Raw genomic sequence first — 66,232 nt, 5'->3', positions numbered from 1 at the left:
CTGTGGACTTCAGGTGGAAATGAGAAGTCCTGGCTGGGATTGATTAGGTGGGAAGCCCCCAGCACCACTGCCAGGCAAACTGCAAGAGGAATAGGAAAAGTGAGCTGCAAAAGTCATTTCCCATCCCTGGTGTCAGCTCTGGTAGGGATCTGGATGAAGGAGCTCCTAGGTCAGCCCATGGGGGAATCCTTTCCCCTGTTCTGGGCCACGGAGCTCAGGTTCACACTCAGATCTGTAGCCTCCACCCACTGGGATGAACTTGGGGAACCAGATACAGCCCAAGGCCAAAAGAAGGGTCAGCAGGCAGGCTCCCAGCACAGACTGTAACTGTGGAAGTGATTTGCATGCAGTGAACCCAGGTCCCTGGAAGAAGATACCTCCCAAAGCTGACCTTCCTCATGCTTCCTCAGGCAGAGCTGGAAGCAGAGCAACCTCCTCCCCACCAGCTACCCTTGCAGAGGAGGGCTGGGGAGGATTGGAGTTTCTGGTGGCCTTTCTCTGGGTGACTGCTGAGCTGTGTTGCCACAGCAGCAGCCCTAACCCAGCTTTCTGTGTCCTTTAGGAGATGTTTGGAAGCATGTTCCACTCAGAGACCCAGACAGCTCTGTGAGCACACAAGGGAGCATCAGCATGTGGGCAAAGCCTCCTGAACAGGCTCCTCTCTCCTATCCCTCCGTGAAGAGCTGCACTTCCACCTGGGGATACAATAAGTTTGCAAAGGAAGAGGCCATTGCACCTCTTGAACTGCTAAATTCCTCCCTCCTTCTGGTATTCAGAGCAAAGGACTCTGGAGCAGGCAACAGAAATCCACGGAAGCAGGAGCTCAGGAAATGCCAGCTCGTTAATTGCAGAAGAGAAGGGAGCTCATCCGAAAGCAGCGCCTCGGCACCAGGGACAATTAGTCATTAACGCCAAGAGCTCTCTTTTGTCTCTCACAATCGCACCCTTCTGCCCACACAGACATCACCGCCATCCGGGCAGCCCCCTTCGTTCTTTTCCCTCTTTTCCTGGTGAAGTGAAACACAAGCAACCTCTGAGAGCCTTCCAGGGCTCTGAGTCACCAGCAGAAGCAGCTCCTGCGAGGTGCAGAGCTGCAGCTTTGGAAGGCGACGTTTTCCAATGTGCACTGAGCTTTGGGGTGTCTGCCCAGTAGGTGCAACCCCTGAATTCTCCCTGTGTGCCACCACCCCTGCTTTCCCCACAGCCCCTCTTCCATGTCCCCCCCCAGCATCCCAAACCCCACTGCCTCACCCCAGTGCTGTGTTTCTGGCCCCCTGCAGACCCTGGTACCAGATCTCAGCAGGGCTATTTTCTGCATTCCAGTCTTCTTACTAATAGGATGAGTTTGTGATCAGCAATAAGAATTCCTTGTCACTGGGTGTTATGTGCACACATCACCCTGCCTGCCCAGGGCATTATGTGCTCCAAAGACCCAGGGTCCAGCTCCAGTGCATTGAATATGTGCTCCAAAGACCCAGGGGCCAGCTCCAGTGCATTGACTATGTGCTCCAAAGACCCAGGGTCCAGCTCCAGTGCATTGAATATGTGCTCCAAAGACCCAGGGTCCAGCTCCAGTGCACTGAATATGTGCTCCAAAGACCCAGGGGCCAGCTCCAGTGCATTGAATATGTGCTCCAAAGACCCAGGGTCCAGCTCCAGTGCATTGAATATGTGCTCCAAAGACCCAGGGTCCAGCTCCAGTGCACTGAATATGTGCTCCAAAGACCCAGGGTCCAGCTCCAGTGCACTGAATATGTGCTCCAAAGACCCAGGGGCCAGCTCCAGTGCATTGAATATGTGCTCCAAAGACCCAGGGGCCAGCTCCAGTGCATTGAATATGTGCTCCAAAGACCCAGGGTCCAGCTCCAATCCCTTCTGAAGTGTTACAGGGATCCTTCCACTGACTGAACTGTGCCTCAGCAAGGCTCTGAGACTGTGCATGGGATGAGAACACTCATCCCATGGCTGTTTGGACTCTTCCCACCCTCTTGTTAACTGGAGCAACAAAGAGGTTTAGGTCCAGCCCATGGATGGGTGCTTTAGGGAAAGATGGTTTCTTGATCCCACACTCAAAGACAGGGAATGAAACCCTTTCTGCACACTTTTCATGATGTCATTGACCCAGAGCAGTAAAATTGATATTTGAGGGTATTTTAAGCCAAGTAAGGGAACAGCCTCCAGTCCCCCCCCGGTGACAAGCCCTCAAACAGTTGCTTGTGCAGCAAGAGAAAGCTCTTGTACAGCATCAGGTATTTCCATAACACTTCTCTGCTAGATATTTGATGGGGTGTTTTTTTTCACTCCAGTTCACCACAGAGTGATGCTACCAAGACCTTCTACCTCCCAGGCAAGCAAGCCTGCCTCAGTAACCCAGAGACAGACAGCTGGGACCTTCATCATTTCTAAAACCCTGCTATTTTAGTTTCCTTTTCTGATGCCTTCCCTTCTTACCCAGTGCTGATGTTGTGACAGCAAGGACAAGCTGCCAACAGAAAACCTGGAAGACCTAAGTGTAAGCCAAGGGTTAAAGGGACCCTTCCTTTGATGATCTTGAGGGGCTTTTCCAACCTGGTTAATTCTGTTCTGTTCTATTCTGCTCTATCCTATCCTATCCTCTCCTGTTCTGTTCTATCCTTCTTCAGGGCTTTTCAAACCTGGTTAATTCTATTCTGTTCTGTTCTGTTCTATTCTGTTCTGTTCTATCCTTCTTCAGGGCTTTTCCAACCTGTTTAATTCTACTCTGTTCTATTGTATTCTGTTCTATTCTATCCTGTTCTATTCTATCCTTCTTCAGGGCTTTTCCAACCTGGTTAATTCTATTCTGTTCTGTTCTGTTCTATTCTGTTCTGTTCTATCCTTCTTCAGGGCTTTTCCAACCTGGTTAATTCTGTTCTATTCTATGCTGTTATGTTCTGTTCTATTCTTTTCTGTTCTAGTCTATTCTGTTCTATCCTTCTTCAGGGCATTTCAACCTCCACAGTGGCTTCTATGAAGACAAGGCTATAAAAAAAATAAACCAAACAAAACATTGCAGGTAAAGGCACATAGTGGTATGGCTTCAATTGCAACAGAAGCAACTTCTGGCTGTTCAAATCCTCCTGCAAAGCATTTCCAGCAGCAGGGTTTAAAGCACCAAGAGTCCACAAGCCAAAAACCTCAAGAGCAAGAGAAACAAAACTTGGACCAAGTCTGTCATCTCCCCATGACTGCAGGAAATAAAGAGTTGCCTTAAGCGTGGAAGCAAATTAGAGGTTTGGAGAAGTTCTCTCTTATTTTAGTACTGCAAGATATCAAAGCTCTTAGCAAGCCTCAATGGACAGTTTGGGAAGTGCATGGAACATTACTGAGCTGATTCTCCAGCAGATGGCTGGAAGGCTTTCTGGGGGGAGAGCGAGTGGAGCTGTTCCTACAGCTCCCAAGTGCCTCACCTTTAGGGAAAATAGAGCCTCAGGAAGCATCCAGAGCTAGACAAGCATGAAAGGAAACAACATCAGAGCCCTGCCAGCTTGGTTGGAATGGAACACTTCATTAACTAAGTCACCATTTCTCTACCTCAGTTTCTGATGATGTGGTGCAGGAGAGATTAATAAAACCAGAGGAGCTTAGTTACCAAAAGGGAAAAGAAAATAAACCCCAAACCCCACTAATTAATACTCATTACTTGTTTTAATCTTAGGCAGCAGTGATTTTTGTGAATCATGTGTAGTCTGTTCTATAAACTAAAATCAAGAGATTAATCCTCTTAAATCATCTTGGAGGGTGATTGCTCCTGGTCTTTTGTTACTGCCTGGGTGCTCCTTTCACTGGCTTGTGGGCAAAACAAAAGCAAGAAGCTGGGGCTAATGGAAGAAGAAAGCTATGTGACAGCAGCTGATCAATAGCTCTGGATCTCTGAGGTGGCATCACTTGAAATGAGGGCAATCCCCACTGCCAGTCCTGCATTCAGTGTTAATGACAGGAGGCTGGCTTCAGAGTCTCAGGGCCCGGCAGGACAAACACAGGAAGGCTCAGAGCAACTGACCATGGAGTGAAAAAATCCAAGTAGATTGCTCTTCCTGAAGTTCCTATAAGAAAAATGGATGGGATGCCAGCAGAGAGGGCTGGAAAGTAGCAGCAGGGACCCTAGGCTCAGTGATTCTGGTGACCCAGCAAGAAGGACACTTCATTTCTGGAGTCACAGGGCAGCCTGTGGGCAAACAGTGCTGCTAGAGGCACAACGTGGCCAGCTCAAAGCCTTAATTTCCCAGTGGCCCAAGGGCAAAAGGAGTTCAGGAAGCTCAACTTCACACTGGGGGTAGAAGAAACTTTTCATTTCCAGTGTCCCTTTATTGCTCTTAAAACACCACTGACATGGATGTGTCATGGCTTTGAAGCCTTCCTTGCTAAGTGCATGATGAATAACCAGCTCAGAAATGTAATTTATTTAATTTAATGGTGGGTTTGTTCTACTTTTTCTTTTTGATAATAAAGAATGTGTGAACAATCCTCTGCTCCCTTCTTCTGCTGATCCAAAAGCAGGCTGCCCACAGCGGCTCCAACCTGGTTTTCAGTCAGGGAATGGAATCATTAAGGTTGGAAAAGACCTCCAAGATCATCAAGTCCAACCATCGAGCAGCGTCCACAGCAAAAATGATGCCAGTCAGATCAGATGCCTCTCTGGGCTGAACAACTGACAGGGCAGGAGGAATTTATCAGCAGTTTGGGGGAGATGAAAAGGATCATTTTAGCTATTAGAATAGAATAGAATAGGTTGGAAGAGACCTTCAAGATCATCGAGTCCAACCTATCATCCAACACCATCTAATCAACTAAACCATGGCACCAAGCACCCTATCAAGTCTCCTCCTGAACACCTCTAATGATGGGGACTCCACCACCTCCCTGGGCAGCAGATTCCAATGGCCAATCTCTCTCTCTGTGTAGAACTTCTTCCTAACCTCCAGCCTAAACCTCCCCTGGCAGAGCTTGAGACTGTGTCCTCTTGTTCTGGTGCTGCTTGCCTGGCAGAAGAGACCAAGCTCTGCCTGTCCACAACCTCCCTTCAGGGAGTTGGAGAGAGCAAGAAGGTCTCCCCTGAGTCTCCTCTTCTCCAGGCTAAGCAACCCCAGCTCCCTCAGTGTCTCCTCACAGGGCTGTGTTCCAAGCCCCTCACCAACTTTGTTGCCCTTCTCTGGACAGGCTCCAGCAAGTCAAACTCCTTCCTAAACTGAGGGGCCCAGAACTGGACACAGGACTCAAGGTGTGGCCTAACCAGGGCAGTGTACAGAGGGAGAATGACCTCCCTGCTCCTGCTGGCCACACTGTTCCTGATGCAGGCCAGGATGCCATTGGCCCTCCTGGCCGCCTGGGCACACTGCAGGCTCATGTTCAGCCTACCATCAACCAGTACCTCCAGGTCCCTCTCTGCCTAGCCGTTCTCCAGCCACTCTGACTCCAGCCTGTAGCACTGCATGGGGTTGCTGTGGGCAGTGTGCAGAACCTGGCACATCCGCACGGCTCCCAAAGGAGCTAAGAAAAGGCAACCCCAGTGCGAACGCAGCGCCCCCGCCGGCCCCGGGCGCCACTTTCACCGAGCCGCGGGTGGCACTACAGCTCCCGGCAGCACACGCGCGGGGGGCGGGGCCAAGCCTCCCATTGGGCACTCTCCCGGGTGGCTTCGTGACGATTGGCGCTCGGCCACGCCCGTCCTGCCCGGCGCGGCGGCAGCGGCCGAAGTCCGCCGGGGATGGCTGGCGGGAGCGGGCGGCGGGCAGCGGCCTGGGCCGCGGGGCTGGGGCTGAGCGGGGCCGTGGCCGTGCTGCTCGGCACCGTGCTGCTCCGCGCCTACGTCCTGCGAGTCCCGGCCGTCCCGCGGCTGTGGGCCCGGCGCGGCGGCACCGCCGCCTTCAGCGCTGGCGAGCGGCTGGAGCTCAAGGAGGCGCTGCGAGGTGAGGGGGCCCGGCCGGGCTGAGCCACCCTCCCGCCCCGCCGGCGCTTCCCACAGGCCGGCAGCCTCTGCGCCCCTTGGCAGCTCCGGGTCGGGGCTTCTTTCCGGCCCAGTTTCTCCGGTGTGGCGACTGGGGAGGCCTTTCCCCAGGGAGAGAAGCGGTGGGCGGCCGTGGGGCACGGGTGGGAGTGGGGCAGCAGCGGAGAAGGGCATTGAGCGTATGAGGAAAGCTGCTGTGAGGGTGCTGGAGCTCTGGAGCAGGCTGCCCAGAGAGGCTGTGGAGCCTCTGGAGGTGGTGATCCTGGGCAAACTGCCGTGGGTGCCCCGGCTTGAGCAGGAGGCTTGGACTGGATCATCCCTGGAGGTCCCTTCCAACCCTCACCATGCAGGGGGTGTGTGACACTTCCTCAGGTGTTTTCCCCTAAAGGGGGCCGGTTGGTTATTCTCCTGAGCCAGCTTCCTTCCCTTGGTGGTTTTTCTTCCTCTCTTCCCCGGTCTCACACTCCAGGCACGCTGTGACTGCAGTTTGCCAGGCGATCTCTGCCCCCCCGATCGATCCTTGCTGGGGCTGGGACCTTGCTCGCTGCAGGCAGCCTGCCTGTAAGGAGCCTGCGGTGTGCTTGTGCTCTCTGGCACAGGCTGCTACAGGAGGCTTTGGAGACCCTTCGATCTCGTGAGGTTTGGCAGTTAGCAGGAAACCACAGCCTGGCATGAAGTGATAAATAGTCCTGGGCTGCCCAAGCAGGGCTTGGGTGCCATAAATCTCCCCCGTTGCTGCCTGGTGAGATTTATTGCTTAGCAAATTGTGTTTGCATGTGATTTTAATGGGGAAATGCAGGCATGCAAGGGATGTTTATTTGTGTGTTTCCTCTTAAATAGCACAGCCTGTAAATGGGTCTGTAACCTCACCTTGATGGGTGCTCCTAGGGAAGGCAGCTGTGGTTGGGACTGAGGGAGCTGGGGATTGTTCAGCCTGGAGAAGAGGAGGCTCCAGGGGCACCTCAGTGCTGCCTTGCAATGCCTGAAGAGATCCTACAGGAAGGCTGCAGAGGGACTTTTCACCAGGGTGAAAGGTTGGACTTGATGATCTTTGAGGTCTCTTCCAACCTTGGTGATTTTGTGATTCTGTGTCTAGAGACAGGACAAGGGGGAATGGTTTGAAGCTGAGAGAGAGAAAGGGTTAGGCTAGATCTTAGGAAGAAGTTTTTCAGTAGGAGGGTGGTGAGACCCTGGAACAGGCTGCCCAGGGAGGCTGTGGATGCCTCCTGCCTGGCCAGGTTGGAGGAGGCCTTAAGCAGCTGAGGGTAGCTGAGAGGTGTCCCTGCCCGTGGTGGGGAGGTTGGAGGAGATGATCTGTGAGGTCCTTTCCAACCTGAGCCGCTCTGTGTTGGAGAGCAGCCATGTCTGACCTTGTTTGAATGACAGAGCAGACCAGAAGGACCAACAAAAGCTCTGTCTGTTTATGTATCTTAGCAGGTTGGAGTAGTGTGAGAGGAGGTGCTAACACAATCTTGCCATCACAACCCGACTTGGAACAAACCCCAAACCCCTGTGAACTGCCAGCTAAGCTGCCTGCTTAGCTGCCAAACTAGTTTGTGACTGTGAGGAATCAGGTCACCCTAACAGCATGCAGCTGCTTCTGGGCAGTAGCATTTCTAACAGCATCACTCAACACTTGAAAGGGAGTTTTGAGTAGCTAGAAAATAAATACCTGGGCTGAAAGTGGCAGGAGATTGTGGTGTGCTGCGTGCACCCAGCTCAGCTGAAGTCCCTCAGCCTGTTTTCATAGTGGCAAGCTCTTGCTGGGGTGTGAAATCATCTTTCAAGCCTGGAAAACACTCAGGAATGCCTAAAGTGCTTCCCCTGTTGAACTGCAATCCCCACCCTGTTTGATTTCAGTGGTAATTGATGCTGCCTCTTTCTGTGTTTCATCCCAGGGGCTATTAGAATCCCAACTGTTTCCATATCTCCAGAGGAGCTGAACACAACTGCCATGGCAGAATTTGGGCATTACATTCAGGAAGGTACCAAACTTGCATTCTTTGCCATCTCTTTGGAGTTCTGTGAGCCAACAGAGAGTGCTTGTGGTTCTGGGAATAGAGCAGAGCAGGTTCTCCTTTGGGTTTGCCTCAATTTGTGGTTCTGGGGCTAGAACAGAGCAGATTCTCCTTTGGTTTAATTTAATTGATGGTTCTGGAATAGAATGGAACAGACTTCTCCTTTTGTTTTGCCTCAATTTATGCTTCTAGACTAGAACAGAACAGATTATCTTTTTGTTTTACCTCAGTTTATGCTTCTGGAGTACAACAGAACAGATTCTCCTTTTGGTTTGCCTCAGTTTATGCTTCTAGACTAGAATGGAACAGATTCTCCTTTGGGTTTCATTCAACTTACCTGTTCCATCCTATTGCAGAACCATTTCCCTTGTGTTTTACCTCAGTTTGTGCTTCTACAATAGAACAGAACAGCCCTTTCCTTTTGTTTTACCTCAGTTTATGGTTCTGGAATAGAATGGAACAGATTCCCCTTTGGGTTTACCTCAGTTTATGCTTCTGGAATAGCATGGAACAGATTCTCCTTTTGGCTTCATTCAACTTAACCTGTTCCATCCTATTGCAGAACCATTTCCCTTGTGTTTTACCTCAGTTTATGGTTCTACAATAGAATAGAACACATTTCCCTTGTGTTTTACCTCAGTTTGTGCTTCTACAATAGAACAGAACAGCCCTTTCCTTTTGGTTTACCTCAGGAAGGGCCTGGACTGACCAAAGTCGCCTCTCCAGCAGCATCCTTTGGTGTAGCAATGTCCAAAGCTGGAGCAGGGGAGGTTCAGCTGTTGGCTTTTGCTCTTTGGGATGGTTAAATGACTTTGCCACTGGAAGTACAAAGAGGAGGAGCAGCCTGCTTCAGTGCAGTGTTTTGTCAGTCCTCTCCCTGCTACCTGCAGCAGTGGTGAGCAGCAGCTCCTGGCCTGGCTGAGGGCAGTCTGAAATAAGAGAGTGAGGTGGATTGGTGGAGTTGTGAGAACAGAGCTGCCCACCTGCTTCCTGAAGCCCATCTGTTGTGCTTGCTCTTTCCTTCCAGTGGCTCCCCTTGAGGCTAGCTAGCTGAGTGCTGTGTGGGCTGCCTGGCTCTGGACATGGTTGTTAACGTTTCACCTGTGTTTGATTCTGTTCTCCCACAGTCTTCCCGGCCGTATTCTCTTCCAAGTTCATCCAGCATGAAGTTGTTGGGCAGTACAGCCACCTCTTCACTGTTCAGGGCTCTGACCCTGATCTGATGCCCTATATGCTGCTGGCACACATGGATGTCGTGCCTGCTCCCCCAGAGGGCTGGGATTTCCCTCCTTTCTCAGCTGCAGAGCACCAAGGTTTCATCTACGGACGAGGAGCTCTGGATAACAAAAACTCCGCCATAGTACGTCTGCTGGGGGATGTCCTTCCTGGGAGGTGCACAAGGCAGAGGGCAGGAAGCTGCTCTCTTGAAGTTTGCTAGATTGTCTCTTGCCCCTCTTTCACAGTCACAGAATATTAGTGGTTGCAAGGGACCTCAAAAGATCATCCAGTCCAACACCCCCTGCCAGGGCAGGTCACGCAGGAACGCATCCAGGTGGATTTTGAAGGAGAAGGAGACTCCACAGTCTCTCTGGGCAGCCTGCTCCAGGGCTCCAGCACCCTCACAGTGAGAAGGGTTTCCCTTTTGTTCCTGTGGGCCCCACTCTGCTTCAGCTTGCCCCTGCTGCCCCTTGTCCTGTCACTGGACATCAGTGAGCAGAGCCTGGTTCTGTTCTCCTGACTCTGCCCTGCACATCTTTATCAACAGGAATGAGGGCAGCCCTTGGGCTTCTCTGCTCCAGTTTGCCCCTGCTGCCCCTTGTCCTGTCACTGGACATCAGTGAGCAGAGCCTGGTTCTGTCCTCCCAACACTGCCCTGCACATCTGTAGGAATGAGGGCAGCCCTTGGGCTTCTCTGCTCCAGCTAGCACCCACTGCCCCTTGTTCTGTCACTGGACATCACTGAGCAGAGCCTGTGGATGAGGCCTTGGGCAGCTGAGTCTAGTTGAGAGATGTCCCTGCCCATGGCAGAGAGATGATCTCAGAGGTCCCCTCCATTCTAAACCATTCTGTGATGGTTCTATGAACTGCTCAAATCACTTCTCAAATGGACACTGAAAATAAGCAGTGAGCACTGCCAAAACAGCTGCTGAGAGGAGAGAGGGGAGAGAATCTCTTCTCCTGTGAAGAATGGACAAGCTTACCTTGAATAGAAGCCAAGAGGTGAGGTGGGCTGACAGCAGTGAGTGGCAGATTTCAGTTCTCATCCCTCAGATTGCCTCACTTGGCTTCAGTCCTCTGGGCTCATTTTGTGCAGCACACACTGCTTGCTCAGTGGGTTTGGTGGCTCAGGGCAGGGCTGAGATGTGCATGGAACAGGCAGCTGAAAGGGACAGGGAATTCCAGGGGAACTCAGAACTCCCTCCTGCTGCTTCCTGTGCAGTTTGTTACCAACCCCAGCAGCACCAAGAACAAGCTCCCACTGTGTTTGGTGCCTGGACACAATCTTCAGCTTTACTGATCCAAAACATTGCAGAGGCTAGGAGGAATATCATCAGGAGGAGCTGTAGAGATGAAAGCTCCACTGTGAGCAGGACAAAGGCCCCTTACAGGCTGTGGATGCAGCAGATGCCTTCCACCTTGCACTGCAGCCTTTCCTTTCTCCTTCCTGACACCAAGTGCAATCCCTTCTGCTTCTTTGTGATTTGTTGGCTTTGGGGTTGTTTTTTTCTGCAGGGTATTCTGCAAGCTCTGGAGTTTTTGCTGAGGAGAAATTACAGACCCCACAGATCTTTCTATGTTGGTATTGGACATGATGAAGAGGTATTTGCTTTCATTTCATCCAAATGGCATAAGCCCAGGCTGGGTGCAGGGTGGGTTGAGAGTGGATCTGAAGAAAGAGACTTGGGGGTGTTGAATTGATTGATGAGCAGCTCCCCAGGAGCTGGCAGTGCCCTCCTGCAGCCCAGCAGGCAGCTGTGTGCTGGGCTGCAGCCAGAGGAGTGTGGGCAGCAGGGCAGGAGAGGGGATTCTGCCCCTTGGCTCTGCTCTGCTGAGACCTCACCTCCAACGCTGCCTCCAGCTCTGGTGTCCCCAGCATAAGGACACAGAGCTGCTGGAGTGAGTCCAGGGGAGTCCACAAAGATCACCTAAGGGCTGGAGCAGCTCTGCTGTGAGCACAGGCTGAGGGAGCTGGGGGTGTGCAGCCTGGAGAGGAGAAGGCTCTGGAGGGACCAGTACAGGAAGGCTGCAGAGGGACTTCTCCTGGGGGTGTCCAGAGACAGGCCAAGGGGGAATGGTTTGAAGCTGAGGGACAGCAGGGTTAGACTGGAGCTGAGGAAGAAGCTCTGTGGGAGGGTGGTGAGACTCTGGACCAGGCTGCCCAGGGAGGCTGTGGCTGCCTCATCCTGGTTGGATGTGGCTTTGAGCAGCTGAGTCTAGTTGAGAGGTGTCCCTTAGAGAGCTAAGGTCCTTTCCAGCCTGAGCCCATCTGTGAGTCTGTGTTCTCCATGTGTGGTCAGGAGGCTTAATTTTTAAACACTGCTCAGCTGGGAAAACCTTGCCTGGTTTTCTTGGTTGTTGGGGGGCAGATGCTGTGTCAGGCACAGGCTCATAGCTACAGACTGATTGTTTGGCTCTTGAGTGCCACAAAGGATTGGCTGTGATGAGAGCAGCACACAGCAGAGGTGTTAGGTTGAATTCTCTTCTGCATGGGAGGTGCAGCAGGAGGCCCCTTCTGGAGGATGCCCAGCACATGGAAAATGCCCATGGTGACTTAGAGATGAAAATGGTGGTTGAAGCAGACAGGAGGAGCTAAGGGAAAGATTCCACTCCTCTTGTGCTCCCCAAATGATTAAAAAGAGTGAGGGGGTGGGGGGTGGTTGTTCAGTGCCAAGATGCAGAGCTGAAGGATTGTTAATAGTTGACATGAAAACCTCTTGGAGTTGGCTCCTCTGTGGAGTGCCTGGCTCTGAGGCATGCTTGTGTCTGAGAACCAGGATGATTCAGAGCCACATGCAGTGACTGCTGAGCAGGAGCATTCCTCAGCATGGCTGCAAACTCCTCTGCTGCTAGGCCTTTCATCACCTCCAGTGGGTTTTGCCAGGAGGAAGCTTTGATTGGTGGCAGGCTGCTCCAGTGCTGTTCACCAGGGGGTTTCATCCATCCTTTGCATCTGCAGCACTGGGCACTGTCAACAGCAGCAAGATGATTCCTGCTGCTGTGGTTTAATCTGTTGAGTTCCTCTGACTGGAGGAACCCTTCTGCACCTTCTCACAGGTGTCTGGGTGGAAGGGAGCCATGAAGATGGCAGCTCTGCTGGAAGCCAGAGGAGTGAAGCTCTCCTTCTTACTAGATGAGGGAAGTGGAATACTGGATGGCATCATTGCAGGAGTGCAGAAGCCAGTGGCTCTGTAAGTGAGGAACACCACTGCCCATGATGAAAGTGATGCATTGGCAGTCACCAGTTTGTGAGGGCTGACCTTGGTCATGTCAATCAGATGTTTCCAAGGCGTGTGGCAGTGCTGCTGCTGCTGCTAAAGTGCAAGCACAGGGACTTGAGGTTTTGCTTGCTGTCCATCACAGCCTGCTCAGCACAGCAGCATGCTCCTGATAGCCAGGGCAAGGGTGGTAATTGTCTGCCTTAGAGCCTGCTCACTGGAGCAGCAGCAGCCAAGGCATCAGCCCTCCAGACACCTGAGGGCTGTGTTCAGGGCTTGTTGTTGCTGCTGCTTTGTTTGGTTATTACAACCCTGGAAGCATGCAGAGTGATTCCTTTTACCTGTGCCTGTGTGTTTGGAGGTGCATTAATCATTTGCTTGCCACTGACCAGGGTTGCCATCACAGAAAAGGGCTCAATAACACTGAACTTCACTGTGGACAGAGAGCCAGGACACTCATCTGTGCCTCCTAAGGAGACAAGCATTGGCATTCTTGCAGCAGCCATGGCCAGGTGAGAGCTTCCCCAGCACCTTGCCTTGCTTTCCCCTGGCAGTGCCAACCTTGGTGATACTGTGCCTAATTCCTACCCCAGACCTCCCCCCAGGGCAGTTTCTGGGGGTCCTCATGGGACATTCCTCTGATTGGAAGCTCCAGGGGCTGTGAGTGGTGTGAGCTTTAAGTTGGATATTAGGGGTCTGGAGCACAGCCCTGTGAGGAGAGGCTGAGGGAGCTGGGGTTGCTTAGCCTGGAGAAGAAAAGGCTCAGAGGAGACCTCACTGCTGTTGATAGCTACCTGAAGGGAGGCTGTAGCCAGGAGGGGGTTGGTCTCTTCTCCCAGGCAAGCAGCACTAGAACAAGAGGACACAGCCTCAAGCTGTGCAGGGGGAAGTTTAGGCTTGACCTTAAGAGGAAGGTCTTCACAGCAAGAGAGAATGCAATGGGCTGCCCAGGGAGGTGGTGGGGTCAGCATCCCTGGAGGTGTTTAAGAATTAAAGCCTGGATGAGGCACTTAGTGCCATGGGCTAGGTGATGAGATGGGGTTGGGTGATTAGATGGGCTAGGTGATTAGATGGGGTTGGGTGATCAGCTGGTCCTGGTGATCTTGGAGGTCTCTTCCAACCTGGTTGATTCTGTGTGTGAAACCTAACCTCCAAGCCAGCCAAGCAGACTCCTAAATCACTGATTAGTGCTAGAAGGAGAGGAAATGGCCTCAAGTTGCACCAGGGGAGGTTTAGGTTGGATATTGGGCTGGTGGGAGGTGTCCCTGCCCATGGCAGGGGACTGGAGCTGAGTGATCCCTAAGGTCCCTTCCAACCCAAAGCGTTCTGTGGGCATCAGGTGTGAGCCGCCCTGGAAAGGCTGTGCCTGTAGCACTTAGAAACACATCAGGGAGCTGTGCACACAGCAGGAGGGGGGCAAAATGTGATGTGCAGCTGAGAGTCCCCTTCCTTCCAGCTGTTTGGAGCAGAGGGGCTTTGGTTTAGAGTCCAAGTGTTGCTGTGCTTCGCTGCAGGCTGGAGCAGAATCCCTTGCGCAACCTCTTTGGCCGCGGCCCAGAGCTCCTGACCATGGAGCACCTTGCAGCAGAGGTGAGGAAAGAGCTCTGATTGCATGCTCAGATCTTCATAGCAGTGAGTGAAGAGTAACCCAGCATATGAACTGAGAGCACAGTGACACAGTTCCTAGAAAGAAGAAGGCTCAGGCTGGCCTTTCTCCCAGCTTAATGCCAGTGGCATCCTGGCCTGCAGCAGGAGCAGGGAGGTCATTGAGCCCTGTGCTCAGCACTGCTCAGGCCACACCTGGAGTCCTGTGTCCAGTTCTGGACCCCTCAGCTTAGGGAAGATATCGAGTTGCTGGAAGGTGTCCAGAGAAGGGCAACAAAGCTGGGGAGGGGTCTGGAGCACAGCCCTGGGAGGAGAGGCTGAGGGAGCTGGGGTTGCTTAGCCTGCAGAAGAGGAGGCTCAGGGGAGACCTTCTTGCTCTCTCCAACTCCCTGAAGGGAGGTTGTAGCCTGGTGGGGATTGGTCTCTGCTCCCAGGCAAGCAGCACCAGAACAAGAGGACACAGTCTCAAGCTGTGCCAGGGGAGGTTTAGGCTGGAGGTGAGGAAGAAATTCTTCCCAACATGAGAGATTGCCTATTGGAATGTGCTGCCCAGGGAGGTGGTGGAGTCCCCATCACTGGAGGTGTTCAGGAAGAGCCTGGATGGGGTGCTTGGTGCCATGGTTGAGTTGATCAGATGGTGCTGGGTGCTAGGTTGGACTTGCTGATCTCTGAGGTCTTTTCCAAGCTGGTTAATTCTGTTCTATTCTAATTGTTGCTGCTGGAATGATTTAATCACAGCCAAGGCCCTGCACTGCCCCCCTGAAAACTAAAAGCTTCCTGATTTGTGCTTTTTTGTTTCCTCCACTCAGTTCAGGTTTCCTCTGAATCTCATCATGAGCAACCTCTGGCTGTTTTCACCTCTTGTCAGCAGGTAAGAAACTGTCTCCTTGAAGGCCATCTCCAGCCTCTCACCCTTCAAAAAGATTCATAGAATCCTAGTGTGGGTTGGGTTGGAAGGTTCCTCCAAAGGGCATCCAGTCTGACCCCCCTGCAGTCAGCAGGGACATCCTCTGCTAGAGCAGGTTGCTCAGAGCCTTGTCCAGCTTCACCTTGAATATCTCCAGGGGTGGGGCCTCAACCCCCTCCCTGGGCAACCAGCTGCAGTGCTCCAGCAGCCTCCTGGGGCAGAACTTGCTCCTCACATCCAATCTCAATCTGCTCTGCTCTCATTTCAAACCATTGTCCCTGCAGGCCTTTGCACACAGTCCCTCTGCAGCCTTCTTGTAGCCCCCTTCAGCTACTGGAGGGCTGCTCTGAGGTCTCTCTGGAGCCTTTTCTTCTCCAGGCTGAGCACCCCCAGCTCCCTCAGCCTGTCCTCACAGCAGAGCTGCTGCAACCCCCTGATCATTTTTGTGGCCTCCTCTGGACCTCAGCTCCAGGTCCTTCCTGTGCTGAGGGCTCCAGAGGTGGCTGCAGTGCTCCAGGTGAGGCCTCAGCAGAGCAAAGGGACAGAATCACCTCTCAGTTGGGAAAAAATCTCTTTGTTTTCCCTTTTCTTTCCCCCTAAGGATTCTTGCCTGGAAACCTTCCACCAATGCCCTGATCCGAACCACCACAGCAGTCACCATGTTCAATGCTGGCATTAAGGTATTCTCATGCAATGGTTTTTTTCCCCCTCCATGGAGTAAGGTGAGACAGCTAGGACATGGAGATTCCCCCTGCTCCCACCCACTTAGGAGAGAAATGCCAGACCAGGCCAGAAATGTAAGGTTGCTGTCACCTCCCTTCTCATTTTCACTTCAGCTGTGGCTTGCATGTGGCTGCAGTTGGAAGTTCATTGATTCCTGGACTCACAGAATGGTTTGGCTTGGAAGGGACCTTCAAGATCAGCCACTTCCAATCCCCCTGCCATGGGCAGGGGCACCTCCCACTAGACCTCATCCAGCCTGGCCTTGAACACCTCCAGGGAGAGGGCATCCACAAGCTCCCTGTTCCAGTGGCTCCCCAGCCTCACTCTAAAGAGCTTCTTCCTAATCTGGCTGAATCTCCCTTTCTCAAGCTGCAGTCCATTGTGCCTGCTCTTGTCACTACAGACCCTTGTAAAGTCCCGGCCTGGCTTTCTTGTAGGCTGCCTTGCAGGTGCTGGGAGGCTGCTCTAAGGTCTCCCTGAAGCCTTTTCCAGGCTGAACAGCCCCAACTCTCTCAACCTGTCCCCACAGGGGAGGTTCTGCAGCCCTCTGATCATCTTGGTGGCTTCCTCTGGACCTGCTCCAGCAGTTCCATGTCTCTCTTATGCTGGGGGCACCAGAACTGGACAGAGTGCTCCAGGTGTGGCCTCACCAGAGCAGAGGGGAGACCTCTGTCACCAAAAGCTCTCTGCAAACCACTCAAGCTGGTTTCTGTTTCAGGATGGACAAGGGCCTTGCTGTGCAATCATCCAAAGTACCACTGACAGGGTTTGGTGTGGGCTCTGGTGTTTGTGAGCACAGTTCTGGGGTTCACCCTTGTCCAAGGAGGGTCAGAATGCACCTTGGACTGAGAGATAACAAATTCTGCCTGGATCTTGTCCTGACAAGGAGGTGTAGCTGTCCAAAAAGTATTGCAGCCCTGGTAAACAACCAACCTGGCTGAGAGGAGGATCTTGAGTGTGTCCAGAGAAGGGCAACAGAGCTGGGGAGGGGTCTGGAGCACAGCCCTGGGAGGAGAGGCTGAGGGAGCTGGGGTTGCTTAGCCTGGAGAAGAGAAGGCTCAGGGGAGACCTTATTCCTGTCTGCAGCTACCTGAAGGGAGGTTGCAGCCTGGTGGGGGTTGGTCTCTGCTCCCAGGCACCCAGCACCAGAACAAGAGTACACAGTCTGAAGCTGTGCCAGGGGAGGTTTAGGCTGGAGGTGAGGAAGAAGTTGTTCATAGAAAGAGAGATTGGCCCTTGGGATGTGCTGCTCAGGGAGGTGGTGGAGTCACCATCCCTGGAGGTGCTTAAGAAGAGCCTGGATGGGGTGCTTGGTGCCATGGTTTAGTTGGTTAGGTGGTGCTGGGTGCTAGGTTGGACTTGCTGATCTCTGAGGTCTCTTCCAGCCTGGTTAAATTCTGTATTCTGTTACTGGAAAGCAGCAGTGGGCAAGAAAAGAAGGCTGCAGTGGCTGAACAGTGACACTGAGTGGCCAGCAGAGAAGTGACAGCCTGGCTGCCTGGCTTGGCCTCTTCTCACTGTACCTTATGGGTTCTGTTTAGCCTAACAAAATGCTGAATGGTTCTTTTGTGGAAGGGATGAGGTTTGCCTCAGCTGTTAGGTGACTTAAATGCCTCAGTCCTGGGGAAGAGTGATGTGAGAGAGAGGGCAAAATGCTGCTTGACAAGAAACACAAACACCAACTGAAAGAAAACCCTGACCTCATCAAGTGAGAAAAGCCCAACAGCAGTTTCTCAGTGTGAAGCTTCTGCAGGGAGAGAGATCCTCCCAAGAGGAAAGCTGCCTCAAATCTGAGGAATTTCTGCTGAGCTGAGCAACTTTTGGGTAGTTTCCTCTGCTACAGATCAGCTTTGCTGCTTTTCAGCACAGGATCATAGAATCAGTCAGGGTTGGAAGGGACCACAGGGATCAGCCAGTTCCAACCCCCCTGCCATGGGCAGGGACACCCCACACTAGATCAGCCTGGCCAGAGCCTCATCCAGCCTGGGCTTAAACACCTCCAGGGCTGGGGCCTCAACCACCTCCCTGGACAACCCATTCCAGGGCTTCACCACTCTCATGGGGAAGAACTTCCTCCTCACCTCCAGCTTCATTCCATCCCCCCTAGTCCTATCACTCCCTGAGATCCTGAGCAGTCCCTCCCCAGCCTTCTTGGAGCCCCCTTCAGACACTGGAAGGCCACAATGAGGTCACCTCAGAGCCTTCTCTTCTCCAGACTGAACAGCCCCAACTCCTTCAGTCTGTCCTCACAGCAGAGCAGCTCCAGCCCTCTGCTCATCCTCCTGGCCCTGCTCTGGACACCTTCCAGCACCTCCAGATCCCTCTTGCAATAGGGGCTCCAGAGCTGGAGGCAGTACTCCAGGTGGGGTCTCCCCAGAGCTGAGCAGAGGGGGAGAATCCCCTCCCTGGCCCTGCTGGCCACACTTCTCTTGCTGCAGCCCAGGCTCTGGTTAGCTTTCCGGGCTGCAAGTGCACACTGAGAGCTCCTGGTGAGCTTCTCCTCCCCCAGCACCCCCAAGTCTCTCTCCTCAGGGCTGCTTTCCAGCCAGTCCCTGCCCAGCCTGGATTTGTGCCTGGGATTGCCTGCACCCAGCTGCAGGACCCTGCCCTTGGTCTTGTTGAACCTCCTGAGGTTGGCTTGTGCCCACCTCTCCAGCCTGTCCAGGTCCCTCTGGATGGATCCCTTCCCTCCAACTGTCTGCTGCCCCACACAGCCTGGTGCCATCAGCAACCCTGCTGAGGCTGCACTCAGTGCCACTGTCCATGGCACCCACAGAGATGTTGAACAAGCTTGGTCCCAGGACTGATCCCTGAGGGACTCTGCTTGTCCCTGGCCTCCACTGGGACATGGACCCATGGACAGCCACTCTCTGGGTGCAGCCATCAAGCCAGTTCTTTATCCATCTAGTACAGAAAGAGCTTTCACCCTCAGTGGAAGCACTGCAGCATCAGCCAGGGGCCTGGGGTTGCTTCAGCAGCTTGTGAGAGTTTGCAGTTGGCATTTTCATCTGTGTGGGGTTTGGGGTGGTTTTGGGGTGTGTTTTTTTGCTGCCTTTGTAAGTTTGATCCTTTTCTCTTCTCCCCCTAGGTAAATGTCATCCCATCTTCTGCAAAAGCAACTGTCAACTTCAGGATCCACTCTGCAGAGACAGCTGCTGAGGTGTGTCCCTGCAGCCCAGGGGTGGGCCTGGCCTCCACTCCTTGCTCAGCAGCTTGGCTCTTGGCCATTGGTGGCAGCAGGTCTCCAGGAATCCTCTTTGCATCTCTCCCTGGCAGAAGGGAAGGTTTGGGAGTTGCCCCTTAACAGGGGCACAGCTGAGCTGTGGCCTCAGTGACAGGAGGAGAGGAAATGGCTTCAGGTTGTGCCAGGGGAGGTTTGGTCTGGACAAAAGGAGGCTGAGGGGAGACCTTCTGGCTCTCCACAGCTCCCTGAAAGGAGGTTGGAGCCGGGTGGGGGTTGGTCTCTTCTCCCCAGGAAGAAGTGACAGGGAGGGAGGGGGTGGCCTCAGGTGGTGCTGCTGGAGGGTTTGGGTTGGATGTGGGGAACAGTTTCTTCCCCAAGAGGTTGTCAAGGCCTGGCCCAGGCTGTCCAGGGCAGTTGGGCGGTTTCCAAGCCATGGAGAGGGGGTGCTGAGGGCCATGGTTTGGTGGTGTCCTGGCAGTGCTGGGTTAATGCTTGGACTTGATGATCTTCCAGGTCTTTTGCAGCCTAGGCCAGCCTGTGATGCTGTGTTCCACTCCTAGGTGCTCGAGGTAGTTAAGAGCATTATTGCTGATGAGAGAGTGAAGATTGAGGTGGTGGATGCCTTTGACCCCCTCCCCATCAGCCCATGGGATGAGCAGACCTTTGGAGTCCACCTTCTCCAGAGAACCATTCTGGACACCTTCCCTGCTGTTGACAGTGTGGTGCCAGGTAACAGCCAGCCCCTGATGGCTTGGTGCTTCCCCTCCAGCTTCCTCCCTGCTTCTCTCTTCCCCTCCCATCCCCCCAGGACTGATTTGTTTCCATTTGCTCCCTGCTTCTCCACCCCAGCTGGGTTTTCCTCTCTTATTTTTTCCTCTTTATTCCAACCCCTTTTTATGGTTACCAAGTTTTCATGTGGGCTTCTTTGGGGTGGGTTTATTTTTAAGCAGTGGAAGTGACCCCCCAAAAAAAGAGGCAAACAGGAAACTGAGAGAAACAATGAGCCTTGACTTGGACTCTCTGCACATACAAAGGGATCTCTTCAGGGAAGAAAGGAATTCTGAGGGAGAGAAGGAGGTCTTCTTGCTTTTAGCTCTTCTTTTATTGTTTCCTTAGCTGGCAAAAGCCATTCCTGCTTTTCTGTATTGTTCCCTGTGTACTCCAGCCCCCTTCCCTTTCCCTCAGCTTCCTCCTGGTGCTGTGCTGGTTGCTGGGCTGCAGTTTGAAGCTTCTGCTTTTATTGGGGCTCTTGGGATGAAAGGAGGCCTGGAAGAAGGCTGGGGAGGGACTTTGCACAGGGGCTTGTAGTGATGGGGCAAAGGGGGAGTGGATGTGGGCTGCAGAAGGGGGAATTTGGTCTGGAGATTAGGAAGAACTTCTTGGCAGTGAGGGTGGGGAGATGTGGGAAGAGGAATACTTTTACAGGGAGACACTGGCACAGGTTGCCCAGGGAGGCTGTGGATGCTCCCTCCCTGGAGGTGTTGAAGGCCAGGCTGGATGAGGCCTTGAGCAAGCTGGGCTGGTGGGAGGTGTCCCTGCCCATGGCAGGGGAGTTGGAACTGGCTGATCTTTAAGCTCCCTTCCAACCCAACCCATTCTATGCATCCATGAACCTCTCCTGCTCAGGAGGGAGGAAATGACCTTGCAGTGTGCTCCAGTGAATTGCTGATGGTGGAGCCTGGGGGTTAGGCAGAGCTGCTGTCAGATTCCTTTCCCTTCTGCTGGGAGAGGTGGGGGTCACTAAGTTGCTGCTCTCCTGAGGGGTTTTTTGTTGGTTGTCTTTCCAGGCACATGCATTGGAAACACAGACAGCAGGCACTTCACCAACCTCACAGCTGCCATTTACAGGTTCAACCCCATCCTCCTGGGACCAGGTGACCTCCCCAGGTACTGTGTTCTGCCTGCCTGTGGGGACTGGAGAGAGAGAAAGAGAGAGAGAAAGTGGTCAGGCAGGAGGAGGAAACCCAGCCTTGTATACCTTGGCGTGGTGGTGGTGCCTCACGTGCTGCCTGCCCACCCATTTCCTGCAGCTTTGGGTGCTGCACAGAGAGGGGATGGGAAGTGCAGCAGGAGAGAGTTAGCTCTTGCTCCTCTTTCCTCCCAACACCTCCTGTAGGTGCCCTGTTTGACAGCACAGCAGTGCTGTGAAGCTGGCTGGATCCTCTTCCAACCTGGTTCATTCCCATTGCCATTGCCATTCCTATTCTTATTCCCATTGCCATTCCCATTCTTATTCCTATTCTATTCTTTATGCAGTGCTGCAGTGGGAAAGGTCTTGTTATAGAATCATAGAATCACAAGTTAGGGTTGGAAGGGTCCTCAAGGCTCAGCCAGTTCCAACCCCCCTGCCATGGGCAGGGACACCTCACACCACAGCAGGTTGCTCACAGCCACCTCCAGCCTGGCTGCAAACACCTCCAGGCCTGAGGCTTCCACCACCTCCCTGGGCAGCCTGTGCCAGGCTCTCACCACCCTCATGGGGAACAACTTCTTCCTAACATCCAATCTGAATCTCCCCACTTCTAGTTTTGCTCCATCCCCCCCAGTCCTATCCCTCCCTGACACCCTCCAAAGTCCCTCCCCAGCTTTCCTGTAGGCCCCCTTAAGATAACTATTCTGGGCCTGGGCCTTGGCCTTGCTCAGCAGATTTATCCCACTGCTTGTCCACATGGAATTAGTTTGCTCCTTAAAGCTGGAAGTTAGGTTTCCTGTAATAAAATGCTCCCCAGGGAGGTGTTGGAGTCCCCAGGCCTGGAGGTGTGCAAGAAACCTGTGGCCATGGCACTTGGGGGCCATGGCTTGGTGGCCATGGAGGTTGGTTGGACTTGAAGGTCTCTTCCAAGCAAAGCAGTTCCAGGACTCTGTGATTTTTCTGTTGTGCATTGCTTCAGGAAGTGACAGGCAAGGAGGGTGCTGGGGAGCTGCAGGGGGGGTCCCAAAGCCACAGAGAAATCCAAACCATTCTTCTCCTCCTCCTTCTTGCAGGATCCATGGATTGAATGAGAGAATCTCAGTGGAGAGCTTTGAGAAGCAGGTGGAGTTCCTCTTTCAGCTGATTAAGAACTGTGACACTGATGAGCTTCCAGAGCCTCATGCAAAGTCCCACGAGCTGTGAGACACACACCTGAGGGGAGCAGCTGCTGAGGTGGACTCTGGGGGTGGCATAAAAGCAGTCTGGAAGCCTGGAGTGTTGGGGTTCTGAATGCTGGGGTTGCCATGCAGGTGGGAAAACTGCTGGTGGCTGCTTTAGGCAAAGGCTGTGGATGAGATCCTGGGCAAAACACACCAAATAACCCTGATCCCTCTTCCTCCCTGCTCTGAAATGCAGCCATGAAGCTGACTGTAAGGGTTGTCAGCCCTTTCTTTAAGCCTCTGCTGTTGGCAGCCACCTCCAAATCTAAGCTATAATCAGCCCTCACTCACCTGGCAGTGGTGGTGGAGTCCCCATCCCTGGAGGTGTTTAGGAAGAGCCTGGATGGGCTGCTTGGTGCCATGGTTTATTTGATCAGATGGTGTTGGGTGAGAGGTTGGACTTGATGATCTCAAAGGTCTTTTCCAACCTGGTTTACTCTACTCTACTCTACTCTACTCTACTCTACTCTACTCTACTCTACTCTACTCTACTCTACTCTACTCTACTCTACTCTACTCTACTCTACTCTACTCTACTCTACTCTACTCTCTGTGCTTCTGGCAGCCTCCTTTCATACAGCTCCTTGATTGCTCACCAGCTGTGTCTGGCAGGAGCTCACATGAGGGCTTTGTGACATGCTGAGGCTCTCAGGGGGCTGTAGAGATGTACTCAGTTTGTTGCACTGCTGCTTGGTACCAGGTGCTGCCCTCAGCCAGGGTCACTTCCACTAAGTCCTTCCCTGCATGCACTGATTTCTGACTCTCTCTTAAAGTGCTGAGCTCCAAAAGTTGTGGCTGTGTTGCCTTCACTGATGTTGCCCTGATCTCAGAGGTGCTGGAACCTCTTTTTTTTTCCCTTCCTGTCTTCTCAGTGACTCTTTATTTGTCCCTCTCCCTCTTAGGCCTAGCTCAGCTGGGTGGCAGAGGAAGGAACTGCAGCTTGAAGTCAGAAACTTGATCAGTGTTGTCTGCTCCTGTTTGTATTCTCTTTCCACTCAATCACTTTCTGTGGAGTGTGTTTCACTCCTCTGAGAACTTGCTTGTGGAAGATGAAGGCCTTCAGTTTCTCCCAGCTCAGCGGCAGCAGAGATTCTTTGCTCCTCCCCTGCCCACAGAAGCAGTTTGTGCTGTGCTGCAGCTCTTCTGTTGGCTCAGCTCTCTGGGAATCCTCCTGTTCACTCCCTCTTGCACTAGCCTGCCTCTCTTTGTCAGCACTAAAGGTTTCAGTGTGCTTCTGGCTTTGCTAATCTCTTTAACTGGGGATCCCATTATTAACTAGGGAATTTAGAGCCAGCTGTTAGCCAAAGTAAAGGCTGGCTGGAAGCTGCTTTGTTGCAGACATGCAGGTACTAGCCAGCCCCATTCCCAGCATGGGTTGGGTTGGAAGAGACCTTAAAGCTCAGCCAGGACCTCATCCTGGAAGGAAGAGACCTTAAAGCTCCAACCCCCTGCCTTGGGCAGGGACAGCTCCCACCAGCCCAGCTTGCTCAAGGCCTCATCCAAGCTGGCCTTGAACACCTCCAGGGAAGGAGCATCCACAGCCTCCCTGGGCAACCTGTGCCTGTGTCTCCCCCCCTCATGGGGAAGAATTTCTTCCTCCTCTTCAGTCTCAATCTGCTGCTGCAGTGTTGCAGAGCTGTGTCTCCCTCTCAGAGCTGGAACTGGGTGGCCCTGCTGCCCTCAATTCATACTGCAGCATGCACTGGAATGCACAGGAAATACCCTGAGTGATGGAACTGTGGTTCCTGTGCTTTCCACTCACCTCTCTCTTATTTATTTGCCAGTCTGATCTTATCACTCTGGCCACTGAGTCCAAACTGCATCCATCTACTAACTGATTGAACCCAGCTTGGTCCTGGCATCTAATAAAACAAGGGCTGCAGATTCTTTGCTGATTATCACTTAGTCTTTCTCTCTTTTGTGTGTGTGTGTGTTTTGGTTTAATGTCTGATTGCAGTGAAGTCATTTCCACAGCTGCTCCTGCACTGCAGCAAGCCCCAGAGTTTCCATCCAAACAAACCCACATAGTTTCCACCATGCTTTTCATCTCTCTAGCCTCCCTGGTGCTCCTCTTTCTATCCAGAATTAGCTACCTCTCTCTTTTGTGCATTGCTGGGTGGTGAAGAGCTTGCAGCTCTGGTGCTTCAGTGCCTTTTGTCTGCCTGCCCTCATGTCAGTGATTTGTTGAGCCCACATCCCTGGGGCTCTTTTGTGAAGGTGGCAAACTCCTGGTGCAGCAAAAGTGATGTGGGCAGGGTAGAGCACAGGCAAATCAGCCCCCCAGGAGCTGGAGGTAGAGGAAGGGGTTTTTGGTTGGGGTTTCTGTTGTGCTCTGACAGCTCTCTGTAAAGACAACTGGAGTCTAAAGCCTTCAGTTTGACTGTGGTAGCCTGGGGTCAATACTGTTTAGCATCTCCTGAATGACCTGGAGCATCACACAGGGCATCCCCAGCAGGTTTGCAGGTGATGCAAAACCAAGAGGAGTGGGTGACTCACCTGATGTTTGTGCTGCTGTTGCCCCCAGGGGGCTGGAGAGAGATGGGGAAGCAGCACCCCAGGGAGCTGGAGAGAGATGGGGAAGCAGCACCCCAGGGAGATGGAGAGGTTCTTGTGAAGCTCACCAAAGGGAAATGGCAGAGTCCTGCCCCTGATGGGGAATAACCCTGTGCTGAGGACTGGCTAGTTGGAAGTCAGCACTGCAGAGAAGGACACAGGGCTCCTGGCTGGCAGGTTGAACATGAGCCAGCAGTGTGCCCTGGAGGTAAAGAAGGCCAAAAGATTCCTAGGAGTAAAGAGAAGTTGCTGTCCTGAGGTCCCTTCCAATCTTAGCCACTGTGTGATTGTGTTGGGGGGCAGAGGGTGTGAAAAGCCTAAGCTGGGTGGTGATGGTGTGCAGTGGGAGCACACTTGGGGTGTGAAAGGAGAGATTTATTGCCTGGCCCCATCCCCTTGCCCCCAGCCCTTCAGCTCTTGCTGAGCATTGCTCAGATCCCCAACCCCTCCCAGGGCTCTCAGCCTTTCCTCCTGGCAGAGGTGCTCCAGGCCCCCTCAGCATCTTTAGCCCTGGCCCTTTCCTGCTGAGATCACAGGGTTGCAGGGTGTCAGCAGCAGGTGAGAGTGCCAGGTGCATCACCACCCCATGGATCAACAGCTCTCTGAGCTGTGTTCTCTGTGATGAGTCACTGCTTCGAGCATGCAGTGCAGTTACCTCTGATTCAGCAGAGAAAAGCCTGATTTTCTGCTCTGAAGACACACAGATTGGTGTCATACCCAGGGGGGTTTGGAGTGCTCTTAGTCCAGCTCCAGGCTGTTACCATCCATGGTACCTTCCTTTCCCTCACTGCTTTATAGCCAGGGCTAGAAAGCTGCCATTCTTCTGAGCACTTAACTCAAGGTATGTGCCTGTGGGGGTCACAAGATGTCCTCTCCCACACCTGGCACTTTCTAAAGCAGGCTCCCTCTCTGGCCTCTGTTGGGAAGGACCTGGGTTATTTTCAGCCCTGAGTGACTGTGGAGAGTTCAGGCTCAGAGCTGGAGGAGAATGCAGGAACAAGGTGTTTACAAAGTTGTTTCCTCCAGCCTTGTGTTGGACACTTGCATCCTTGGCTCCTCTTCTGCTGGGCTGTTTGGTCTTTTCATGGAGCTGGTGAGATCCATTTGTCTCAAGCTGGTTGTGGGGGGGTTGAATTCAATGACATTTTGCTCCCTTTCTGCCCAAGATCTGTTTAAAAAGTCTCCAAGGCATAGCCTAAAGCTGCCACAGTGCTGCTGCTGCACTCAGCCTAGCTCAGCCCAGCCCAGCCCATGCCACCAGATGCTGTTCCTACAGTGCTGCCCAGTCCTGTGTAGACCTCCTAAAAGGTTAATCCCAGTGTCCTCGTTGGGATTTGGGGAAGGGAGAGCTGCTTCATGGAGTTGGGAATAAAGGGGGAGTGAGGAGGTGGCTTAACTGAGCCTGGTTTTAACCTCTGCAGTCAATGAGGGAGACCTTCTTGCTCTCTCCAGCTCCCTGAAGGGAGGTTGGAGCCAGGTGGGGCTTGGTCTCTTCTCCCAGGCAAGCAGCACCAGAACAAGAGGACACAGTCTCAAGCTGTGCCAGGGGAGGTTTAGGCTGGGTGTTAGGAAGAGAGAATGGCCATTGGAATGTGCTGCCCAGAGAGGTGGTGGAGTCCCCATCCCTGGAGGTGTTCAAGAGGAGATTGGATGTGGCACTTGGAGCCAGGGTTGGGTTAGTCAGGAGGTGTTGGGTGGCAGCTTGGACTGGATGATCTCTGAGGTCTTTTCCAACCTTTCTGATTCATCTCTTCTATGATCTAGTGAAGCTCCCAGGTAAACTCTTCCCTTTCCCAAGAGTTCTTGGTCCCTGCCAGCTCTGCTCAGCCTCGTGCTGCTGGGGCTTTCCTCAGCCCTGATCTCTGCACAGAAATGAAGTCACAGCTTGCATCCGGCCCAAAGGGGGAGGCATGTCCTCAGTGCCCCCCTGACAGCTGTCCCTGCTGCGGTGGGGTCAGCAGCTGCTGACACAGGAACCACTGGCCTGGTGGAGCACAGGAAGTGAGGACCTTTCAGCTCCTTTCCACCAGCTGCTCTCACGTGGGATGGGCCCAAGGGCTGTACCTGACCGAGCCTGACCTGTGTTTGTCACGGCAGGCACGGCACGTGGGTGCCACATGAGCACAGGTGGGAGCAGTGCTTGTTGGGAGCTTGGGGAAAGAGGGGATGGTGGTGGGTTTGTTTGCTTCCAGGCTGGTGAAACAGAAAGGAAGTTGGAGCCAGGTGGGGCTAGGTCTCAAGTTGCAGCAGGGGAGGTTTAAGTTGGACTTTAGAAGAAACTTCTTCACCAAAAGGGTTCTGAAAGCCTGGCAGAGGCTGCCCAGGTGGAGGTGGCTGAATGCCCATCCCTGGAGGTGTTTGAAAACAGCTGAGATGTGGTGCTGAGGGCTGTGGTTTAGCACCAGAGTTGGTACAGTTAGATGATCTTAAAGGGCTTTTCCAGCTGAAACAATTCCCTGAGGAAAGAGTGAAGAGACATCTGCAAAGGCTTTTGGGCCTGAGAAGGTTACAAGCCCTACTTGTAGGTCTTTGCCATAGAATTACCTGAGCTGTCTTTGTGCTGCTTTATAGCCTGCTCTGCTCTGCTCAAGTGCAGCCTTCTCTTCCCAGTGCTTCAGCACAGGAAGCTCCTCCAGCTCCATTTTTAACCAGGAGAACTGGAGTAGTACAGCCCCCATCTTCAGAGAGACCTCCCTCACAATGGGGCTCCTGCTGCCATTGACCATGACTGCCTTCCTTTCCTTACTTTGAGAGATGAAGTCACCAGCTCCAGTCATGCTGGACCCAGGGGGGGACACAACACAGTTCCTGTGCTGCCCTCCCTCATCCCTCTCACGCATGCCCTTGTGTCACAGCAGCCTCCATTGGCTCCAGACCTCTGTCTCCAGGGCCTGGAGCTGGGGATCACGTCATGGCTCTGGGTAATCACTTGCTGTTGGCTGTTTCCTGGGAGGAAAGGAAAGGCAGGAAGGAAAAACAACAACTGGTCAGAAGTTCCACTCATGCCAAAAAATTCACATTCCTGCCCCCCCCCCAAAAAAAAAAAAAAGAAGAAAGGAAATAAAAGGGAAGCATGAATCAGAAGAGCTGGTTTTGTTCAGGGATAGAGAGTCTGCCAGGCAAGAGGGCACTGACCTCTGCAGCAGGGCTTTGTGGTGTCTGCTGGGGGACAGTTGGGTCTCAACAGCTGCTAAGTGAGTATGTGATAATATCCTGGGTTGGTTTACAGCTGCATCAGAGATGCCCTTGGGGCTGGGGCTGAAGGCTCTTGTACCATCTTAGTGCTGCTGGGCCTTGGTCCCTGAATGGCAGACAAGACAGTAAGGCTGGGCTTAATTAAGGAGTTAGGGAGATGAGGTGATAAATGCCAGAGGGTTGCTGTGTCATTAGCATTTTAAGTTGGCCCAAGTGAGAGGCATGGTTGGATCTAGCCTTCTGTGGAGCATCAGTCAAGCTGAGTGTCCCTGGACTGGGGGTATCTCCAAACACTTCTGAGGGGAGACAGCAGCACGGCTCTGCTCAGCCTGCCCTCCAGCTTTGTGACTTGTGGCACCCCTGTCCCCAGGTAGAGAGAACCTCCCAGGAGCATCCTACCGGTGATGGGAGCGAGAGGAGAACGATAGCAAGGAAAAGGAAGCAGAAGCCTCCTGCCAATGCTGCATCCCAGGTGAGAACTGGGATCATCCGGAGAGCAAGGAAGCCTCAGGTATTGCCCTGAGCTCGGTGGAGGGAAGGAAGGTTGGAGGGATGCAGGAAAGGAGGGATGCAGGGAGGGAGAGGGATGCTGGGAAGGAGGGAAGGATGCAGGGGTAGAGGAATGCAGGAAGGAGGGATGCAGGGAAGGAGGAAGGAGTGTAGGGAGGGATAGAGAGACGCAGGGATGAATGGAGGGATGGAAGGAGGGAAGGTTGCGGAGATGGATGCGGGGCTGGCAGGGGGCTGGCCGCAGCCCCACCGGCTCCATGTGGGCTCGGCCTCACGTGACCCCGCAGGCCACGCCCCCCACGCCGCTCACCCCGCGCTGCGCGGGGGCGGGGCCAGGCGTGACGCCACGCGCGGCTGACCAATGAGAGCGCCGCACGGCGCGCTGGGCAGGGCCGCCATTGGCGGGCGGTGATGTCAGGGCGGCGCGGGGCAGCCCGCAGCGGGTCCGGCGGGGCAGAGCGAGCGGAGCGGGAGGCTCCGCGGTGCCCAGCGGTGAGGTCCTCGGCGAACCGGGGGGTGGGTGGCCGCTGCGGTGGGGCCCACGGTCTGCGGCAGGGGCAGCGAGGGGGCCCGCGACAGCCCTGTTCCGCAGAGAGCGAACAGGCAGGCCGGGCGGCCGGGCCGGCGGCCGGAGCAGCTCCGGTGTATTCGGGACAGTGCTTCCCGGTGGGCGCTGGTTCCTCCGGTGGAGCTGGGCTGGGCTTCGGCTGAGTCCGCTTTAGAGTTTGGGGCTTACGGGGTTGCGGGCCGCCCGCTTTCCTCCGCGCTCGCTCGGCAGCGCTTCCGCCACGTTCGGGGCTCTGTGAGCGCTGCGGCACCTCCAGCGCTGCGGCAGGCGGGGATGGAGCAGAGCCCCGGGGCCGCGCTCTTTCCGCACGCCTGCTCCGGTTTGGCGTGGGGCTCACGGCGGGCAGCAGTCGCTGCCGTGGTTGTGGCCGGTGGCTCCATGCGGGACTTCGGCCTCCGGGCTGGGCACCCTTGTTGCGCGGCTTGGGGATTCCCCCCAGGAGAGACCCCCATGGGAGAGACCTCCGGAGGGACCTCCAAGGTCTCTTCTGGGGAACGGGCAGAAGAGAGCTGATGTTCTCCTCGTCTCCCCTGACACAGCCGCCCTGAAGTGTGGAGGAAGGGGCAAAGAAGGCGTGAAGAGTGAAGGGCTAGCATGGCTAACAGCTGTAGCCTGAAGGTTGTACCTTCAGCGTAGGTTGGAGGAGCAGGCTGTGGAATGAATGAGCCCTTGTGCTGACTGCCACGAGACCCAGCAGAATATCTCTTTCCTTCTCGTGTTCCAGGTGAAAGAGGAGTTCTCAGAGAGTGACTGAGGCTGTCCAAATGCTAGCTCCCACCCTCCAGCCTGCTCAGCTCACTACGAAACCCTAACCAGGAGCTTGCTGTTACTTTAAATAAAGACTCTGGCTGCGTTGTGCTGTAAGGTGAGAAATTCTTCCTGCAGGAGGAGGAGGGCAGTGACACTTGGAGCTCGTGGTGCTGCTGCTGACTGCTTTGGCAGAGAGAGCACAAGCCAGGCTGAAACACAGCAAAACCCCCCAGGAGCCTTCAGACTCAAATGCCACTGGAGAAAGTGACAAAGCCCTGATAGTAAGGAGAGCTGTTCTGGATTGCAGCATCTCCCAAAGCCAGCCCCTCTTGTATCCACTCTCTGCTTTCTCAGCTCTTTAAGCTCCTGTGTTACTTACTTCCATCTGCTTTTCTCTCTGCCTTGTGTGTCCCCTCACAGCAGTGGTGCTGCTGGAAGAAGACCTGGAGAGAGATGCACTGAAGTGTCCCACGTCAAAGAGGAGAAGCTTGGAGCCTGTTGCAGTGGCTGCTGCACCCCACGGTGCTGGAAAGGAGGAGGAGAACTAGAGGGAATTTGCTGTAGTCCCCAGCTCCTGCAGTGTTCCCTGCGAGCTCCCTGGTTGGCGTCCTCCATTCCTGGACGTTGCTTGATGGGGATCTCTGCTGCAGGAGCAGTCTCTGCGCTCCAGGGCAGGCGAGCAGGGGTAAGAGAGGTTGGCTCTAGATGCTGGAAAGGCCATTTGTATAAGCCCCTGGAAGAAGATCTCTCCTGCAACAGCTGCTGGCTGTAGGCCCAGCGAGCCAAGGGTGAGGAGAGCCTCCCTGCAGCATGTCTGCCAAGCCGGAGCAGAAGGAGCCCCTGCAGGCCAACGGGGCCGCGCCGCCCGTCCTGCCCGCCGAGCGCCTCGCCGGGCCCGAGCGCGGGCCGCCGGCGGAGCCCTCCGCGTTCCTGGCAGCCGCCGGGGCTGGCGTGGAGGTGGTGGTGCTGGAGTCCCGTGCCAACGCCAAGGGGGTGCGGGAGGAAGATGCCCTGCTGGAGAACGGCAGCCAGAGCAACGAGAGCGACGACACCAGCACGGACCGGGGCCCTGAGCCCGCCTCGCCCCTCAAGGAGACCTCCTTCTCCATCGGACTGCAAGTCCTCTTCCCCTTCCTCCTGGCAGGCTTTGGGACAGTTGCTGCTGGAATGGTGCTGGACATTGTGCAGGTAGGATGGATGCTGGCCTGGCGTGGCACTGCGCTCTGAAGCCTGTCCCTGTAGGCTGTGTCTTGGTCCCTAGCCAGGAAGGACTTCAGTGCCAAGGCTGGTTCAGCAGATAGAGTGTGAGGGAAGGAGGCCAACTACCTTGTATGCTGCTTGGGCTAGGGGGAGACAGAAGGGGACCTTGGTGATGTCTGGAGTGAGAGGAGGAGAGGCTGTGGGGCACCTCTGTGCTGCAGCTGCCCTGCTCTGGCTCATGGAAGGAGGTTGAGAGGCTGTGGGGCACCTCTGGACTGCAGCTGCCCTGCTGTGGCTCATGGAAGGAGGTTGAGAGGCTGTGGGGCACCTCTGCACTGCAGCTGCCCTGCTCTGGCTCATGGAAGGAGGTTGAGAGGCTGTGGGGCACCTCTGTGCTGCAGCTGCCCTGCTCTGGCTCATGGAAGGAGGTTGAGAGGCTGTGGGGCACCTCTGTGCTGCAGCTGCCCTGCTCTGGCTCATGGAAGGAGGTTGAGAGGCTGTGGGGCACCTCTGTGCTGCAGCTGCCCTCCTCTGGCTCATGGGAGGAGGTTGAGAGGCTGTGGGGCACCTCTGTGCTGCAGCTGCCCTCCTCTGGCTCATGGAAGGAGGTTGAGAGGCTGTGGGGCACCTCTGTGCTGCAGCTGCCCTGCTCTGGCTCATGGGAGGAGGTTGCAGCTGGAAGCTCTGTCTGGAGACTGAGCCCATTCCATGTGTTATGGCTTGAAATAAAGTGTTCCCTGGTGGTGGCTGTAGGCCTCCCAGCTCCACAGGTTCTCCAGGAGCTCTACAGGTCCTGCATCCCTTTCCTTCACTGTCTGCTGCATGCCAGGCTCGTGCCACCCAGGTTAATAAGTCACTCATCACACTCTGGGTGAGAGGCCTGCGTGGTGGCTTGCTCTGAAGGTTAAAGGCTGCTTGAGTGGCCTCTGTGCTGCCTTCTGGGGCTCTTGAAGTAGCCAGGGGCAGCTGAGCTGCCAGAGCTGTTCCTCCTGAGGGCTGCTGCGTGGAGTGGAGGTGATCCTTAGCAAAGACCAGCTGTTGGCTCTGGGTGAAAACTGCTGTGCCACCTGCCCTCAGTAGGTGTCTGATGGCAGGTGGCAGTGTGGGAACCCAGCAGCTGTGCAGCTTGGTTAGCTCCTTGGGTGGGAAATGTGACTTTGTGGCTGTCTCCCCAGGCTCTGTGTCCCAGCCTTGGGTGCCTCTGGCAGCAGCTCAGTTGCTTAACCTCTTCTCCTTTGCTCTGAAAGGCAGGTTGGGCTGAGTTTACTGATGCTGAGCCCAAAATGGTCACTGAGGTGCCCAACTCTGTCCTCCATGCAGTGCAGGTCTGTGAAGTTGTTTGGCTGGAGGAGGAGGAGGAAGAGGAGGAGGAGGCAGCAGCCATTTTGGAGCTGTGGTCAACCAAAACTGCTCTGCTTGAAGCTCTTCTGTTTGCTTAAGGGGAAATAAACAACCCCTGGCAGTGCTGGCATAGAAAGGCTCAGCTGCCAGGCACTTGTGTTGCTGGCAGTGAGGATCATCTCTGCCCAGCTGTGTGCCAGGAGGGCAAACCAGGCTCTTCTTTCAGTCCTTGGGGGTGGCCAAGCAGACTCTCCCCTGGCTTCCTCGGCCCCGCTGGCTCTTCCCCTGCGTGCCTGAGCACCGTGGTCATCCTTGGGGTTTTCTCTTGAGGCAACCTGTTGAAAGAGCTCAAAACAGGAAAGGCTCCTGCTCTAAACTGGCCTGGGAGAGGGTTACTGGAATCATGTTCTGGGGGAAGAGAGCCATTCCAGGCACGTTTCCCCTCGCAGAGGTCCCTGCGAACTCCTGCGTGGCTTTTCCGGCTCTTCCCCGGAGCCAGCGGCTGGAGCCCGAAGCCTTTTCCTGGAGAAGGACCAACCTCTGTGGGCAGGGAGGAGTGGGGCAGGGCTGGGATCCTGCAGCACAGTCCTGGGGTTGTGGTTTTTTTTTTCCTGGCTGTTAGGGAGAGAGCTTTGTCACGCCTGTGTCCCACGGCAGCTCAGCGTGGGGCTCTGCGGCTTGTCCTGCCAGCTCCCTCTGGCCCTGGGATTAAATGAGGCATCGGAATGCCACGGGGTGGAGAAGGGGGATGGGAAGCCTGTGGGCTCTGCTTGCTTGCCTGTGGTGTCTGGGGAGCTGATCCTGGCAAATGGCTTCCCAGAGACCTGGGGGAGGGAAGGGAAGCCTGTGGAGTGGGTCACTGGAGCCCTGGGGCTTTGGGTGCAGCCATGGGGAGGGCTCCATACACTCACTTGCCTCTGTTTGGGGTAAATGGATTCATCAGCCAGCTGTAATTGGCCTCCCCACTGTGACCACAGGCAGCCCTGGCCTTTGGCCATGGTGGCCCATTAATGTCTCCCTAATTTGCCTCCTGGGGAGGATTTGCCTCTGCTCCCGGTGGGATTGGAGGGACCTTGGGGCCAGGTGGCATGTGAGCAGAGCAGCTGCACTCCAGGGCTGTTGGCACACTTCCCTCTCCCAGCAGAGCCCTGGTTGTTGTGTTCCAGACTCCTCTGCTCCCTGGAGACTTTTCTGCTGGGCATGGGATGGGATGGGTGGTGATTCACAGGGAGCAGGGACTCTGCTTATGGAATCAGAGTGGCTCAGGTTGGAAGGGACCTCAGAGGTCATCTCCTCCAACCCCTTGCCATGGGCAGGGACACCTCTCAGCTAGACTCAGCTGCTCAAGGCCTCATCCAACCTGGCCTTGAACACCTCCCTGGGCATCTACAACCTGCCTGGGCAGCCTGTTCCAGAGTCTCTCCCCCCTCATACTGAAGAACTTCTTCCTAAGCTCTAACCTAACCCTTCTCTCCCTCAGCTTCAAACTATCCCCCCCCTGTCCTATTGCTGGACACCCTTAGGAACCACAGAATGGTTTGGGTTGGAAGGCAGCTCCAAAGGTCACCAAGTCCAATTCCCTGCAGTGAGCAGGGACCTTCTCCACCAGATCAGGCTGCTCAGAGCCTTGGTCAGGTTGCTCATCTCCCCTTCTTGACCACCTCTGGTGTTAGCAGCCCTCTGGAATGGGTCTGAGCTGGCACTGCCAGCACTGGAGCTGTGGCTTTCCTGTTAAGGCCACTTGTTCTTTGACACTGTGGAGGGAGAGGGCTGGGAGAATGCAGGGTGTGAAGCAGCCTCACCAGGAGAGTCCCAGCTCTGACCTGCAGCACGTCCCTCCCCTCTGAGCTGGCATGAATCACCTCCCTGCCAGGATGGGAGCAAAAGCATGCAGTTACTCATGCTTCCTGCAAGCCTCCACTTCACACGTGGGGACTGAAAGTGACAGCAACTGGGAGGCAGCTGGCAGCCTGGAAATAGCTGCTGTCTGCAGGTGCACAGCCTCTGAAAGGCAGCAAGCCTGGTGGATGCTGCAAACCACCAGCCAGGGCTTGAGGAGTCTTCCAGAACCTCTCTGGCAGGCCGGGGCCTGATCTTGTCCTGCTGCCTGGGAGAGACCAGGGCCTGCTGGCTCTGCTGTCTGGGTGGATTTGTGTTCCAAGGGACCACAGGCTTAGCAGAAAATGAAGCTAGAAGTAGTTCAGCCTGGTTATAGTCTCTCTGCTCCCCCTCCCCAGAGGGCAGGGAGGAGGTGCTGCAGATGGAGGGCCTCTCCCTGGAATTCTCTACTGGAGCTCTGCTGACAGCCAGCCAGGACCCCCCTTGCTCCCCAGGGCAGTGTTGTTCCCCTTGGTGTGGAGCAAGCTGGATGATCCTGGAGGATCTTGTGTGCTGTGTCAGCCTCATTCCTCCCCCTGGGAGCAGCTCCTTGCTGTGCTGCTGGACAGGCTGTTAGAGGAGAGTGGGGAAAGGATTTTCACAGCTCAACATCCTGGACTGAAATTCATCTCTGCTCTTCTCTTTGCCTTCTGTTGTGCTCCCCAAACAGCCTGGCTCTGCTTCTCCCCAGGGAGCCACGTTGTGGGCACAGGACTCTGCAGGGAGCTCTCTTCTCTGCAGGAGCCAGGGAGGCCCTTCAAGACCTCCTCAATGCCCCTAGCCCAGTGTTGTATAACCTCTCAGATTAAGACAGTTGGCAGGAGCCCATGGGTCCTGCTCTTTGCAGTCAGCAAGCTGCTGAGCTCTGCAGAAATCTCCTTGTTTTCCTTCCCTGAGGATGGCTTGTATTCCTTGCTCCAGGAACTCCCCTCTCTTGCTCAGGGAGCTGCTGCAGCAGGCTCCAGCCACAGCCCTTCTGGCACCAGCCTGCAGTGCCAGGACCTCCTTTAGAGATGGGTTTACAAAGCCAGGCTCGGGACAAGGTGAGGGAAAGCTGTGAGCTTGCTCTAGCTGTGGCCTGATCCTGCTTCTGTGATGTTCTGGAGGCAGGGCCAGGAAAGTTTTGCCCAGCCCTTGCAGGCTGTGGGCTGACTCAGGAGGATGTTCTTCTCCTGAAGTGACTCTGGTGACAGCCAGCTTGTGCTGCTGGGAAGTGGGAGCTTGTCACTCGCTGACTGAGCTCTGGATAGCCCAAAGGGGAGTTGTAGCAAAGCATTCACTGCTACCAAAGCATTCACTGCTACAAGCAGCAGCAGAAACAATCAGAATGCCTGCCTAAAGACAGCCCAAGGAGGGCCAAGAGCATCTCCTCCTGGCTGTGACTTTAAAGGACCTTTGCAGTGAGGGTGGTGAGACCCTGGGAGAGGCTGCCCAGGGAAGCGAGAGGAAGTGACCTGCAATTGAGCCAGGGGAGGCTTAGGCTGGGTATAAGGAAAGACTTCTTGACTGCAAGGGTGGTCAGGGGTTGGCACAGGCTGCCCAGGGAGGTGGTGGTGGAGTCCCCATCCCTGGAGGGGTTCAAGAGGGGATTGGATGTGGCACTTGGAGCCATGGTTTAGCCAGGAGGTCTGTGGTGCCAGCTTGGACTCGATGAGCTTTGAGGTCTCTTCCAACCTTGGTGATTCTGTGACTGGGTGATCTCAGAGGCCTCTTCCAACCAAAACAACTCCATGGCTCTGTCTGAGCAGCGCAGGAGCCAGGCAGGGGAGGGCACACATCTCCCCAGGGGGTGAAGGGAAGCAGGGGGCACAGCTCCTGGGGGAGCCGGCGGGCTCGGGGCGCCGCGGTGCCTCGCTCCACAGCGCTTTCGCAAGGCCTCCGTGTGGGGAAGGGCTCTCAGCTGAGGCTGACCTGACTTCAGCACTCAGCCCTGCCAAGAACTGCAAGTATTGGGCAAAGTTTCTTCATCTTTCCCTGCTTTGGCCTCTGAGGCTGTAAACATTCCGTCAGTGGCTGATCTTCGGGGCACTCGGAGCCGCGCGCTGCGGGGTGGGAGCCGGCCTGTGAGCTCGGCAGCAGCGCCTGGGGGCTGCTCCACCTGCACCAGGAGCAGGGCACAATGCAGAGCCTGGCACCAGGAGGGGACCTGGAGGGTGCAGGGCCACCTGTGGGCAGTGCCAGCCTGCAAGGGTAGAACAATAAGAGGCACTTTGTGGAGTGGGTTGGGTTGGGAGGGACCTCGAAGGTCATCCGGTGCCAGCCCCATGCCGTGGGCAGGGACCCCTCCCACCAGCCCAGGCTGCTCAAGGCCTCATCCAGCCTGGCCCTGAACACCTCCAGGGAGGGAGCACCTTGAGACTCCCAGAGCCATGTGTGCTCCCCCCCAGACCCCCCAGAGTGAGTTGGGTTGGAAGGGAACTTAAAGCTCATCTGGTGCCAGCCCCCTGCCATGGGCAGGGACATCTCCCACCAGCCCAGGTCACTCAAGGCCTCATCCAGCCTGGCCCTGAACACCTCCAGGGAGGGAACAGCCACAACCTCCCTGAGCAACCTGTCCCAGTGTCTTCCCCACCCTCACTGGGAAGAATTTCTTCCTCATCTCCAGTCTCAGTCTCCTCTCTCCCAGCTCCAAGCCATTGTCTCTCAGCCTGGCACTACAAGCCCTTGTCAGAAGTCCCTCCCCAGCTTTCTTGTAGCCCCCCAGAGCCAAAGCAAAGGTTTCTAGCAGCCAGGGTTGCTGTTAATGGTCTCTCTTGGTTTCAATCTTGCAGCACTGGGATGTCTTCAAGTATGTGACAGAGGTTTTTATCTTAGTGCCTGCACTGCTGGGCCTGAAGGGGAACCTGGAGATGACTCTGGCCTCTCGCCTGTCGACAGCTGTGAGTATCCAGGGAGCTGGAGGGAGCAGCAGCCCTGCTTGGGGAAGGGATGGGAAGGTCTCTGGGTGTGTGTGGTGGCTGGGTGGACAAAAACCTCTCAGGCAGTGACTGCAGAAACCAGAGCCTGGAGTTTAGGATGTTGGGAAGGTGCCTTCGTGCCACTGGGCTGATCAGATGTGAAGGTTTAATCAGCCTGAAGCTTTGCTGCCAGTTCACTTCCTTGTGGTGGCTGCTCCTGGGCCTGGAGGCAGGGGGTGTGAGCTGGCAGTGGCAGCTGAACATCTGGAGTGCTTGGATCCAGTTGTCTTGGTGAGGAGGCTGGGTGCAGACATAGCATCAAAGCAGGCTGCAACAAGCCAGGTTCTGCAAGGCTGGGCTAGGAGAGAGCCTGGAGAGAGCTCTCCAGCAAAGGCTGAAATGGAGAGGACCTTGCAGGTGGATTGACAGCCTCTTGAAGCTGCTGGAGAGGCAGGGCTGGGCCTTTCTCTTGCTGGGGCTCAGTCCCTTTGCTGGGAGACAGTGAGCTCCCTGTGTGGGATGGAGGCAGGCTCTGGCAGCTCCTCAGAGCACTGGGTGAGTCCAGCTGGCAGTGAGGTGCTTTGTGCTTCTGTAACACAGCAGCCTGGCTCTGCAGCTGGGCAGCACTGGAGAGGGACTGAGATCCTCTCCTGACAGGGACAGTAATGCTCCTTCCTTCTGCAGAGCAGCTCCTGCTTGAGCATGGCAGCAAGTGACTGCCTGCTGCTTCTGTTCCCCACGCTGGGAGCATGCATGGCTTGGGGCCTTGCATCCTTGAGGTGTTGGCTGCCTTCTGCCAAGCTTCTGACTCTGTCCTGTGAGCTGCTGGAAGGGAGCCCTTGCAGCAAGCAGCCTGGGCCAGGCCTCTGCAGTGCAAAGGAGCTGATGTGCCTTGGCCCAAGAGAGCTATTTGGGAAGTGCTCTCTGGGGTGGAGGGATGGAGACCTGCCTGGCTGGTGGCAGCCAGCAGGGAGCTGCCTCTGAGCATGGTCCCCTCCTCTCAGCCTTCCCCTTGCTGGTTGCTGCAGAGGAAAGCAGGGTGTGGAAGAGCTCTCTTTAGGTCTGCTCTTCTGAGTCCTCTCTTGTTCTTCCTTCTTGAGCAGTGGGGTGATGTCAGCTGGGACTTTTTGCTCCTCAGTAGCTTCTTGTTGACCTCTGAAGCCCAAAGTGTTTGGGAGAATTCCTGGGTGGCAGCAGAGCCAACATCTTGTGCTGCTCCCCAGTGACAGCTCCTCTTGTCCCCTGTGCCCACCCAAAGGGGTGCTGCTGCCCCCCACCAGACCAGTGGCACTGGAGCCACCATACTCTGGAGAGTCTGAGGTGGCTCCTGGGGAGCAGGAAGGCAGAGAGCATTTCCCTGGTGTAGCCTTGTCTTGGCCCCTGCACTCCAGGGCCTGCCTGCTGATTCCTGCTAGCTGTGGGGACCAGTTCCTGCTGGGATTCAGCAAGGAGCAGGGTGCTGAGCTGCCTGGGGGTGGCTGTGCCAGCAGAACCTGGCAAGAGCTGGGCTGTGGCTGCTTCCCCTCTGTGCTGGGCAGAGCTGCTGGGAAGCTTCACACTGCCCTTGGCCCAGCTGTGCCAGCACTTGCAGGGACAGAGGCTGAGCTTTGTTTGCCCCTCGGTTCTGGGAAACAAATTGCTTTGTTTTATTTGCTCTCCACTGCTGGGGTCATGGCAGGCTCCTTGCTGCCCCAGACACAGGCCCTTCTCCCTCTTGCCCTTGGCCAGCTTGCACTTTCTGAGCATGGGCTCATCAGGGGGAGTGCTTGGCTGTCCTGGGCCAGGGGCAGCACAGCCCTTGTTGTGCTCTTGCCTTGTGGGGCTGGCAGGGAGCAGTGCTGGGGCAGGCCTGGCAGGGAAATGAGGCTGTGCAGAGAGTCACAGGGGTGCCAAACCCTCCCCTCTCTGCTGTGGTGGCTGCAGCAGGCTTGTGAGGAAACTGGCTGAGAGAGCCCTGGTGCAGCCTGCCTGTGCCCTGCAGCTGCTGCCCTCACACCAGCTGGGGCTGCTGGTGCCTGCTCCTGCCTGTGAGCAGAGAGAGGTGGCAGTAACCTGGGGTGTCAGCAGGGTTGTGAGGAAACTGGCTGAGAGAGCACTGGTGCAGCCTGCCTGTGCCCTGCAGCTGCTGCCCTCACACCAGCTGGGGCTGCTGGTGCCTGCTCCTGCCTGTGAGCAGAGAGAGGTGGCAGTAACCCAGCACCCAGCCTGTGTCCTCTGCCTGCCTTCACTCTGCCTTCATGGTGGGACAGGGTCAGCTCCTGGGCTTTCCTTTCCTCTCCCTGCCCTGTTCTTGCCTCAGCATGGGGGGTCCACGTGGAGCTGTGTGGAGGGAGCTCCCCTCTGCCCCTCTGAGCTGCTCTCTCCCCAGGCCAGCAGCCTGCAGTGGCTCCTCAGGCTGTGGCTTTCTAATTAGTGCTGCATTAAGGCACCTCAGAAATTCCTCCCACAAATTAAGGAGCAAAACTCTCCCATTTAGTTAAAGGATTAAAACCCTGTTGCTTGGCTGTGTTAATCCCAACCTAATTGCCATGTGGCTGGAATGTGAAGGTCAGGCTTCATATGGAGCTCAGATTCCTGTGCTGGATGTGCTGAGTGCTGCTGCAGGCAGCTCTGTGTTTGGTTTTCCTCCATCCCTTCCTCCTCTCCATGAAAGCTCTCCAGGGGTGGGCACATCTCAGGGCTGCTTGTGAAGAGCTGGCAGCTCTCTCAGGCTCATGCAATGAGGACTGGCTGAGCTCTGGCTGCTTGGGTTCCTCTGGAGGCCAGCAAGGAAACCTGGGAGGAGGAAATTGCTCCTGGACTGTTGTGCAGAGGCTTGGGTTTGATCCCCTCAGCCAATCACTCCCAGCCTGTGTTTACCTCTTCAGGTTGGTTGAGCCTCTCCCTTGTTTCCCCTCCACTTCACAGCAGCCTCTAACAGCACAGGACTGGACAGAAGCTTTCCCCCTCTGCAGATCCATCCTCCCAGCTTCCCATCAAGACCTAGGAGGTGCTAGGGGAGAGCAGAACTTGCATGCTCTGCCAGAAGCAGCAACCTGCAGGGATCCTGCTGGGTTCTGCTGCATCTTCATAGTATCACAGAATCAGTCAGGGTTGGGAGGGACCACAAGGATCATCTGGCTCCAACCCCCCTGCCATGGGCACAGCCCTGTGAGGAGAGGCTGAGGGAGCTGGGGTTGCTTAGCCTGCAGAAGAGGAGGCTCAGGGGAGACCTTCTTGCTCTCTGCAACTCCCTGAAGGGAGGTTGGAGCCAGCTGGGGGTTGGTCTCTTCTCCCAGGCACCCAGCAGCAGAACAAGAGGACACAGTCTCAAGCTGTGCCAGGGGAGGTTTCAGGCTGGAGGTTAGGAAGAAATTCTTCCCAGAAAGAGAGATTGGCCTCTGGGATGTGCTGCCCAGGGAGGTGGTGGAGTCCCTGTCCCTGGAGGTGTTCAAGAGGGGATTGGATGTGGCACTTGGAGCCATGGTTTGGTTAGTCAGGAGGTGCTGGGTGCCACCTTGGACTTGATGATCTCTGAGCTCCTTTCCAACCTTATTGATTCTATCATCTTTTCACCAGCAGCTTTCTGTCTCTTCTGGTTAGCATCTCCCAGAGCTGTAGCAGTGCCAGCTGACCTGTGTGCCATGGCTTTTCCTGCTCCTCAGCAGGTCTCCACGTGGCACTGGCCTTGTTTGCTCAGCTTTTAGCCCCAGCAGCCGTGCTGGCTGCCAGCTTCCTCTGGCCTCGCTCCGTCCCGGAGCCGGGGCAGCCCTCTTCCCGCCCCGGCTCCTGACCTGAGGGGCAGCATGACCCAGCTGGGGCTGAGCCAAGCTTGGCTTGATCCCCACAGAGGGAACTCAGTGAGCAGAGAAGCAGCAGTGCATGGCTCTGTGTGGGACCAGAGCATCTCTGGTGGCTTTTGGAAGATGTTCCATCCTCAGATGTTGATTCCTCTCTACCCTCCCTTCCCAGCCTCTCTCTGCTGGGCCTGGCTCTGCTTTTGCCATCCCATTGCTGGAGCTGGGAAGGAGAAGGTGCTGAGAGAGGTCTCCATCTCTGGAGACAGTCAAAACCCACCTGGACATGCTCCTGTGTGACCTTCTCGAGGTGACCCTGCCTTGGCAGCAGGGGGGTCGGACTGGATGATCTCCAGGGCTCCCTTCCAAGCCCCTTCCACCATTCTGGGAAGCTGGGGAGGTGTGGACTGCAAGACCAAAGGGGCTGTTGGAAGAGGCACTGTGGCTACCCAGGGGCATTCACAGCCCTGCCTGTCTCAACCTGGGTGTCAGGACAGAGCTGGGCCCCAGCTGGGCACACAAACATCTCCTGTGCTCAGTTGCTCTCCTCTGAAGAGTTAAGGATTTGAGGCTGCTGTTTGCTTCTGCTCCTGGCACAGAGTTGCCTAGCTGGAAGGCAGGCATTTGCCTGCTGGAGGGTACAAAGTGCTGCCAGGCTCTGCTGACATTGGGATGTCCTCTTGCAGGCTAACATTGGCCAAATGGATACACCCAAAGAGCTCTGGAAGATGATAACAGGGAACATGGCTCTGATACAGGTAAGGAGCTGTGAAAGGAGAAGGAAGTGCAAGTGTTGCTGTTTGGTGTTGAGCCCAACTCTGACAGCTGCCAGCAGCTTGCAGTGCCTGGGCTTTGACTCTCAACACTGCCTGCCTGAGGCCACCTTTTTGTCCCACACTCCTCTGTCCATAATGATTTGCCCTACAGGGTCAGACCTGATGTTTCCCAGCTGGATGCTGATCCACCTGCATGAACCCCTGGGTGAGGAGGGGGTGGTGGCGGTTCCCTCTTCCCTCACCAAAGGCCATTTTGCTCTCTAGGGTTTTTTCCAACTGGACAGCTGGGCAGAGGCCAACAGGATGGCATTCAACAAGTCCAAGTGCCAGGGGCTGCACTTTGGCCACAGCAACCCCATGCAGAGCTACAGGCTGGGGGCGGAGTGGCTGAGAGCAGCCAGGCAGAAAGGGACCTGGGGGTGCTGATTGACAGCCACCTAAACATGAGCCAGCAGTGTGCCCAGGTGGCCAAGAAGGCCAATGGCATCCTGGCCTGCAGCAGGAACAGTGTGGCCAGCAGGAGCAGGGAAGTCATTGTGGCCTAACCAGTGCCGAGTCCAGGGCACACCTTGAGTCCTGTGTCCAGTTCTGGGCTCCTCAGTTTAAGAAGGACATTGAGAGACTTGAAGGTGTCCAGAGAAGGGCAACAAAGCTGGGGAGGGGTCTGGAGCACAGCCCTGGGAGGAGAGGCTGAGGGAGCTGGGGTTGCTTAGCCTGCAGAAGAGGAGGCTCAGGGGAGACCTTCTTGCTCTCTCCAACTCCCTGAAGGGAGGTTGGAGCCAGGTGGGGGTTGGGCTCTTCTCCCAGGCAAGGAGCACCAGAACAAGAGGACACAGTCTCAAGCTGTGCCAGGGGAAGTTTAGGCTGGAGGTGAAGAGAAAGTTGTTCCCAGAGAGAGTTGTTAGCCCTTGGGATGTGCTGCCCAGGGAGGTGGTGGAGTCCCCATCCCTGGAGGTGTTCAAGAGGGGATTGGATGTGGCACTTGGAGCCATGGTTTAGTCATGGGGTCTGTGGTGCCAGCTTGGACTTGATGAGCTTTGAGGTCTCTTCCAACCTTGGTGATTCTGTGATTCTTGGTGACTGTCTAGTTGTTCTTCTCAGGTTCAGGCTACTGTGGTTGGCTTCCTGGCCTCCATTGCAGCAGTGGTGTTTGGCTGGATCCCAGATGGACACTTCAGCATCGACCATGCTGTGCTGCTCTGTGCCAGCAGCGTGGCCACGGCCTTCATCGCTTCCCTTGTGCTGGGTGAGGCACAGACCCTGCACACCCCTCCCCCTGCTTCTTCCTGACCTGCTGAGCCTCCCCTTGGCCTCATCCTTGTTTTCTTCCTCTTGCTGGCTGCAGGCATGATCATGATTGGGGTCATCATTGGCTCCAGGAAGATGGGGATCAACCCTGATAACGTCGCCACCCCGATAGCCGCCAGCCTGGGGGATCTCATCACCCTGGCTCTGCTCTCAGGAATCAGCTGGGGCTTGTACAAAGAGCTGGGTGAGGAGCAGCAGCAGGCCTCTGTATCTCCATGCTCCTTCCTTGTGCTGCTGTGTGTCTGTCTCATTTCACCCTCTGTCCTTGGGGTGGGTGGGATGCCTGGCCTGGAAGCTGTCTCAGTGAGACGTAGTCAGAGCTGCTGAGGGGAGGAGGTGGATGTTCTGCTGCCTTGTAGCTGCAGCCAGCATTGGCACTGATTTGTATGGCTCCTTCTCACCAGCTAAAGTGCTAAGGGAGAGGTTGTCCCCTTCCATGTGCTAAGGACTCATCTGTGGCTAAAGCAGTGGGAGAAGGCAGCTGGGGATTCATCTTTTGTGCTGTCAGCACCAGCTGGGGATACTCAGTGCAGAGCTGCAGCTGTAGGCTCTAGACTTCCTCCTTCCTCTCTTCCACCTTCCTTCCCTGGCTGGGCTGCAGGGGATGTGACTCAGCCAGGTTCAGCCAGAGGTGAAGCAACCCTGGGAGATCTTGCCCAGGGGTAGGAAGTGGGAATGAGGAGTGGAAATCAAAGAGCTCTCAGCTGGATCTGTTGATAAAGCCCCTGTGTGAGCACCTGGGGAGGAGGAGGTGCCATGCTGTCCTGCTTTCAGCTGGAATGAAGTTAATCTTCTTCCTAGGAGCTGGTACAGAGCTGTGCTTGGAGTTGGGAGGTTGTAGTTGTTGCTAAGCAGTGTTTATTCCAGAGCAGGGCTTCCCAGCTTCTCACACTGCCCTGCCAGCAGCAGGGGACACAGCCAGGAGAGCTGACCCAAACTAGCCAAAGGGTGATGGATAGACCCTGGGGGGAGCTGGCCAGGGGACTGTGTGGCTCAGGGACTGGTTGGCCATTGGGCAGTCAGCAGTTGTGTTTTGCATCACTTTGTTTTGTTTATTGTCATTTTATTTCCCCTTCCTTTCCTGTTAAGCTGCCTTTACCTCAACCCACAAGTGTCACCCTCTTCTGTCCTCATCAACAGTCTTTACCTCAACCCCCAAGCTTTACCTGCCTCTCTTCCTCCCCCATCCCACTCTGTGGGGAGCAGCTGGCTAGGGTTTAAATGTGGCACATGTCCTGCAGAGCTCTAGGCTCCCTTTTGCCTGCCCTTCCTGGAGCTTCTGGCTGCAGGCAGGCAGGCTTGGTGAGCTCAGCTGGTGTGGCAGCTCACCTCAGTGCAGCAGGATGTGTCCTTGAGCTGTTGCTTCTGCTTCTTTCCTCCTCAGAGAGCAGAGCCTACGTGAACCCTCTGGTGTGTGCCTTCTTCATAGCTCTGCTGCCCATCTGGATCATCATTGCCAAGAAGAATGCAGCAACCAGGGAGGTGCTGTACTCTGGCTGGGAGCCAGTCATCATTGCCATGGCTATCAGCAGGTAGGAAGAGCTCCTCCCACCCTGCACACACCCCTGGGGCCCTTGGAACAAGAGAGAACCAAACCTGAAAGCTCTGCTGTTGGCACAGCAGCCTGCAGGCCACTGTGTGGCTTCTAGATAAAAGCCTTGGGGTGTAGGTCCTGAGGCACAGGTGGGATTGAGAACCTGGCTGCTGCAATCCAGGCCCTTAGCAGTGTCCCAGCTGCTGCCCAGGGAGGCTCTGGCATGGCCAGGGAGTAAACACAGATCCTGTTCAGCAGCCCTCTGCACCAGCTCCCCAGGAGCTGGCAGTGCCCTCATGCAGCCCAGAAGGCAGCAGGGCTGCACCAAGAGGAGTGTGGGCAGCAGGGCAGGAGAGGGGATTCTGCCCCTTGACTTTGCTCTGCTGAGACCCAGCCTCAAATGCTGTGTCCAGTTCTGGTGTCCCCAGCATGAGAAGGACACAGAGCTGTGGAGTGAGTCCAAAGGAGGCCACAAAGGTAACCCAAGGGCTGGAGCAGCTCTGCTGTGAGGGAACTGGGGGTGTTCAGCCTGGAGAAGAGAAGACTCTGGGGGGACCTTAGAGCTGCCTTCCAATAGCTGAAGGGATCCTCCAGGAAGGCTGGAGAGGACTTCTGGATGATGGTGTTGCTGTAACCTGGAGGGACTCTGCTGTTTCCTGGCAGCAGTGAGAAAGGATCCTGCTCAGGCTGTCTTCTGTTATCAAATGTTGAGGCCTAAAACCATCTGCACCAAGCACAACCATAAACACTTCTGTTAGTAGGTGTCTGTCACCCTTGGGTGCAGCAGAGAGAACCCTCAGGGCCCTGTGTTGTGTATTTCCTGATGAGCTTTCAGCACTGACCTCTTCCCCCCTCCCTCTGCAGCGTTGGGGGCTTAATCCTGGACAGAACAGTCTCAGATCCAAACTTTGCTGGCATGGCTGTCTTCACTCCAGTTATTAATGGTGAGTTCCTTTCCCCTCTGCTGCTGCAGCTCTTGGCAAGCAGTGGGATTATTCCCTGTGCCTTATTTTAGGCAGCTTAAGCAAGGAGCTTCAATCCCCTTCCATTGCCAGGGAGAGGAGGTGGCTGGAGTCCAGCTCTGCAGCAGGGTGGCTCCCTCTGGTGCCAGCCCAGCACAGGAGGGTGACTGCCCTGGGAGGCCATTGCCTACAAAGTCCATTTTCCAGGGGCCCACCAAAAACTCTCTTCATTTCCTGATGAAAGACTCCAAGCTTTCACAATGTTTGCCTTGTGGCACCTGGCAACAGGAAGGTTTGGCTGGACTGGATGACCTCGAGGTCCCTTCCAAGCCAACCCATTCTGTGATGGGGCCCTGAGCACCCTGATCTAGTTGGGAATGTCTCTGCTGACCTCTGAAGGTCCCTTCCAAGCCAACCCATTCTGTGATGGGGCCCTGAGCACTCTGATCTAGTTGGGAATGTCTCTGCTGACCTCTGAAGGTCCCTTCCAACCCAACCCATTCTGTGATGGGGCCCTGAGCACCCTGATCTAGTTGGGAATGTCTCTGCTGACCTCTGAAGGTCCCTTCCAACCCAACCCATTCTGTGATGGGGCTCTGAGCACCCTGATCTAGTTGGGAATGTCTCTGCTGACCTCTGAAGGTCCCTTCCAAGCCAACCCATTCTGTGATGGGGCTCTGAGCACCCTGATCTAGTTGGGAATGTCTCTGCTGACCTCTGAAGGTCCCTTCCAAGCCAACCCATTCTGTGATGGGGCTCTGAGCACCCTGATCTAGTTGGGAATGTCTCTGCTGACCTCTGAAGGTCCCTTCCAAGCCAACCCATTCTGTGATGGGGCCCTGAGCACCCTGATCTAGTTGGGAATGTCTCTGCTGACCTCTGAAGGTCCCTTCCAAGCCAACCCATTCTGTGCTAAGGTTTGGATTTGCAACTCAGAGTCAGAAAATGTAATTGCCTCTGGTCTGAAGCTTTTTGCCTCCTTCCAGCCTGATCAGCCTGGGAAATTGATTGATTGGAGTTTTTTTGCAACAAATTGAGTTACAAAGTGAGGACCTCAGAGCTGCTTTCCAGTACCTGAAGGGATCCTACAGGAAGGCTGCAGAGAGACTTCATGAGGAGACAGGGCAAGGAGGAAGGGTTTGAAGCTGAGGGAGAGCAGGGTTAGAGTGGAGGTGAGGAAGAAGTTCTTCAGGGTGAGGATGGGGAGACACTGGCACAGGCTGCCCAGGGAGGCTGTGGCTGCCTCCTGCCTGGGGGTGCTTAAGGGCAGGCTGGATGAGGCCTTGAGCAGCTGAGTGTAGCTGAGAGGTGTCCCTGGGCGTGGTGGGGAGGTTGGAGCAGATGAGCTCTGAGTTCCCTTCCAGCCTGAGCCATTCTGTGAGTTCTGAAGCAGTGCAGCTCATGCTAGAGGCTTCCACACTTTCATTCTGCCTCATGCAAAAAAATCCAACCCAACCCTAAAATAAGAACTAGTAGTTCAAAACAAGGAAACAAAAAGAGATGAATCAGCCACCAAAAGTGACAGAGGAAGCTTTAATGTCATTGCTTCCAGGGCTGCAGTAGTCAAGTTGCATTTTGGCCTAAGGGTGGGGGTTGGTCTCTTCTCCCAGGCACCCAGCACCAGAACAAGAGGACACAGCCTCAAGCTGTGCCAGAGGAAGTTTAGGCTGGAAGTGAGGAAGAAATTCTTCCCAGAAAGAGAGATTGGCCATGGGAATGTGCTGCCCAGGGAGGTGGTGGAGTCCCCATCCCTGGAGGTGTTCAGGAAGAGCCTGGATGAGGCACTTGGTGCCATGGTTTAGTTGATTGGATGGTGCTGGGTGCTAGGTTTGGACTTGATGATCTCTGAGGTCTTTTCCAGCCTGGTTGATTCTATATTCTGAAGCCATAGGACAGGATTTGGTTTGGTCTCAGGTTTTTACATCCTACAAAAGTGGATTTCAGATCAAAAATAGACTTGGCCTACATTGCAGCACTGACAATGCCAGGGCTGCTGGCTGCTGAGAAGAAAAAATCCTCTTTCTCCCCCTTGAAAGAGGCTGAGGCCTCCCCTTGCTTCTCTCCCCTGTGAGACTGACTGAGGCCTCCCCTTGCTTCTCTCTCCTCTGAGACTGACTGAGGCCTCCCCTTGCTTCTCTCCCCCCTGAGACTGACTGAGGCCTCCCCTTGCTTCTCTCCCCCCTGAGAGTGACTGAGGCCTCCCCTTGCTTCTCTCCCCCCTGAGAGTGACTGAGGCCTCCCCTTGCTTCTCTCCCCCCTGAGACTGACTGAGGCCTCCCCTTGCTTCTCTCCCCCCTGAGAGTGACTGAGGCCTCCCCTTGCTTCTCTCCCCTGTGAGAGTGGCTGAGGCCTCCCCTTGCTTCTCCCCCCTGAGACTGGCTGAGGCCTCCCCTTGCTTCTCTCCCCTGTGAGACTGACTGAGGCCTCCCCTTGCCTCTCTCCCCCCTGAGAGTGGCTGAGGCCTCCCCTTGCTTCTCTCCCCCCTGAGACTGACTGAGGCCTCCCCTTGCCTCTCTCCCCCCTGAGACTGGCTGAGGCCTCCCCTTGCTTCTCTCCCCCCTGAGACTGACTGAGGCCTCCCCTTGCCTCTCTCCCCCCTGAGACTGACTGAGGCCTCCCCTTGCCTCTCTCCCCCCTGAGAGTGACTGAGGCCTCCCCTTGCTTCTCTCCCCCCTGAGACTGGCTGAGGCCTCCCCTTGCTTCTCTCCCCTGTGAGAGTGGCTGAGGCCTCCCCTTGCTTCTCTCCCCCCTGAGACTGACTGAGGCCTCCCCTTGCCTCTCTCCCCCCTGAGACTGACTGAGGCCTCCCCTTGCTTCTCTCCCCCCTGAGACTGACTGAGGCCTCCCCTTGCTTCTCTCCCCCCTGAGACTGACTGAGGCCTCCCCTTGCTTCTCTCCCCCCTGAGAGTGGCTGAGGCCTCCCCTTGCTTCTCTCCCCCCTGAGACTGGCTGAGGCCTCCCCTTGCTTCTCTCCCCCGTGAGACTGACTGAGGCCTCCCCTTGCCTCTCTCCCCCCTGAGACTGACTGAGGCCTCCCCTTGCTTCTCTCCCCCCTGAGAGTGACTGAGGCCTCCCCTTGCTTCTCTCCCCCGTGAGACTGACTGAGGCCTCCCCTTGCCTCTCTCCCCCCTGAGACTGACTGAGGCCTCCCCTTGCTTCTCTCCCCCGTGAGACTGACTGAGGCCTCCCCTTGCCTCTCTCCCCCCTGAGACTGACTGAGGCCTCCCCTTGCTTCTCTCCCCCCTGAGACTGACTGAGGCCTCCCCTTCTTCTCCCCTCTGCAGGTGTGGGAGGCAACCTGGTGGCAGTGCAGGCCAGCCGCATCTCCACTTACCTGCACATGAGTGGGATGCCTGGAGAGAGCGCCGAGGCAGCCCCCCGCAAGTGCCCCAGCCCCTGCAGCACTTTCTTCAGCTCAGGTGGGCAGGCTGGGATCTGCTGGGACCTGCTGGGATCTGCTGGGTGCTGCCTCTGGCAGGAAATGGTGGCCAAGGTCTGCTGGGAGGCAGCTGAGGGTTGTGGCTGGTCCCCTGGCTTGCCCTGCCCTCTAGAGCCAGGCCAGAAGCTGCAGCACAGGAGGCTCCACCGCAGCCCCAGCAGGAACTTCCTCATTGTGAGGGTCACAGAGCCCTGGAGCAGGCTGCCCAGGGAGGTTGTGGAGTCTCCTCCTCTGGAGACTTTCCAGCCCCATCTGGATGTGTTCCTGTGTGACCTGTGCTGGATGCTATGGTCCTGCTCTAGCAGGGGGCTTGGACTTGATGATCTCCAGAGGTCCCTTCCAACCCCTAACGTCCTGGGACCTGTGAGAGCTGCTGTGGGCAGAGCACCACACGGTGCACGAGTCCCATGCCCTGGCTGCCTAGTTCTGGAAGCCCTCCACCCTCTAAATCTTTTCCAGATGGGTCCCAGATACTGAAAGCTGCCTGGAGGGTGCTGCAGGGGTGCAGCTCTGCTGGGCTGCAGGGAGCTGCTTGCTTCCAAAGGCTTGTGAGCAGCTCTGGCCAGCCCACGCCTTGCATTCCAGCCCTGAGCGTGGGCAGAGGCTGCTCCTCTCCGAGCTTCCTCCAGAGGCTTGGGGCCTCCTGGCCTTTGTGCCAAGGCTGGCCCTTGGCAGGCAGGGGTGAGAGGTCTGCAGAGTGGTGGGGATCTGATGGAGAAGTGATCACCAGGCAGGGTACAGCCAGAGCTCCCTGGGGGTGCAGTGTTGATAAATCCTTGATGGCTCTGAGCACTCTCAGAGGTGGGACCTGAGTCCTTGTGGCAGCTGAGGCCTAGGAACAGCTCTGCTCTGGGGACAGGAGGAGAAATTAGGAAGAGATTCTTCCCCATGAGGGTGGTGAGAGACTGGCACAGGTTGCCCAGGGAGGTGGTGGAAGCCTCATCCCTGGAGGTGTTTGCAGCCAGGCTGGATGTGGCTCTGGGCAACCTGCTGTGGTGTGAGGTGTCCCTGGCCATGGCAGGGGGCTTGGAACTGGCTGAGCCTTGAGGTCCCTTCCAGCCCTGACAATTCTGTGACAGAATTAAGCTTCCCTGCCAAGCTTGGAGCCAGGTATCCTTGGTCATTCTTCAGGGCACAGCCTGCCAGCCTAAACCCACAGTGCCTGGATCCTCCCACAGTATGCTGGATCACCACAGTGCTGCTGCCCTGCCCCCTGGAGCCCAGGGGGTGCTGCAGAATTCCTTTCCTTGAGCCTGAAGCCCATCTTGCTCTCCTGACAGATGTGAACTCCCGCTCTGCTCGTGTGCTCTTTCTCCTGGTGGTGCCTGGGCACTTGGTTTTCCTCTACACCATCAGCTCCATGCAAGGTGGACACACTACACTCACCCTGATTTTTATAGTCTTCTACATGACAGCTGCTCTCCTGCAGGTAAGCTGAGGCCCCCTGTGGGGCTGGGTGGGCTGAGAGGTCACCAGCTCAGCTGCAGCTGCACTGCTGGAGGCACAGGGCCATCCCCTGGCCCTGGGTGAGAGATTCCTCTGCTGGGCAGAGGTGTGCCAAGCAGATTGGCAAATGAGCCAGGATCAGGCTGAGCAGATCCTCATTTTCCTTCCCTGTGCACAAAAGGTTTTGCTTTCTGTCCTTTGTTTAGCACATTCTGAATCCCTCTCTTGTCTCTCTTAAGTCCTTCTGCTAGCAGAAGTGTTTACCTTGTGTGTGTTGATCTGTCCCAGGAGGTGCCTCAGCAGTTTTCAACCTGCACTTTCCCAGGTGCTGAAGGAAAGAAAACAGGATGTGGAATTTGCAGGGACCCCCTGTGGCTTGTCCTGCCCTTTCCCTGCCTCCCCTGCAGGGCAGAGATCTGCCAGCTGTGCAGCTGTGGGGACTCTGGGGGACATGTACAGACCAGTTTACCCCTGCCCCAGCAACCCAGCGGCCCCTTGCAGGGGGCTGGCAGGGAGAGATGTTCCAGTTAGAGACTTCCCTGTTCAGCCCAGCTGCACCACTCCCCCCCAGGCTCATCCTGCTGCTTTCAGTGCCCCCTAAAACTGAGGCCAGGCTGAGGAAATGAGTCAGAGCATCCATCAGAGCAGGAGCAGGCTGCTGTCATCCAGGAGGCTAAATTTAGGTTAACTGCTGCTGGGTGCTGGGCACTCCGTGGGGGCTTCCGCTCTGCAAGGCCACCGCTGCCTGCAGCACAGCAGGGGCTGGGGACAGGGGGACTGCCATCTGCTGTGCTCCTGAGGGACACCCTGCCAGCTCTGGAGACACCAGGGGCATTAGCAAAAGGCCTGTGGCTGCTTCAACTCCTTGGCCCAGACCTAAGGCTTGGTGCAGATTGCTTCTGTCTTTAGGTGCTAGAATTGTTTGGGCTGGAGAAGCCCTTCAGGGTCATCAGGTTCAGGCTGGGTGTTAGGGAGAAGCTCTTCATAGAGAGAGAGATTGGCCCTTGGGATGTGCTGCCCAGGGAGGTGGTGGAGTCACCATCCCTGGAGGTGTTTAGGAAGAGCCTGGATGGGCTGCTTGGTGCCATGGTTGAGTTGATCAGATGGTGTTGGGTGATGGGTTGAACTTGATGATCTCGAAGGTCTCTTCCATCCTGCTTAGTTCTGTTCTATTCTGTTCATGAACCCAACACTGCCAAGTCTGGTGCTAAACCATGTCCCTCAGCAGCACATCTGTGCTGAAGCAGATGAGGAAGACCACACTCTGGCAGCCAGTTTGAGCTGCTTCCATTTCTGGAAGCCAGATGTTGCTGCCCCTGCCTGAGCACCACCCCTGTGTGCCTCCCAGTCCCCTCTCTGCCCTGTGTCTCTTCAAGCTTATCCTTGCTGGATCTGAGAACTGAGATGCCAGATGGAGGCTTTTTGGTGCTGAGTGCCAACCTTCTCCCTTCTAAGCCCAACTGTGCTGGGCTTAGATGATGGGACAGAGGCAGAGGGACACAGGGGAGCTGGATGCCTAGGCCCCCATGGAGACTCAGCAGGATCCTCTCAGTGCTGCACTCATTGCTCTGGGATGCAGCCTGCTGGAAGTGCTGTGCTCAGCAAGGGGCTTCTGACTTTGCCCCCAGCAACCTTGGCAGGAGGTTGTGTGTCTGAGCTGGACCAGGTCCTGGGTGCCAGGTTGGACTTGGTGATCTCTGAGGTCTCTTCCAGCCTGATTGTTTCTCTGGTCCTGTGGACTTGCTGCAGCTGTAGGGAGGTTGGGGTCGCAGAGGTGAGGCCTGGTGGCTGATGTGGCTCTTCTCTTCCTGCCTCCCAGGTGCTCATTCTTCTGTACATTGCTGACTGGATGGTGCACTGGATGTGGGGCAGGGACCTGGATCCTGACAACTTCTCCATCCCATACTTGACAGCTCTGGGGGACCTGATTGGAACAGGTCTGCTGGCCCTCAGCTTCCACGTCCTGTGGCTCATCGGCGACCGGGACTCCGACGTGGGGGATTAGCTTCCCCTTGCTGCCCCTCTCTCACACCTCTCCTCCTCCTCCTCCTCTTCCTCCCTTCATTTGGTTGGTTCTTTTCTTCCACTTCTGCTCTGCTTCCTCCTCCAACCCTGTCTCTCCTGGAGACTTGCATCCTTGGCTGCTGGATTCTCATTATTTTCAATGGGAATTGTAAGTGGTTTATATTTCCAGCCGAGTTTGTGCAGAGCACTGAAACCTACTTTGAGGAAGGACAAAGCAAACAAAAACCAAACAAAAAACCCTTCAAAAGAAGTACAAAAAAAAAAAAAAAAAAGCCAAGAAAAAAAAAGTGTAAAGAGACAATCACCAAGTGCAATTTCACAGGAGTGAAGGTCTGAAGCAAGGTTGCAGTGAAGGTTCTGCTCGTGCAGGGAGCCCACCCTGGCCCAGTCACTCGAGGTGCAGGGCTGCTCTTTCGTGCTTCCCAAGTGGTTGTAGTGCTGGAGGTGGGGTGCAGGGCTGTGCACCTCCTAGCAAAGCACCACCTGATGGATTGAGGGCCTGGGGGTTATCTCCTGTCTCCTCTGCCCTGTCACTCTCCCCTCTTCTCTTTGCTTTCCTTGTGCCTGGCATCCAAAGCAAAGGTGGCTGAGTCACCAAGCCTGGCTGTGTTTGAAGGTGGTTTGGATGTGGTGCTTGGGGGTATGGTTTAGGGGTGAAGCTAGTGGAGTAGGATTCTGAGTTGGCCTGGGTGATCCTGAGGGTCTCTTCCAACCTGAGATGGTGAGGAAGGGTCCTCTGTGCTCCAACACCTGGTCCTGTGCGCCCCCAGGCCAAGTGAGTGACCCTGGGTGGGAGGATTTCACCCCCCAAATCTGGCTGTGAGCAGGGCTGGTCTCTGCTGGCAGGCTCAGGCTCCCTGGTGCCAACCACCTGGCAGCATCTCAGCCTGCAGGCTGCTTGTTCCTCCCCTCACCACGAGCTGAGTCAGCTCCTGCTGCGTGCAGAGGGCCACACTCTGTGCTTTGTCTGCAGGGGCTGTGAGCTCTGCCTGGCCATGAGCTCATCCTTCTCCCTTCCAGCAGCCAGTGCTCTGCTGGAGCAGCTCCTGGAGCCCTCAGGGGTGCTGTGTGCCAGGCTCCTCTCCGTGCTGCTGTGGGCACAGCTCCATTCTCATGGCAGCCTCCTCGGCTTGGTTGATTGTTCTTTCCTGGAGGAGCAGATGGAAAAAAAGAGGTCCTGTTTTGTGGTTTAAGACTCTCTTTCAGTTGCTGAGTGCTGCTGGGAAGAAGCCAGCTTGAGGCATTTCCAACTGGGGAGCATTAAGCTCTTGGTGTCTCTTTTAGAAGAGGACTTCCATGTTCAGCCCCTGTGCAGGTCAGAGCTCTGAAGCTCTGGTTCTTGGTGCAGCTCTGTACAGGACCATAGCAAAGGATCCCACCCCTGGGCAGGTGTGTGAGGCATGGCCTCAGGGTCACAGCCCAGCTTCCCTGCTCTGCTTCTTGCCCCTCAGCTTTGCCTGCTGTTCAGTTCAGCCATGGCTCAGGTGCCTCCTCTGCTGCTGCTCCTGCATGCTGGAAGGACTCCTGCAGTCTGCAGCAGCCTAATGAGAGGAAACCTGTTCTGCTGCATGGCTGAGGTGGTTGGAGATGATCCTCCTGAAGGCTGTCAGCATCCAGAGCTCTTTAGTTTTCCCATTGGGATAGAAGTCACTGCAGAGAGCTGAGTGTCCTGCTTGGCCTGATTGCCTCCTTTGACTTCTGTGTGTCTGCCACAAATCAATCCTTGTCCTCTCCTCCTGGCTTTCTGTCCCAGGCAGGCCAAGCATCTCTGCTCAGCTGGGGAGTGGTGTGATGTGGTACTGGGAATGTTGGCCTTCATCCCAGAATCCCAGACTGGTGGGGGTTGGTTGGAAGGGACCTTCACTCCAACCCCCCTGCTCCAGCAGGGCACCCACAGCAGGAGGACAACAGCCAGGGGGGGTTGGAAGCTCTCCAGACAAGGAGACTCCACAACCTGTCTGGGCAGCCTGCTCCAGGGCTCTGCCACCCTCACACCAGAGAAGTTTCTCCTCATGTTCAAGTGGAAAACAAGGTCTAAGGCCAGGTTGGGAGATCTCTTTGTCACTGTGGACAGTGCTGGAACCAGCTGAGCTCTGCAAAGCTCTGCCCAAGTGTGGACAGTCAGCAGTGACTTGCTAGGAGCAGTTCCCCAGAAAACAGAGCTCATGGTCCAGGCCAAGACCAAAGTTAGTCTGGGACTGGGCACTGTCCCAGCCCAGAGATCTGGCTGGAGAGCTCTGAAGGTGAGCATGGGGGCAAGGCCAGGATTAGTGAGTGGGAAACCAGTTATGGAAAGCCATGGGAGCAGATGGATCCAAACCAAAGAGCAGCTGGGCTCTTGCCTGCTCAAGGACCTCTCTGAAGCTGCAGGAGAATCCTTCCCTGCTTTGGTGGATGCTTGCTGAGTCCTCCTCCTGCTGAGCTGTTGGTAGTGCTGAGGCAGAGCTGGATCCTTGCCCTGCCAGGCTGCTCCCTCCCAGCCCCCCCAAGAGCACTTCTGAGCTGCTTTTCACCTCCTCCCTTGCTGCCACCAGGCTTGCTGTCCCCTTCTCCACCTTTGCACAGGTGCTTTGTGGCAGCAGCTCTGGGATCTCCTCTCCACCCTCCTGCCAGCTTCTCCCAGACCTCATTTGGCCAAAGCTCTGCTCAGAAATCAAGCCCCAACCCTTCACACCCTGCTGTGCTGAGGTCTCAGCCTGGGGACTTGTGGAGCATCCTCTGCTGCTCATCTGATTTCTCTGCCTGAAGCTGAGGACCAGCTGCAGGACTTCCTCCCATCAGCCCTTCACCTTTTCTAGGCAGAGCTGAGAAACTCTGCAGGCCTGTTAGGTGTCCCATCAGCCCCCCAGGACCAGATTCCCCAGAGGAAGAATCTTCTCACTTGTGAGCTGCTCGTGAAGGGAGCCTGAGAGCTGCCACTCTGCTGCTGGGCTCCTGGTCTGCAGACATCTCTTAGGAGGCCTGAGGGGAGTGTGTGGGGATTAGGTCAGGGAAGGATTTCACTTCAACCTGAAGAGTAGGGATGGTCCCAAGCCTTTCCCACCAGCCCCACTCCGCTGCATGCTGACCATCCAGCTGCCTGCAAGTGCAAACCAGATCCTGGTTTACTCTTTCTATCAAAGGAGCAAAACAACAAGGAGGAAAAAAAAGGCCAAGAGAGACTGTCTTTAATTATTTATAGTTCCTGTCACAGGCCAGATGTCAACTGAACTGATAAATTATATTTGGGTAAATAAAGAGGACATTTATTTAGGTGGGCTGTGCTGTCTCCTTCCTCCCCCTCCCTGCTTGGGCCAAGGTCTCCCCTCCCCTCTTGCATCTCGCTTGGGGTTGTGTTCTGGGCTTTGGGAAGGGTGGGGGAATGAGAGTTAAGGAACTCAAACACAGTGACACAGCGCTGGGGTGGCTTGGGCTGAGCCTTGGCTGGAGCCAGGGAGCTGCTTGGAGGCTCCAGCAGGAGCACCCCAGGTGTTTGCTCTGGGCTGGGTGCAGCAGCCCTGCCCTGCCCTGCCCGAGGTGGCCTCTTGGCCTGTGACTCCTGGGGAAGGTATGCAGGCTTCGAGGGGCATGCTAAGCCCCTGAATGCGCAGGATTAGCGCTTGGCAGAGGGGCTCCCACCCTCCCCAGCTGTGGGCTTGGCCGTTGTGGGCTGCTTCCCCGCAGGGCTGTGCCTCTTGGCCGCTTTCCCAGCGAGGATCTTTGTCAGAGAGTCCTAAAACACAGCCCCAGCAGCGGCAGGGACTGGGGAGCAGCCACCGAGGCTTTGCCGGCTCCAGCCTCTCCTCTGGCCCCGGGCCATGCTACCTGGAGTGCCAGGGCGTTCCCCATTGAAGAGCAGGGCCTTGAGGCACAGGGTGCAGCCTTTGGTATCTTGGTCTCCGGGGGGCTGGGGGGTGGAGGGCTGTGCTTTCCTGTTCTGAGGGGGGAGCTCCTGAACACGTGGGAGAGGCAGAGACGTCTTGGCATGAGCTTAGAGCTTAAGCCCTTGCAGAAATCCCAGCAGGGGTGGGGAATTGCTTGAAAACACTTGCTGTATATCTCTCTATATCTGCATGCACCTGGGGTGATGGTGGAGGTCCTCCTTGTTTGCTGGTTGCAAAGGGGCTGAGTCGGGGGGTGCAGGGCTCTGGGGGTGATGAGGCAGGGTCTGGGGGTGCAGAGGTTCATGGAGCAGGGTCTGAGGCTGCAGAGGCCAGGGTGTGGGCTTGTAGGGTGCATGGAGCTTGAGTCAGGGGTACAGAGGATGGGCCTAGGGGTGCATGGATCTGAGGTTGCAGGGGACTGTGGGGCTGGGTCCAGGGGTGCATGGAGATGATAGGACTGGATGCAGATGTGCTAAGGGCAGGGTGTGAGGAAGGAGGGGTGCATGGGGCGGGCCTGGGGATGCATGGGGCTGGCTACAGGCGTGCTGAGGGCAGGGTCTGAGGATGGAGGGGTGTATGGGGCGGGCCTGGGGATGCATGGGGCTGGCTACAGGCGTGCTGAGGGCAGGCTGTGAGGGTGGAAGGGATGCATGGGGCTGGCTACAGGCGTGCTGAGGGCAGGCTGTGAGGGTGGAAGGGATGCATGGGATGGGCTACAGGCGTGCTGAGGGCAGGCTGTGAGGGTGGAAGGGATGCATGGGGCTGGCTACAGGCGTGCTGAGGGCAGGCTGTGAGGGTGGAAGGGATGCATGGGGTGGGCTACAGGCGTGCTGAGGGCAGGCTGTGAGGGTGGAAGGGATGCATGGGATGGGCTACAGGCGTGCTGAGGGCAGGCTGTGAGGGTGGAAGGGATGCATGGGATGGGCTACAGGCGTGCTGAGGGCAGGCTGTGAGGGTGGAAGGGATGCATGGGATGGGCTACAGGCGTGCTGAGGGCAGGCTGTGAGGGTGGAAGGGATGCATGGGATGGGCTACAGGCGTGCTGAGGGCAGGCTGTGAGGGTGGAAGGGTGCAGGGGCTGGAGCCAGCGGTGCAGAAGGCAGGATCTGAGGGCGCAGGGGTGCACGGAGCAGGCAGCAGCCGCTCCCTAGGCCGTGAACTACAGGTCCCGGCAGCCCCGCTGCGGGCGGCGGTTCCGCCGCTGCCTCCACCTGACCCTCACATGACCGCGGCGGGGCCGGGACCGGGAGCGGAGCCGGGGCCGCGGCCGGGATGGGGCAGCGCGATCGGATGTTCAAGGTGCTGGTGGTGGGAGATGCCACGGTGGGGAAGACGTCGCTGGTGCAGCGGTACGCCAACGACAGCTTCAACCGGCACTACAAGTCCACGGTGGGAGGTGAGCGGCGGCGGCGGCGGCGGGGAGGGACGCCCCGGGGCGGGGCAGGAATGCCGGAGCCCCCTCCCCACCGGCGGCCAGGATTAGCTCCGAGTCCCAGCGAGCACGGCATCCCGGATTTCTCCCTCTCCCGGGAAGTCCGGAGGGGCAGCACTGCTCCGGTTTGCAAACCGAGCGGTGCCCGGCCCGGCCCGGGCCGGTCTGGGGCTTCTCTGCTCCGCTGAAGGCCACCGAGGTCCTGGCTCAGCTCCAGCTGCTGCTGGGCTTTATTCCTACTGCGTTTGTTACTTTTGCATTTATTAGTGCTGCATTTATTACCATTGCATTGGAGGTGGTTATTATTATTATTATTATTATTATTATTATTATTATTATTATTATTATTATTATTATTATTATTATTATTATTTCTCTTGCATTTGGGTTTATTTTGCTATTATTATTGCATTTATTACTCCTGCATTCAGCTTTATTGGATTTATTACTCTTGCACTTGTTACTCTTGCAGCTGTTATTATTAAGCATCTCCCTTGCTCTCAGGCTCTGGTGGGAAACTCTGCTTTCCTTCCTTCTCTTCTTCCTTCCTGCTTTCCTTCCTTCCTTCCTTCCTTCCTTCTTTCCTTCCTTCCTTCCTTCTTTCCTTCCTTCCTTCCTTCTTTCCTTCCCTCCTTCCTTCTTTCCTTCCCTCCTTCCTTCTTTCCTTCCCTCCTTCCTTCTTTCCTTCCCTCCTTCTTTCCTTCCTTCTTTCCTTCCCTCCTTCTTTCCTTCCTTCCCTCCTTCTTTCCTTCCTTCCCTCCTTCTTTCCTTCCTTCCCTCCTTCTTTCCTTCCTTCCCTCCTTCTTTCCTTCCTTCCTTCTTTCCTTCCCTCCTTCTTTCCTTCCTTCCCTCCTTCTTTCCTTCCTTCCTTCTTTCCTTCCTTCCTTCTTTCCTTCCCTCCTTCTTTCCTTCCTTCCCTCCTTCTTTCCTTCCTTCCTTCCTTCCTTCTTTCCTTCCTTCCTTCCCTCCTTCTTTCCTTCCTTCCTTCCTTCCTTCCTTCCTTCTTGCCTGCCTTCCTTTCTTCCCTTCCTTCCTCCCTCCCCATCTCCTTTAAGTCTGGAGAAGAGGAGGCTGAGGGATTACCTCCTTGCTCTCTGCAGCTCCCTGCAAGGATCCTCTGTCAGGTTGTATCAGGTGACAGAACGAGAGGAAATGGCCTGAAGTTGTGCCAGGGGAGGGTTGGGTTGGAGATGAGGAGCAATTTCTTCGCTGCAAGAGTGGTCAGGGGATTGGGAGAGGCTGCCCAGGGAGGTGGTGGAGTTGCCCATCCCTGGGGGTGCTCCAGAGAGGTGTGGCCATGGCTCCTGGGGCCGTGGCTTCGTGGCCACGGTGGGGTTGGGTTGCTGGTTGGACTCTTTGAGGTCTTTTCCAACCAAAACCATTGGCTGACTGCTGCTTGTCTGATGACATGTGGTGTGCCTGGGGGTGCAGGCAGTGGGGTGGGCAGTGTGTGGCACCCCTGGGTTGAACACTTACCCTGCTCCTTTCTGTGGTGCAGGAGAGGGGGCAGTGCTTGCCCACCCCCCTGCACTGTGCTTGGTTGTGCCGGGGCTGGGCCGGGACAAGCTGCCCTGGCTGGGAAAGCAGCTGCTGGGTTGGCCTGGGCTGGGACCCGGTGAGAGGCTGTGCAGGAACGAGCCTGGTGGTGCAGAATGGTCCTGAGCAGGGTTCCTTTGTTTTCCGGGGGGGGCTCTCCAGTGGACTTTGCTCTGAAGGTGGTGCAGTGGTCGGAGTCGGAGACAGTTCGGCTTCAGCTCTGGGACATTGCAGGTATGTGCTCATGAGCCAGCAAGCTCAGGGCAGCAATTCCAAGCTCCCAGTGGCTTTTCCCTTCTCCTTGTCCCTTTCCCATTTCCTTTTCCCCTTTCCCTTTCTTCTTTTACCTTTCCCCTTTCCCTTTTTCCCTTGTTCCTTTCCCTTTTCCCCATTTCTTTCTCCCTTCTCCTTCTCCTCCTGTGTGCTGGGTTGAAATTTCCCCTCCCCCCAGCAATAAAACTACCACATCCTGGCTCATTCACAGCTGGACACACAGCATCTCAGCTCTGAGTCTTCTGCTCAACCCTCATTTTCTGGGAGGAACCACAGGAATGCTGAGCCCTGCCCGGAGCAGCTCCACTGCCCCCACGCTGCTCCGGCTGCTGGGGTCAGGGTTGGGATCTGGCTGCTCAGTGACCTGTGTGAGCAGAGCCAGCAGATCCCCCAGGAGCAGCCACAGCAAGAATCAGAGAATCACAGAAGGGGTTGGGTTGGAAGGGACCTTAAAGCTCATCCAGTTCCAACCCCCCTGCCGTGGGCAGGGACACCTCCCACCAGCCCCAGCTTGCTCAAGGCCTCATCCAGCCTGGTCTGAAACACTTCCAGGGATGAGGCTTCCACAGCCTCTCTGGGCAACCTGTTCCAGTGTCTCTCTCCACCCTCATAGCAAAGAACTTCTTCCTAGTATCCAATCTAAACCTATTCTGCTCTAGTTTCAAACTGTTTCCCCTTGCCCTACCACCACAGAGGAGCCTGCTGGGTGCCCCCCAGGTGGTGGGGCAGGGGCAGGAGTGGGGCACGCTCTGGTGGGTGGTGTTACATGGGCTGGAGCTGCAGGGAACTGTGGTTCCTGAGTTCCCCCAGCAGCAGAAGACCAAGGCCAGGCCAGTGCTGGAGTGCCTCTAAAATGGCAGCTCTGGATCTGGAGGGGTGAGGACAGGGCTGTGGTTTCCTCTGGTCTCACTGCTCAGACTTGTGTGGCTGGAATCCTGACAAAGAAAAGAGGAAGGAGAAGTTTGCAGCAGGAGGGTTGCAGCAAGAACCTGATTTCAGTTTCAGCCCCCAAAGGGCTTTCTAAGATTTGGAAAGCAGAGGGCTGGTGCTGGTGCCCTTGTCATGATGCACACCCCCAGAGCCCCTCAGGGGGCTGCTCACATGGCTTGAGGTGGCTCTAAGGGCTCAGCTCTTGATGGCTTCAGAGCCAACCCCCCCCTGAGGACCAGCTGTGAGGCTGTGTGGGACCTACAGTGACACCTCCTTGGTGTCAGAAGTGGTGGTTGCTGCCCTGCCCCTGCCCCATGTGGTGCATGTGAGGACTCTGGGATGTGCCCTCCACACAAGTGCGACCCAACCATGCAGCAGCCTGGTGGAGTCACCCTCTGGCTGCAGTTTTGGTAGGACAGGCAGGCTGCAAGGTGTAAGCAGGAAGCCTGCAGGAGCTGTGCTGCTTTCTGCTTGGCATCATTTCTCCCCAGAGAGCCTGGTCTGCCACGTTGTGCCATGCTGGGGCTGGTGGCATGGTCCTGCTGGAGCTGGTAGTGGCCAGGAGCCTGCTGCTGGTGGAGATTGTGTGCAGGAGGGGACACAGTGAATGGGGAGATTGAAATAGTTACCCCAGGAGTAAAGCAAGGATTGGACAAGTGTGCCAGGGGAAGGTTTAGAGTGGAGGTGGCAGTGAGGTGGATCTTGGTCTGTTTTCCCTCATAGTGAATGATAGGACCAGAGGAAATGGCCTCCAGTTGTACCTGGGGAGGTTTAGGGTGGACATCAGGAACAATTTCCTTGCTGCAAGAGTGGTCAGGGCTTGGCACAGGCTGCCCAGGGAGGTGGTGGAGTCCCCAGCCCTGGAGGGGCTCAAGAAAGCTGTGGCCATGGCCCTCTGGGATGTGGTTTAGTGGCCATGGTGGTGCTGGGTTGATGGTTGGACTCAGTGAGCTTAGAGGCCTCTTCCAGCTGAGCCAATTCCATGACTGAGGTTCTGAGTGTCTGGCTCAGCATTCAGTTTGTTCCAGTCCTGCTGCTGCCTTGGCTGAGCTCCCCCAGGCAGGACACCTCTCCGTGCCCTTATTGCCTCATCAGTCAAGTGGAGGTCGTTGGGGCCAGGGCTGCACCATGAGAGATGTGTGATTTGTGTGAGCAGCTCTCAAAATGCTCACTCTGGGGGAGGGGTTGGGGAATAACTTTGTCTTTGCTGTTGATCCTGAAGGCCAGGAACGCTTCACCTCCATGACTCGACTCTACTACAGGGAGGCAGCTGCCTGCATCATCATGTTTGATGTCACCAACGTCAGCACCTTCAGCAACAGCCAGAAGTGGAAGCAGGACTTGGACAGCAAGCTCCTGCTGCCAGATGGCAACCCTGTGCCTTGCCTGCTGCTGGCAAACAAAGTGAGCAGCTCCAGATGTGCTCTGTGGGGGGTGGGGGGGAAGGGCAAAGTGGATGGAGAGCCCCTGTTAGCCCCAGGCCTTGCCCAGGGCTTGTCCCATAGCCTGTGGCCTGTTCAAGCCTTTCCTTAAGTCTCTTTCTCTAGCAAGGGCTCTCCTCTGTAGTTAGGACAGTGGTAGGACTGCATGCATGGACAGAATGAGAGAGTCAGAGGGTTGTTTGGGTTGGGAAAGACCTTTGAGATAGAACCACAGCACTGCTGAGGTTGGAGATCATCAGGTGCAGCCACTGGCCCAGAGCTGACAACCCTACCACTGCTACATCCCTCAGCACCACATCCCCCCAGCTTTTAAACACCTCTGGGGATGGTGACTCCTCCACCTCCCTGGGCAGCCTCTGCCACTGCTTGGCAACCCTTTCTGGGAACAAACTGTCCCTGATGTCCGACCTGCAGCTCTGCTGGTGCAACCTGAGTCCATTTCACCGTGTCCTGTCACTTGGTGCATGTGAGAAGAGACCAATCCCCACCTCACCCCAGCCTCCCTTCAAGGAGTTGTAGAGGGCAATGAGGTTGCCCCTCAGCCTCCTTTCTGAAGACTAAGCAGCCCCAGTTCCCTCAGCTGCTCCTCACTGGACTTGTGTTCCAGGTCCTTCACCAGCTTGGTGGCTCTTCTTGGGACAGGCTCCAGCACTTCAATGCCCTTCTTGCAGTGAGGAGCCCCAGGCCAAGCCCAGCTGAGTCCAGCTGTTGGCACTAAGGAGATGTTTGACAGCTGCTCTGTCCTTGGGTGCAATCCCTTGTGCAGGGCTGTTGGAGCTTGAGCTCTGCAGCTCCTGGGTTTGAAAGCCTGGAGCTGGAGCTCTGCAGCTCCTGGGTTTGAAAGCCTGGAGCTGGAGCTCTGCAGCTCCTGGGTTTGAAAGCCTGGAGCTGGAGCTCTGCAGCTCCTGGGTTTGAAAGCCTGGAGCTGGAGCTCTGCAGCTCCTGGGTTTTCAAGCTTTGCTTTGCCTATTTTTGGTCTGTAACTTGCAGTAGCCAGGGGAGGTTGTGTGGCACACTGCTGGTGCTTTCTGTTCCAGCTGCCAGAGGGATGTCTTCTGGCTGCAGCAGCAAGTTCCACCCTGTAGAGTGGTTGTTGCCACTTCATCATTTATTTTCCTTTCATTTAACAACCTCCTTTGTGTTCCTCGTGTGCCAGCCTTGGCTCAGCAGCCCTTTCCAGGTACAGTTTGAGACTTGCCTGGCTTGAGAGAGCCTAAAACTGGAGATGACTCAAAAGCATGATGGGTGGGCAGGAGAGTGCTGGGTTTCCTTCTCCTTTGCTGCTGCTTTAGGGCAGCAGTTTTGCCTGCAGCAGGGGGCTCAGTGTGGCTGTCCCCACTGAGAGAAGCTGTTGCAGGGTAGGGTTTCTCACTGCCTCTTCTTAACATCCCTTTGGGATCAGCGTGGCTGCATCTGGGACACCTCAGCAGTACCTCAGCTCCTTGCTCCCTAGAGGCTGGGCAGATTTTGCATGAGGGACAAAGCTTCCTTGTCCCATGCTGGATGAACCTCCATTCCCTGCATGCTTGGCTGAGGTGTGTCAGTATCTCAGGGGAGATAAATGCTGCTTGCAACATCCCATTAAGAACCTTGCCCTGAGAGCTCTCTACTAGGTTGCAGTCTGGGGGATGTGAAGGGCTGAGCCTGCTGCCATCATGCAGGCTGGGGGGGGGGGTGTGGGGTAGCTCCCCTCCCAGCTTAAAAATTAAAAGGCTAAACTTAACCTGGCCTGGCTCTTGCTTTGCAGTGTGACCTTTCCCCCTGGGCAGTGACAAGGGAAGAAGTGGATCGGTTCAGCAAAGAGAATGGCTTTTCTGGTTGGGTGGAGACATCTGTCAAGGAAAACAAGAACATTAATGAGTCCATGAGGTAGGCACAAGGCTGGGGATGCACAGAGTCATGGATTGCAGCAGGCTGGAAGGGATCCCCAAAGCTCAGCTCATCCAAGCCCCTCGCAGAGAGCAGGGACCCCTCCGACTGGAGCAGGTCGCTCAGAGCCACAGCAAATTTGGCCTTGGCTGTCTCCAGGCATGGAGCCACAACCACACGTCCCAGAGTCTCACCACCCTCACTGTGCAGAACTTCCTCCTGATGGCCAACCTGAATCTCCCTTGCTCCAGTTGCAAACCATTGTCTCTCACCCTGTCACTGCTTGCCCCTGGGAACAGTCCCTCCCCAGCCTTCCTGGGGGAGTCCTTTCAGCTCGCTGAAAGGCTGCTCTGAGGTCTCCCTGGAGCCTTCTCATCTCCAGGTGCTGGGGTTTTGTTTTTCATGAGCAACCAAAAACCCCAAACCAACTCACCTGTCTTTGTCTCCTAGAGTCCTGATTGAAAAGATGATGTCCTCATCCACTGGGGATGGAAGTTCCACTGCCACTGGGAGTGGGGATTATATTAACATCAAGGAGACAGCCCCACCAGGCTGGGCTTGCTGTTAGATGCACTGACTGCACCATCTGCCTGGGCTCCAGCACCAATCTCTCATGGTTTTTTTGCCCCCCTCAACTGGCTGTCACTGGTTTTGGAGTTGGTTTTCACTTTGGCCACCGCCACGAACTGTCCTCTGCTTCCTGCCCCTTTGTTCTCAGCAGAGCACTGATTGCTCCAGTGGCTTGGGAGTGAGGAGTGGGGAGGAGGGAGCAGGCTCCTCGTTCTCCTGGTGTGGCAGCAGCTGGCAGCTCTGCCAGCAGTGCTGCAGCACAGGCCCTGGCCAAGCACATGGCTTGGGTGAATGACTTTGGAGCATTTTTGAGCACTTCATCCTCTGACATGGATGTCAAAGGAATATTTTTGATGGCTTTTTTGCACCTTTTATTTCCCCCCCACCATGACTTGCACCCTCCCTACACAAAGGCACCCAAGTGTCCTTCAGGTCCAAAGTGTCCTTCAGGTCCATGGTGACCTGTGGCTCCAGCTGTGCCTGTGGCTTCCCAGCGTGGGATTACAGCAAACCTTTTACTTCCTGCTCTGGATCTGCCTTTGGTTATGTGTCCTGCAGGGACCAACACATCTCATCACTGCCACTGACTGTCCTTCAGGTGTGAAGCTGCTGCAGCTCAGCCCTTCCTTCATGCCCAGACTGTGGTGCTCAGCAGCACAGCCCTCTGGCTTTTCCCCAGCTCCTTTCTGCTCATTCCTTCTTCCTGCCCCTCTGTCCAGCACAGAATCACAGAATGCATCAGGCTGGAAGGGACCCTCAAAGCTCCTCTTGTCCAGCAGACAGCAGGGACATCTCCAACTGGATCAGGTTGCTCAGGGCCCACTGAAATTTAACCTTGAGTGTCTCCAAGGATGGGGCCTCAACCACATCCCTGGGCAGCCTGTTGCAGGATTTCACCACTCCCACTGGAGAGAATTTTCTCCTGGTGTCCAACCTAAATCTCCCCTGCTCCAGTTTCAAACCATTGCCTCTCATCCTATCCCCACAGCCCCTCCTGAACAGTCCCTCCCCAGCCTTCCTGGAGGTGCCCTTCAGATATTGAAATGCAGCTTTAAGGTCTCCCTGGAGCTTTCTCTTCTCCAGGCTGAACAGCTCCAAGCCCCTCAGCCTCTCCAGCCCTTCATGGCCTCCTCTGGACCTGCTCCAACCATTTCCTGTCCTTCTTGTCTTGGGGGCCTCAGAGCTGGACAATCCTGCATATTCTCTTCTGCTGCTGCTTTATTAGGGCACCAAGAGCTGAATGAGGAACTGGTTGTAAACTCCTTTGTATGCCACAAGAAGCCCTTTTCACTTGGGGAACAGCTCTGCATCCTCCCATCTCAATTGGCAATTGCTGACCAATTGCCCTCCCACAATTGTGCTGGAGGGCTGAGGGGGTTTGGTGGCAGGGATGGTGCAGGAAAGGCAGCTCTCTGAAAGCCCACCTGCTGGGTTTAGTGCAGTGAGGGGGAAGCAAAGGAGAAGGCTTCACAGGACAAAAGGGGATGAAGGGAATTGCTCCCCACTTGCCTCTTGCTGTCTGCTTGCTCTGCCATTGCCCCAGGTAGTCAGCTTTAGGACCAGTTCTTGCCCATAACAACAAAACATGGGTGACACCAGACTAGAGAGTTGCTAGTCTGGAGGGTTGGAGTTCTGCAGCCTGGTAGGCACCTTCTGGCAGCATGTTCAGCTACAGCTGGACAAGTGGTCTTCACAGAATCAGCACAGAATGCTTGAGGTTGGAAGGAGCCTCAGAGATCATCTCCTCCAACCTCCCCACCATGGGCAGGGACACCTCTCAGCTACACTCAGCTGCTCAAGGTCTCATTCAACCTGGCCTTAAACACCCCCAGGCAGGAGGCAGCCACAGCCTCGCTGGGCAGCCTGTGCCAGAGCCTCACCACCCTCCTAGTGATGAACTTCTTCCTCAGCTCCACTCTAACCCTGCTCTCCCTCAGCTCCAAACCATTTCATCTTGCCCTGTCTCTAGACACCCTCAGGAGAAGTCTCTCTGCAGCCCTCCTGCAGGATCCCTTCAGCTATTGGAAGGCAGCTCTGACGTCCCCCTGGATCCTTCTCCAGGCTGAACACCCCCAGCTCCCTCAGGCTCTCCTCACAGCCCTTAGATCATCTTTGTGGCTTCCCCTGGGCTCTCCCCAGCAGCTCTGTGTCCTTATGCTGGGGACACCAGACTTGGAGACAGGATTTGA

General features: G+C 55.7%; 4 protein-coding genes across 8 annotated transcripts in view; all 4 read left to right on the top strand.

The window, feature by feature from the left end:
* SLC26A9 (solute carrier family 26 member 9) overlaps positions 1 to 610 on the top strand; it is a 15,873-nt gene extending 15,263 nt beyond the window's left edge. The window contains exon 20 of the mRNA XM_009905544.2: positions 563 to 610. Within this exon, the coding sequence (XP_009903846.1) occupies positions 563 to 610 (48 nt within the window). The remainder of the gene's footprint in view (positions 1 to 562) is intronic.
* A 5,086-nt stretch (positions 611 to 5,696) lies between these two features.
* Positions 5,697 to 22,129, top strand: PM20D1 (peptidase M20 domain containing 1). Its single transcript, XM_054176437.1, has 13 exons — positions 5,697 to 5,927; positions 7,864 to 7,950; positions 9,111 to 9,343; positions 10,717 to 10,803; positions 12,259 to 12,392; positions 12,812 to 12,931; positions 13,934 to 14,009; positions 14,834 to 14,895; positions 15,533 to 15,611; positions 18,743 to 18,814; positions 19,399 to 19,567; positions 20,626 to 20,725; positions 21,824 to 22,129. Exons 1-13 carry the CDS (start codon positions 5,726 to 5,728, stop codon positions 21,951 to 21,953), a joined length of 1,551 nt encoding a protein of 516 aa, XP_054032412.1. The 5' UTR covers positions 5,697 to 5,725; the 3' UTR covers positions 21,954 to 22,129.
* A 5,948-nt stretch (positions 22,130 to 28,077) lies between these two features.
* SLC41A1 (solute carrier family 41 member 1) lies at positions 28,078 to 52,362 on the top strand. Of its 4 annotated transcripts, none has more exons than XM_054176526.1 (12): positions 28,078 to 28,190; positions 29,521 to 29,661; positions 29,970 to 30,734; positions 36,737 to 36,844; positions 41,325 to 41,396; positions 42,516 to 42,660; positions 42,760 to 42,906; positions 44,107 to 44,254; positions 45,121 to 45,200; positions 48,503 to 48,637; positions 49,938 to 50,086; positions 51,923 to 52,362. In XM_054176526.1, the coding sequence occupies exons 3-12, from the start codon at positions 30,357 to 30,359 to the stop codon at positions 52,106 to 52,108; spliced, it is 1,548 nt and encodes a 515-aa protein (XP_054032501.1). In that variant the 5' UTR covers positions 28,078 to 28,190; positions 29,521 to 29,661; positions 29,970 to 30,356; the 3' UTR covers positions 52,109 to 52,362. The 4 variants fall into 4 exon arrangements, with proteins under 4 accessions (XP_054032501.1, XP_054032498.1, XP_054032500.1 ...); XM_054176523.1 differs by having other exon boundaries at positions 29,967 to 30,734; XM_054176524.1 differs by lacking the exon at positions 28,078 to 28,190 and adding an exon at positions 28,619 to 28,720 and having other exon boundaries at positions 29,967 to 30,734.
* A 4,879-nt stretch (positions 52,363 to 57,241) lies between these two features.
* On the top strand, positions 57,242 to 65,157 carry RAB29 (RAB29, member RAS oncogene family). 2 transcript variants are annotated; one of them, XM_054176510.1, is made up of 5 exons: positions 57,242 to 57,387; positions 59,122 to 59,193; positions 61,385 to 61,566; positions 63,352 to 63,473; positions 63,924 to 65,157. In XM_054176510.1, exons 1-5 carry the CDS (start codon positions 57,264 to 57,266, stop codon positions 64,039 to 64,041), a joined length of 618 nt encoding a protein of 205 aa, XP_054032485.1. In that variant the 5' UTR covers positions 57,242 to 57,263; the 3' UTR covers positions 64,042 to 65,157. The 2 variants fall into 2 exon arrangements, with proteins under 2 accessions (XP_054032485.1, XP_054032486.1); XM_054176511.1 differs by lacking the exon at positions 59,122 to 59,193.
* The last annotated feature ends 1,075 nt before the right edge of the window (positions 65,158 to 66,232 follow it).

Source organism: Dryobates pubescens, chromosome 35, assembly GCF_014839835.1.
Source record: "Dryobates pubescens isolate bDryPub1 chromosome 35, bDryPub1.pri, whole genome shotgun sequence".
NCBI classification, from domain to species: Eukaryota; Metazoa; Chordata; class Aves; order Piciformes; family Picidae; genus Dryobates; species Dryobates pubescens.
This window is presented reverse-complemented; position numbering and strand designations above follow the sequence as displayed.

What these genes read in the sequence shown, in the direction of transcription:
- PM20D1 (XM_054176437.1), top strand. Translation starts at nt 5,726, where the DNA reads ATGGCTGGCGGGAGCGGGCGGCGGGCAGCGGCCTGGGCCGCGGGGCTG. An exon ending in GTATTGGACATGATGAAGAG is followed by an intron (nt 10,804 to 12,258) that starts GTATTTGCTTTC and finishes ACCTTCTCACAG; the next exon opens with GTGTCTGGGTGGAAGGGAGC. An exon ending in GTGCAGAAGCCAGTGGCTCT is followed by an intron (nt 12,393 to 12,811) that starts GTAAGTGAGGAA and finishes GCCACTGACCAG; the next exon opens with GGTTGCCATCACAGAAAAGG.
- SLC41A1 (XM_054176526.1), top strand. Translation starts at nt 30,357, where the DNA reads ATGTCTGCCAAGCCGGAGCAGAAGGAGCCCCTGCAGGCCAACGGGGCC. An exon ending in CCTCTCGCCTGTCGACAGCT is followed by an intron (nt 36,845 to 41,324) that starts GTGAGTATCCAG and finishes GTCCTCTTGCAG; the next exon opens with GCTAACATTGGCCAAATGGA. An exon ending in GGAACATGGCTCTGATACAG is followed by an intron (nt 41,397 to 42,515) that starts GTAAGGAGCTGT and finishes TGTTCTTCTCAG; the next exon opens with GTTCAGGCTACTGTGGTTGG.
- RAB29 (XM_054176510.1), top strand. Translation starts at nt 57,264, where the DNA reads ATGGGGCAGCGCGATCGGATGTTCAAGGTGCTGGTGGTGGGAGATGCC. An exon ending in CTACAAGTCCACGGTGGGAG is followed by an intron (nt 57,388 to 59,121) that starts GTGAGCGGCGGC and finishes GGGGCTCTCCAG; the next exon opens with TGGACTTTGCTCTGAAGGTG. An exon ending in GCCTGCTGCTGGCAAACAAA is followed by an intron (nt 61,567 to 63,351) that starts GTGAGCAGCTCC and finishes CTTGCTTTGCAG; the next exon opens with TGTGACCTTTCCCCCTGGGC.